Below are 72,089 nucleotides of genomic sequence, written 5' to 3'. Positions count from 1 at the left end.
GATGTGGAGGTACAGGCCGTAATCTCAACTCTCAGAAGTAAGCATGGGAGGCAGATGTCTGCAACCCACTAGTACATGGGAGTTGGAACCTAGTTACACTCTGATTGAAGAAGGCCGCTGTAAAACGCTGTATTCAACTCAGATACACGTGAGTTCAGCCCCAATGCTGACACATGCTATTCCCCCAACCTCTCCCAGCACCTAACATAAGGATGTTAGCATCTATGTCTACACTCATGCAGGATGTGGGAGGGTTCTGCCCTGACCTCAGCTCTCACAGGGACGCATGCCTAGAAGCCAGCTCTCACCTAGCAGCGTTCTTATGGCAGTGATAAGGTAGCAGTATTCAATGTCAGGAGGTTCCAAGATTACCACTGTATTGCACCTGGAGATACCATCCTTGTCTGCATTGTTAAGTTGCGTCTCTCAAGCCTTTGGCAAACGTCTCTGGTGAAGTCGTGCGAACTCACTCTGCAGGCAGTGTGGAACTGTGAGGGACTGAGGGTAAGCTCAACTCTCAGAAGTAAGATGCTTTTGGACAAGGCGATCAGCCACCTTCTCACATATGGAACTTAGTATGTAGCACCAGTCTACCACAGGAATTACTAGGAAATCGCTGGATTGAGCTTGGGGGCACTAGTCTTGTGTGCCTGGAGACTCTAATTACCTCTCCTAAAACTTCCGTCACTCAGCAGTCCTAGGCCTTTTAGAAGCGAAGATACCTGCAGGCACGATGTGGAGGTACAGGCCATATGCTCAACTCTCAGAAGCGTGTATGCATGGGATGCAGATTTCTGCTACCCACTCGGACATGGGAGTTGCAACCTAGCTACACTCTGATTGAAGAAGGCCATTGGAAAACGCTGTATTCAACTCAGATACACGTAAGTTCAGGCCCAATGCTTACACATGCTATTCTCCAAATCTCTCCCAGCACCTAACATATGGATGTTATCAGCTACGTCTACAGTCAGGCAGGATGCGGGAGTGTTCTGCACTGAACTCAGCTCTCACAGAGAAGCATGCCTAGAAGCCAGCTCTCAACTAGCTGCGTTCTTATGGCAGTGTGAAAGTAGCAGTATTGTGAGTAGGAGGTTCCAAGCTTACCACTCTACTGCACCTGGAGATACCGTCCGGTTGGCATTGTTAAGTTGCGTCTCACAAGCGTTTGGCTAACGACTCTGGTGAAGACGTGCGAAACTCACTCTGCAGGCAGTGTGGAACTGTGAGGGACTGAGGGTGAGCTCAACTCTCAGAAGTAAGATGCTTTTGGACAAGGCGTTCAGCTACCTTCTCACATATGGAACTTAGTATGTATACCAGTCTACCACAGGAATTACTAGGAACTCGCTGGATTGAGCTTGGAGGCACTAGTCTTGTGTGCCTGGAGACTTCAATTACCTCTGCCAACACTTCCGTCACGCAGCAGGTCTAGGCCTTTTAGAAGCGAAGGGTATCTGCAAGCGGGATGTGGAGGTACAGGCCGTAAGCTCAACCCTCAGAAGTAAGCATGGGAGGCAGATGTCTGCAACCCACTAGTATATGGGAATTGGAACCTGGCTACACTCTGATTGAAGAAGGCCGTTGGAAAACCCTGTATTCAACTCAGATACACGTGAGTTCAGGCCCAATGCTGACACATGCTTTTCCCCCAACCTCTCCCAGCACCTAACATAAGGATGTTAGCAGCTATGTCTACACTCAGACCGGATGCGGGAGGGTTGTGCCCTGACCTCAGCTCTCACAGGGAAGCATGCCTCGAAGCCATCTCTCACCTAGCTGCGTTCTTATGCCAGTGAGAAAGTATCAGTATTGTGAGTCAGGAGGTTCCAAGATTACCACTCTACTGCACCTGGAGATACCGTCCAGGTCTGCATTGTTAAGTTGCGTCTCACAAGCCTTTGGCAAACATCTCTGGTGAAGACGTGCGAAACTCACTCTCCAGGCGTTGTGGAACTCTGAGGGACTGAGGGTGAGCTCAACTCTCAGAAGTAAGATGCTTTTGGACAAGGCGTTCAGCTACCTTCTCACATATGGAACTTAGTATGTAGCACCAGTCTACCACAGGAATTACTAGGAAATCACTGGATTGAGCTTGGAGGCACTAGTCTTGTGTGCCTGGAGACTCCAATTACCTCTCCTAACACTTCCGTCACTCAGCAGTCCTAGGCCTTTTAGAATCGAAGGGTACCTGCAGGCACGATGTGGAGGTACAGGCCATAAGCTGAACTCTCCGAAGCGTGTATGCATGGGATGCAGATGTCTGCTACCCACTCGGACATGGGAGTTGGAACCTAGCTACACTCTGATTGAAGAATGCCATTGGAAAACGCTGTATTCAACTCAGATACACGTGAGTTCAGGCCCAATGCTTACACATGCTATTCCCCAAACCTCTCCCAGCACCTAACATAAGGATGTTAGCAGCTACGTCTACAGTCAGGCAGGATGCGGGAGGGTTCTGCACTGAACTCAGCTCTCAGAGAGAAGCATGCCTAGAAGCCAGCTCTCAACTAGCTGCGTTCTTATGGCAGATAGAAGGTAGCAGTATTCTGAGTCAGGAGGTTCCAAGATTACCACTCTACTGCACCTGGAGATAACTTCCATGTCTGCATTGTTAACTTGCGCTCAGAAGTCTCTGGCAAACGTCTCTGGTGAAGACATGCGAAACTCAATCTGCAGGCAATGTGGAACTGTGAGGGACTGAGGGTGAGCTCAACTCTCAGAAGTAAGATTCTTTTGGACAAGGCGTTCAACTACCTTCTCACATATGCAACTTAGTATGTAGCACCCGTCTACCACAGGAATTACTAGGAAATCGCTGGATTGAACTTGGAGGCACTAGTGTTGTGTGCCGGGAGATTCCAATTACCTCTCCCAACACTTCCGTCAAACAGCGAGCCTAGGCCTTTTAGAAGCGAAGTGTACCAGCAGGCTGGATGTGGAGGTACAGGCCATAAGCTCAACTCTCAGAAGTGTGTATTCATTGGAGGCAGATGTCTGCTACCCACTCGTACATGCGAGTTGGAACCTACCTACACTCTGATTGAAGAAGGTCTTTGGAAATCGCTGTATTCAACCCAGATACACGTAAGGTCAGGAACAACGATTCCACATGAGAATTGGAGCCAGAACATATAGACATCTAACTCTGGGAAACGAACTAGGGGTGGTAGAATGGTAGGAGGGCGGGTGGTGGGGAGAATTGTTATCGACACTGAGGGGGGCACTTGACGTGATGAGCACTGGGTGTTATTATGTATGTTGGTAAATTGAACACAAATAAAAACTTAATTTATTAAAAAAAGATTCATGGAAACTAATGAGAATGAAGATACAACCGTTGAAAATCTTTGGAATGCAGCACAAGCAGTCCTAAGGGGGAAATACATCACAATAGAAGCCTCCATTCAAAAACTGAAAAGAACTCGAATACAAAGGTAACCTTACACATAAACTAGCTAGGGAAAAAAACAGCAGATAGATCCTACACCCAGCAGAGGAAGAGAGTTAATTAAGATTCGAGCAGAACTCAACGAAATCGAGACCAGAAGAACTGTAGAACAGATCAACAAAACCAGGAGTTGGTTCTTTGAACGAATTAATAAGATACATAAACCATTAGCCAGCCTTATTAAACAGAAGAGAGAGAAGATTCAAATTAATAATATCATGAATAAGAAAGGAGAGATCACTACCAACACCAAGGAAATACAAATGATTTTAAAAACATATTATGAACAGCCATATGCCAACAAATTAGGCAATCTAGAAGAAAGGAATGGACGCATTCCTGGAAAGCCAGAAACTACCAAAACTGGAAGAGGAAGAAATAGAAAACCTGAACAGGCCAATAAGCAGAGAGGAAATTCAAGCAGTCATCCAAAACCTCCCAAGACACAAAAGACCAGGGCCAGATGGCTTCCCAGGGGAATTCTATCAAACGTTTAAAGAAGAAACCATACCTATCCTACTAAAGCTGTTTGGAAAGATAGAAAGAGATGGAGTACTTCCAAATTCGTTCCATGAGGCCAGCATCACCTTAATTCCAAAACCAGACAAAGACCCCACCAAAAAGGAGAATACAGACCAATATCCCTGATGAGCATGGATGCAAAAATTCTCAACAAGATACTAGCCAATAGGATCCAACAGTACATTAAGAAAATTATTCACATGAACGAGTAGGATTTATCCCAGGGACACAAGGCTGGTTCAACACTAGTCAAACAATCAATGTGATTCATCATATCACCAAGAGAAAAACCAAGAAGCATATGATCCTCTCATTAGATGCAAAGAATACATTTGACAAAATAGAGCGTTCATCGCTGATCGAAACCCTTCAGAGCATAGGGATAGCGGGAACATTCCTCGACATCTTAAAAGCCATCTACGAAAAGCCCACAACAAATATCATTCTCAATGGGGAAGCACTGGGAGCCTTTCCCCTAAGATAAGGAACAAGACAGGGATGCCCACTCTCACCACTCCTATTCAAAATAGTACTGGAAGTCCTAGCCTCAGCAATCAGACAAAAAAAGACATTAAAGGCATTCAAATTGGCTAAAAAGTAGTCAAACTCTCCCTCTTCACCGATGACATGATACTCTACCTAGAAAACCCAAAAGCCTCCACGCCAAGATTGCTAGAACACATACAGCAATTTGGTAGCATTGCAGGATACACAACCAATGCCCAGAAATCAATGGCATTTCTATACACAAACAATGAGGCTGAAGAAAGAGAAATTAAGGAGTCAATCTCATTTAGAATTGCACCCAGAAGGATAAGATACCTAGGAATAAACCTAACCAAGGAGGTAAAGGATCTCAACCCTAAACACTATAGAACGCTTCTGAAAGAAATTGAGGAAGACACAAAGAGATCGAAATATATACCATGCTCATGGATTGGCAGAATTAATATTGTGAAAATGTCATGTTACGCAGGGCAATGTACACGTTTAATGCAATCCCTGTCAAAATACTATGGAGTTTTCAGAGAGTTAGAACAAATTATTTCAAGATTTGTGTGGAATTAGAGAAGACCCCGAATAGCCAGGGGAATTTTAAAAAAGGAAACCATATCTGGGGACATCACAATGGCAGATTTCAGGATGTATTAAAAGTTGTGGTCATCAAGACAGTGTGGAACTGGCACAAAAACAGACTCATAGATCAATGGAACAGAATAGAGAACACAGAAGTGGACCTAGAACTTTATGGTCAACTAATATTCGATAAAAGAGGAAAGACTATCCATTGGAAGAAAGACAATCTCTTCAATAGATGGTGGTAAGAAAATTGGACATCCACATGCAGAAGAATGAAACTAGACCACTCTCTTTCACCATACACAAAGATAAACTCAAAATGGATGAAAGATCTAAATGTGAGACAAGAGTCCATCAAAACCCTAGAGGAGAACAGAGGCAACACCCTTTTTGAACTCGGCCTCAGTAAATTCTTGCAAGATTCATCCACAAAGGCAAAAGAAACAAAAGCAAAAATGAGCTATTGTGACTTCATCAAGATAAGAAGCTTTTGCACAGCAAAAATATAGTCAACAAAACTAAAAGACAACCTACAGAATGGGAGAAGATATTTACAAATGACGTATCAGATAAAGGGCTAGTTTCCTAGATCTATAAAAACTTCTTAAAATCAACACCAAAGAAACAAACAATCCAATCATGAAATGGGCAAAAGACATGAATGGAAATCTCACAGACAAAGACATAGACATGGCCAACATGCACATGAGAAAATGCTGTGCATCACTTGCCTCAGGAAATACAAATCAAAACCACAATGAGATACCACCTCACACCAGTGAGCATGGGGAAAATGAACAAGGTAGGAAACCACAAATGTTGGAGAGGATGCGGAGAGAAGGGAACCCTCTTACACTGTTGGTGGCAATGTGATCTGGTGCAGCCACTCTGGAAAACTGTGTGGAGGTTCCTCAAAGAGTTAAAAATAGACCTGCCCTATGACCCAGCAATTGCACTGTTGGGGATTTACCCCAAATATTCAGATGCTATGAAATGCCGGGACACCTGCACCCCGATGTTTTTAGCAAGAATGTCCACAATACCGAAACTGTGCATGGAGCCATGGTGTCCATCGAAAGATGAATGGATAAAGAAGATGTGGTTTTTGTATACAATGGAATATTATTCAGCCATTAGAAACGACAAATACCCACCATTTGCTTCAACGTGGATGGAACTGGAGGGTATTATGCTGAGTGAAGTAAGTCAATCGGAGAAGGACAAACGTATGTTCTCATTCAATTGGTTAATATAAATAACAGTCAATGGGAATATAAGGGAATGGAGAAGAAACGTGTGGGAAATATCAGAAACGGAGACAGAAGATAAAGACTCCTAACTCTGAAAAAGGAACAAGGGATACTGGAAGGGGAGGAGGGCAGGGGGTGCAGGTGAATGGGTGAAGGGCACTGAGGGGGTCCCTTGTCAGGATGAGCACTGGGTGTTATTCTGATTGTTGGTAAATTGAACACCAATAAAAAATAAATTTATTTTAAAAATAGTTCAAACAACTAAATATTTATGCTGCCAACATGGAAGTACATAAATATAGAAAGCAATTAACAACAAACGTACAGGAACTCACTGATAATAATACAATGACAGGGGATTTTAACACCCACTCACTTATGGCAATGGACCGATCATCTAGCAGAAAATCAACAGGGGAACAATAGCCTTTACACACTGGACCACGGGGACTCAACAGATATAGTCTGAACATTTTAACCTAAAGCAGAATGCACATTACTTTCAAGTGCACATGGGACATTCTCCAGAACAGATCATATCATGGCCCACAAATCAGCCCTCAACAGGTACAACAGGTACAAGAAGGTTGATATCACACCCTGTACATTTTCGGACCATGACTCTATGAAACTCGAAGTCGACAGTAAGAAAAAAAATTGGACAGAACAAAAATACGTGGAGATTATGAACATCCTACTAGAGAATGAATGGAGCAACCAGGAAATTAAAGATCAAATTGAAAACAAATGAAAAAGAAAACGTTTCTCCAAATCTCTGGATGTTGCAAAGGCAATCCTAAGAGGGAAGTACATAGCAATACAGGCCTATCTCAAGAAACAAGAAGTCTCCAATACAAAACCTAACCCTACGCCCTATAGGCTGGAAAAGGAATAGCAAACAAAGCCTAAAGCCTACAGAAGAAGGGAAAAAAAAGATGAGAGAAGAAATAAAGAATGCAGAAAAAACAAAACAGTAAAATGGAATAAAGAAACTAAGAGCCGGTTCTTCAAAATAATTAATAAAATGGATCAAGCCTTAGCCAGCCTTATCAACGAGAAAAGAGAAAAGACCTAAATAAATAAAATCACAAATGAGAGAAGAGAGATCACAATCAACACCAGCAAAATTAGACAATTATAAGGGAATACTATGAAAGATGATATGCTAACAAACTGGGAGTCCTGGAAGAAATGACAAATCCCTAGAAATGTGCAAATGAGCAAAACTGAAATAGGAAGAAATAGAAAATATGAACACACCCATAACTAGCAAATAAATTGAATCAACAAGGCACCTGGGTGCCTCAGTGTTTGAGCATCTCATTTGGCTCATGTCATGATCCTGGGGAAATCACATCCCACATCAGGCTCCCTCCATGCTGCCTCATTTTCCCTCTGCCTATAACTCTGACTCTCTGTGTCTCTCATGAATACATAAATAAAGGTGCAGCCACTGTGGAAAACAGTCTGGAGGGTCCTCGAGAAGTTAAAAATAGGGGATCCCTGGGTGCGCAGCGGTTTGGCGCCTGCCTTTGGCCCAGGGCGTGATCCTGGAGACCCGGGATCGAATCCCACATCGGGCTCCCAGTGCATGTAGCCTGCTTCTCCCTCTGCCTGTGTCTCTGCCTCTCCCTCTGTGACTATCACAAAAATTTTTTTAAAAAAATAGTTAAAATAGAGCTACCCTACTATTCCAAAATTGCACAGCTAGGTATTTACCCCGAGGATACAAAAGTAGTTTAGTAGATTTGAAGAGGAACACGCAGCCCAGTGTTGGTAGAAGCATTATCAACAACAGCAAAACTGTGTATACAGCCCAGATGTCCATCGACAGATGAATGGGCCAAGACGATGTGGTAAATATACACACTGAGACATCACTCGGTCATCAGGAGGGATGAAATGAAGCCATTTACAATGACGTGGGAGAAGTGGAAGAGACTTATGCTAAATGAACTCAGTCAGAGAAAGATAGATACCAAATACCATACAATGGCATTCACATGTGAATTTTAAGAAACCAAACAAACTGGCAAAGGGGCAGCGGGGGGGATGAGAGAAGCAAACAAAAAAAACACACTCATAGTCACAGAGAATAAACTAATAAATACCAGAGGAAGGTGGGGGGGATGGGGAATCAGGGGATGGGGATAGTGGAGGTCACCTCTGACCAGTAACAGGCGTTGTATTCAAGGATTGAATCACTATGTGGTAAACCTGAAACTATATCATACTGTGTTTACAAAGAGGAATTCAAGTAAAACTTTAAAATAATAATTAGTAGTATAGAGTAAACATGTGCACACAAGAGATAAAATCAGAAAGGCAACTGAAAATCCAAACAGTCTTTAGAGCCACAAATCCCCTCCTTAGCTCAGCTCAGAAGAAGCCTGCCATGCCTATTCTCACCCCAGCAGAAGCCTGGATTTTGATTCTCTGGGGAGGCCACTTACTTGGTGGAGTCAGGCTATCTTTGAACCTAAAACCTAAATAGAGGGCATAAAACTAAACTGCCCAAGATGCTAGGAGTCCCAGTGCAGGCACATGCCAAGACACAAACTCTAACCATACACAGACATAACCCTAACCATACACTTAAGCATAATGTTAAGGTAATCCTTAACAAGAACTATCACTAATCAAAAACCAAACACAAACCCCAAGACCGAAACACATTCACTGAACCTTCCTGCCAGCCCTCACCCTAACTCTTAAACCTATTTTAAACCCTTAACCCTGACCCTTACCTTAAATTTAACCCTAACCCTAACCTCTAACCCTAACCTTATTTAATGTACTCAATTCCTAATCCTAACCTTAACCTGTACACTAACCCTAACCGTATAATACCAATAGTATCTCATACCCCAAACTGCACACTAACCTGTACCCTAAAACTAATCCCTAACCCACTGCCTAACCCTCTCTTACCCTTTTCTAAAACCGTACCCTGACGCTGACCTGACCCTAACCCTAACCCCTAAACAAACACTAAATCTAACCCTAGCCCTAACCCCTATCCTAAACCTAAACCTAACCCTCACCCTAACCCTAAACCTAGCCCTAACTTTAACTTTAACCCCTAACCCTAAACACTAACCCTAACTCACACCCTAACCCGTAACCCTAACGCAAATCTAGCCCAACACTAACTCTAACCATAACCCAAACCCCAACTCCTAACCTCCTGCCATAATCCCTAAAGTCTAAACCCTAACCCTAACTCTAACTCCTATCCTTAACCCAAACCCCCATTGTAACTCCTAACCACTGACTCTTACCCTTATCCCTCATCCTAACCTCTAATCCATAACCATAAGCGTAATAACTAACCCCTAACATGTAACCTAACCCTAACCACAAACTGCCTCCCCTCCCCTGACGGTACCATTCATTCTACCCATTCACTTACCCTATGGTTCTGAGGAGTCCCTTCTGACATGGATGAGGCCCACAACGGCGCCTCCAGTGTCCTCCAGGGGGTCCTGAGGACGCCGGGCTCCTGTGAGTGCGGACGTGGCTCCACGAGTTCCAGAGTCATAGTCAGCGGGTCCTGAGTACGAGAGGTCTCCTGTCACTGTGGAGTATGCCTCACATCCTTTGGAAGCCTCACAGCAGGTTCTCAGGAGGCCGGGGTCTCCTGTCAGCCTGGACATGGTGCCATGTCCCCTGAAAACTCACCGCAAGTCCTGAGGAGGCTGTGGGTTCCTGTCAGCCTAGACGCAGCCCCATGTGTCCCGAAGCCAGAGTGCAGGTCCTGAGGAGGACGGGGGTCCTCTCAGTCTTGATGTGGCCCCAGAATTTCCTCAGCCTCACCATAAGACCTGAGGAGGCTGGGGGCTCCTGTCAGAATGGAAATAGCCCCAAATCATCCCAATTGTTCACAGTGTGTCCTGAGGAGACCAGAGACTCCTGTCAGTGTGGATTCGGCATCCCCATTTTTCTTAGGTCTCACCACAGGCTCTGACAAGGCTGGGGTCTTCTGTCCGCATGGACACATCCCAATATTTCCCGAAGTCTACACCGGGGGTCCTGAGGACATCAGCGTCCGGTTGTGTGGACATGGCCCCATGTCCTCCCGAAGCGTCACTGCAGGTTCTGAGCTGGCCGGGGCTCCTGTCACTGTGGATGCAGCCCCCAGCTTCCAGAAGACTCAACTTATGTCCTGAGGGGCCCGTTAGCTCCTGCCAGAGTGGTCGCGGCGCCACATGTTTCAGAAGCCTCCCCGCGTGTCCTGAGGTGGCCCAGGGGCTCCTGTCAGCGTGGATGCGGGCCCACATCTTACTGAATCCTTCCCACAGGTCCTGAGGCAGGCCAGGAGCTCCTGTCAGGGTGGGTGCGGGCCAACTATTTCCTGAAGCCTCCCGGGAGGTCCTGAAGTGGTCCAGGGGCTCCTGTCAGGATGGATGTGGACCCACATCTTCCTGAAGCTTCACCGTGTGTCCTGAGGAGACTGGGACTCCTGTCAGCGTGAACGCTGAGCAATATCCCCCTGAAGACTCCCCACATGCTCTGAGGAGGCTGTGGCTCATCAGCGTGGATGTGTCCCCCCGTCTTCCTCAGGCCTCCCCAGCACAGGCTGGCTCCTGTTACTGGAGGCAGAGGAGGCCTACTGCACATGCGTCCCCCCTGTGCAGTGCCTGGGCTCGGGCGCCCCCTGCGGGACGCTCAGAGGCTACAGGAGGCTGTGCAGGAGGCACGTGCCCATCCCCGGGCCCACCTCTGCCTCCTTCCAGGCTCCAGCTGAGACCTGTTAGCTTCGGAAACATCTCACTGAAAAGGAGCCCAACACCCGGTTTCCTCAAAATTACTTAAGGAGAAGGAATTGGAGCCCAAAGGACACGAAATGAAATGTGGACCAGACTTTTACCACATCCTGTAAAACTCACTCAACCCTCTTCCACTGTGGGTGGGACAGCGGGCTGGTGCAGCCGCCCTGGAAACAGTGTGGAGGCCCCTCAGGAAGTTACAAATAGAGCCGCCCTGCAACCAGCAAGTCTACGGCCTGGAGCTCACACCGAAGATACAGATGCAGTGAGACTCGGGACACCAGCACCCCAATGTCCACAGCAGCCGTGTCCACAGTAGTCACACTGAGGGAGGAGCCTCGGTGCCCTCTGCCAGATGATGGATAAAGAGGATGGGAAATAGATGATGGTCACAGAGAGAGGAATGGTACTCAGCTATCAAAGAGAAGGAAATCTTGCCATTTGCAATGACGTGGATAGAACTAGAGGGATCATCTTAAGTGAAATAGGTCAGTCGGAAAAGAGAATGTCCGTGTGGTGTCATTCATAGGTGGAATTAAAGAAGCAAAGCAGATGAACATCTGTGAAGGGAAGGAAAAACAAATAAGATGAAAACAGATACAGGGAATACAGACTCTTATATATAGGAAACAAACTGAGTGTCGCTGCAAGGGAGGGGACGGGGGAGGTGATAACAGGGGACCAGCATGAAGGAGAGCACGTGATGTCACGAGGACTGCTGTTAGCTCCAACTGGTGAATCCCTGAATTCTTCCTCTGAAAGTATAATACACTATACATTAATTAATTGGGTTTAGGGATCCCTGGGTGGTGCAGCGGTTTGGCGCCTGCCTTTGGCCCAGGGCGCGATCCTGGAGACCCGGGATCGAATCCCACGTCAGGCTCCCGGTGCATGGAGCCTGATTCTCCCTCTGCCTGTGTCTCTGCCTCTCTCTCTCTCTCTCTCTCTCTCTGTGTGTGACTATCATAAATAAATAAAAAAAATTAAAAAAAAATAATTGGGTTTAAATTAAATTAAGTTAAAAAATCAGTTGTATCAGAGCACGTTTCCTTCTGGACTCTCTGTTCTGCTCCTTCAGCTTATGCTGGGACCACCCTCGTGGGTCTGGTTTAAGTAGGCGTCAGGCCTCGTCATGGACCATCCCCGGGCTAGAACTCATGGCCCCGAGATCAGGACCGGAGGTGAGGTCAAGAGTCGGATGCTTAACCAACAGAGCCAGGCGGAGTCCCGAAGACAAAACTGCGTTATCCTTTGTCTCTGTGACATCATTTGTTTTATTATTTTTTTAATATCTTTTAAATTTTTTAATTTACTTATGATAGTCAGAGAGAGAGGCAGAGACACAGGCAGAGGAAGAAGCAAGCTCCATGCACCGGGAGCCCAACGTGGAATTCGATCCTGGGTCTCCAGGTTCGCGCCCTGGGCCAAAGGCAGGTGCCAAACCGCTGCGTCACCCAGGGATCCCTGTGACATCGTTTGAAATAGGAAAGTGCTGTGTCCCGCTCTGTCCTGCTTCTCCAATACTGATTTGCTCTCCGGGGTCATTTGTGGGGGCGGATGGATGTTTTGTTTTGTTTTTTTTTTCCTATGTATAGGATCTGCCAACATGACTTGACAGGAATGACATTGAAATTGAGGGTGGCTTCAGGAACTGCGGATATTTTCACAAGATGAGGCTCCAAACCAATGAGTCCAGGACGGCCTCCCAGAGCCTAGTGTGACTCAGTGTACATGTCTTGTGCTTCTTTGGTACAGTCTCATTATTTATTCTCTGTGATGCTCCTGAGAAGGGATTCACGTCCGTCATTTCCTTCCTGATTGCTCATTGTCTGGACACAGCAAGCCCCACAATAGAATAAAAACTGAGCCCAGGCCAACGGCAGAAAGCCCCTATTAGAAAAGATCTCACTGCCCTTGAAGGCCCCATATCAAAATGTAAACAGAACTTGAGGAATTGCTCCAGCCCTTCTGGAGGTCCCCGAGACCAGCCCTTAAAACTAAGCAAAAACCCACCTCAGGGTCCAATTCTCTGCTCCGCTGTGTCAGGTATACTTGGACAAAAGATTGAGTTTGTAAATAGTCCCTCGTGTGTTTGCATCGGAATCAGCTTCTCGGTGGTTTCTCAGATTCGCAATCTTGGGCACAACAGTCTGAGATTAAAAAAACAAAACCAAAAGAAGCTCGGACGCGGGCAGAGAGAAAGCAGGGTTCTGAGCGAAACGGCAGAGACCCGGAGGCTTGGGGAATCTTATGTGGAGGACATGCAGACTGGGGGGCGGAATGCTCAGCCCCAGAGCCAGATGACCCAGCGTCTGTACCCACATCCCACCTATCAGCGCCAAGTCTCAGGGAGCAGCACAGCACTGCTCACTGGAGGCCAGAAGTGCTGACGCCCACCCCGCCTCTGACCCCGCAGGTGCATCTCCCAGGCAGATGTGCACCTGACAATCAGCGCCATGGCCAATCCCCAACCCCGCACAGACCACTTGCTGCCACCAAGGTGTCGGACCACAGAGGCTGCAGAGATTCAGCTCTGCCTGGAAAGTAGGGTCTAGCTTCCTTTGTACTTTGTGCTTTATTTTCATTTATTTTCTTTGATTCTATTTTATAAATTGCCTTATTTTAATTTTTATGTATGTACCTTATATATTTCTTATTTTTAGTTTCATGGTACTTTAATTTTGTTTCTTATTTTGGGATTTAGAATCTTTTAACAACCAGGCAAAAATAATCTGGTGGTTTTTTTGGGAGGGCAGTTGTTATTGTTTTTCTTGGTTTTTCATTTTCTTCCTTCTTTCTTTTCTGGAAAAAATAATGAGATGGAGAAATTCGTCTCCATAAAATAACATGAGGTAGTACTCACAGCCAGGAAGTCCATCAATACAAATATATGATGTCTAACTACAGTTTAAAACAATGATTATAAAGATAGCATCTGGGCTAGAAAAAGAGCACAGAAGAAAACTAGAGAATCCCTTACTGTAGAAATAAAAGAACTGAAATCTAGTCAGGCCAACGTTAAAAATGCTATAACTGAGATGCAGTCCCAAGTGGAAGCCTTAAAAACAAGGAAGGTTATGGACCACAAACGCAGACTTGGAAACTCAGCCACTTATTAAAACAACAGAATTCATATCATGGGAGACTCAGAAGATGAAGAGAGTGAAAAGGTGGGCCTTGCTCAGCCATTAGAAACGACAAATAACCAGCATATGCTTCAACGTGGATGAAACTGGAAGGTATTATGCTGAGTGAAGTAAGTTAATCAGAGAAGAACAAATATTATATGTTCTCATTCACTTGGGGGATATAGATAATAGTGAAAGGGAATATAAGGGAAGGGAGATGAAATGTGGGGGAAATATCAGAAAGGGAGACAGAACATAAAGACTCCTAAATCTGGGAAACGAACTAGGGGTGATGGAAGGGGAGGAGGGCGGTGGTGGGGGTGAATGTGTGACGGGCACTGAGGGGGGCACTTGACGGGATGAGCACTGGGTGTTATTCTGTATGTTGGCAAATTGAACACCAATAAAAATAAATTTATTATTAAGAAAAAAAAGAAAGAGAGAAAGAAAGAAGAAAGAAAGAAAGAAAGAAAGAAAGAAAGAAAGAAAGAAAGAAAGAAAGAAAGAAAGAAAGAAAAAGAAAGAAAGAAAGAGTGGCACCTGGGTGGCTCAGTCTGTTAAGCTTCTGCCTTAGGGTCGGATCATGATCCAGGTCCAAGGAAGGCTCCCTGTTCAGCAGGGAACCTGCTTCTCCCTCACCCTCTGCCCCTCTAGCACATGTTTTTCACTCCTCTCTCTCTCAAATAAATAAATAGCATCTTTGAAAAAGAAACAAACAAACCCAGAGGGAAAAGAAATCTCCCATGTAGAAGATTTTCAAACAACTTGTGCAGACATTCCACCGTCAAGTTCATGAGCATGCTTCCCACTCTTATGTGTGGAATACACATAGTAACTTCCTTCTACAAAATATAATATGAAAAACTTAAAATAATAATGATAATATAATAATAATAATATTAGTAGTAATAATAATAAAAAAGAATCACTTTAATACAGAGAAATCTGACAAACACTACCTCAGCAAGATGATCAGATCGATACCAAGACTGATAAATCATGTTGATAGTATCTAACCTTTATATGATATAATAAAAATGGCAGTATATCTCTGTATAAAATCCACAAAAACAGTTGAATCATGAGATAAACAACAGACATGTCCTGACTGAGGGAAATTTTACAAAATACTCTACTTCTCAAAGTGTTCCAGTGCAACAACAACAAGGAAAGGCTGAAAGACTGTCACAATCCAGAGGAGCCTAAGAAAACATGAGGACAAATGGAGTGTAATATGAGGAATGGAGACTTAGCAAAAACTAAGGAAATCTGAATAAAGTATGGTCTTTGGTTATTGGAAAAATTTTAATATTGATTCATTAGCTAATATTTGTACCTTACTGATATAAGATATCAATAATTGGAGAAATTGAGTGCAAGTGCATGAGAATTCTCTGTACTATCTTCTCAATTTCCTTATAAAACTTTGTTTTCTTTCAAAGAAATAAGATTTAATTTGAAAATTGACTTAAATGAATCAGGCTCCCGTGTGAAGACATTTTAAGAATCGTTGAATTAACTTTTGCCTTATTCTTAAAGAGTTCCTTCGATGGGAACAAAGTAAGAATTTTATATCAGAAGGAAAGAAAAACACTTATGAACATGTATAATGCCTCCTCAACCTGAAGCAGGAAAGGATAATAAATAGCAAAAATCAGATAAAAATACTTCTATTATAATAGACACCATATTGCAAGTGCACTTAAAATTAGCAATGTATAACATTTATTTCCTTGACATTTGTCTTCCAAAGAGTTCACAGTGTTTCAGTGTCAGTTGAAACAGGGGAAGAATCTCAGGGAAGAATCCTTCACATAAATAATAGGACCATTGATACAAATGTCTCTCAATTATTTCCAAATCCATACAGATGCATTTCCTGATGAGTGACTGAACTGTGAAGAAAGAGATGAGAAACCCTCATCCCTCTGAATTACTTGTGTCAGAATATTTTAACCAAGTACTACAGAGAATAAATTATACTTATTAACAGGAAATATGTCTCAGATTGGAATCTGAGCAATCAGATGGGCAGAGAAAAAAATGCTTAACTGGCTCCTTAACTTTTAAAGACAAAGGAGAACTTTTCTATGTACAAAGTCAGTTGTCAAGATAGCCTTAGGGAAAAAAGAGTCTGCAGCATGGAATCCTGCTGCACAGCCGGGACGCCCGTGCCCCAGGTCTTCCTGATCCCAAATACCTGGTCCTGTCCCCCAACACATGCTGCCACGCTGAGGTCATTTGCAATTTCTCTTTTAGGAGCTCCAGGGAGAGCGGCATGAGCTAGATAGGACGGGACAGGATGTGTGGAGTCCTAGAACATTATGGCCATTCTACTTTAAGTTCAGTATTAGCACAGGTTCAGCAATCCCAGGCCCCTGTTAAGAAGAGCTGAAATTTGCATTACTTCAGTTACTGGAATAAAACAAAAGTTTACAGCTAATGTCTTAGAAAACCCCACAGTAGAATAAAAACTGAGCCTAAGCCAAAGGCTGGAAGCCCCAATTAGAATGAGAAGAGAGCACAATGCCCTTGAAGGACCCATATCAAAATGTAAACAGAACTTGAGGAATTGCTCCAGCCCTTCTGGAGGTCCCCAAGACAAGCCCTTAAAACTAAGCTAAAACCCTCCTCGGGGTCCAAGTCCCTGCTCCACTGTGTGGGGTATACCTGGACCCACGCTCGAGTTTTGAAATCAACCCTCGTGTGTTTGCATCGGTGTCAGCACCTTAGTGGTTTCTCGGATTCGCGATCTTTGGCAAAACACCCCCATAACCCCTCCCCACCTGGACTGACCTCCTGTCCCCTCCCACTCAGGCTGACCCTCAGTCACCTCCCCACTGACAACAGCTGGGCACAGGCCCTCACACAGTTCCACGGGCACAGTGGGCACTCCAGCCATCCACAGCCTCCCAGGGGAAGGAAGGAGGGTTTGGCAGGACACACTCCCATGGTGACCCCAGGGCTCCCTGCCCAGGAGAGCACCTGGTGACAGGTCAGGGTCTGTGTCCCTGACGACAGCTCCTCCTCCCCGGTTTTCCCACAGGAAATTAAGGAGGAGGCCCTGGTCTGCTCCAGGGATATCACGCAGGTCGACCTGGACGTCAACAGGACGCTCAGCAGTCACATCAAATTTTGGGACTACTACGGGGTAGGGTGAGGTTGAGGGGCCAGGGGGGATCAGGACCCGGGGAGGACCAGGGGATTCTGGGTAGGGAAAAAATTCTGAGGCAGGGGGCAAAACAGCAGCCAACAACACACCGCTCCATGGTAGGGTGTTGGGGATGACCTCTATGCCCACACCCCTGGGGCCTCGGGGATGAGGAGGCAACTAGGATGGGGCCTCCAGGGCTTGCCCTGGGAGCTGAACCCCAAAGGGGAGAGGGACTGCCCCCATGAGAAGCAGGGGATGGGGTAGGGGACGTGAGGGGCATGAACCGGACCTGGGGGCCAGGCGGCATGGCCGTGGAGCAGGGATTTGGACCCTGAGTCTAAGAAGCGCAGCAGCTTTAAAGGGGCCAGTGGCCCATGGGATACACAGAAAGTTGCACAGTCGTGTCGGTCCACACGCAGGTGGCCGATTGAATTACACCTTACCCTATAGGATCCACTTGACCTGGACTATTACTTTGGTCAGAATCGGCATGCAGTTTTGGTGGGCACAAAGCAGGGTTACATTGTTATGAACCGCTTTCCGATTAGGGTGTGCCCAACCGCTTGACTGGGTTGGGGAGCGACTTAAGACATAAGCAGGTTATGTGGGGGTCATAGGGGAGGTGGCAGGTGTAGCACAATATGGAATCAGTCCTGCTCTGCTTGTCCAGGGGTAGGGGATTTTTGTTAAATTTCCTGGGTCCCACACTTGCAGCTCATGCACCCGGCCACCCTCACCAGGTGGACTCAGTGTGCACACCTTCTGGTGCTGGATCTCTCACACCAGCGTGTAGAGGGTACCCTCCTCGCCCTAGTGAGTAGGGGCTGAGTGAGCATGGGGCTCGGCATGAAGGCCAGGCAGCATAGGGGACCGAGGAACCCCAGCCCCATCACCACCCCTACTCCCACACACAGGCTGCCCCATGGCTCCCCGTAATGGGCACCCGGCGCCTCTGGAGATCCCCCCAGGGCAGCCCTGTGGTCCGGCTCCCTGCTGGAGAGGCATCGGGGAGAAGAGAAGCAGCTGGCACTTAGCGGGAACCACTACTGGACATGGGAATGTGGCCGAGCCAGACCTTCCAGCTCAGCTGACCTTCCAGCAGAAAGTCACTGCACGAGCCAGCCCCAGGTTGTCCAGGAGAGTCCAGCAAGCTGCCCAGCGCCAGCACCAGAAATGATGTTGTGCCAACCATTTCAGTGTTTGGGTGACCCAGCCACAGGATCCGATAGCTGCACGTGATAGCTGCATATGATAGAGACACACACACCCTGAAACTAACAAAAGTCGGAATCTCTCAGTGTTGTCAAACAGCAGTCGATTGGTTACATATACGACGCTGTGCTCCCCAATAGGATACATAGAAGAGGCTATAAATCACGACTGCAGAGGTGCTGGAGGCACGGAGATGTGCCTGCTGGGTTCCAACAAGGAGAGCAAAGGGGAAGGAAGCATACTTCAATGGGGGGGCCCCTCTTAGGAAAGGACACCAGGTCCCTGTGAAGGCTACGGATTGTGAAATCTTTCCTCCTCTCTTTCAGCTTCTGGATTTCCTCCTCCTTTGTTCTTCCTAATTCTAGTTTACCCTCCACCCTCCATCCAAACCAATGAGCAAAGAGGCTTCTTTATGATATCCGGTCCTAAAAGGAGGCTGAGCTCTGGTTAACGGGTTCAGAAATGATCATTTTCTAGGTGTATGCTGATCCCCCGAACTCGTGCCTTCATGACTCTTCTCTCCCTGCAGAACGAGGGGAACCACAGGTCTTACAATGAAAGACGCCCACTTCCACTCAGGCGGGACTGTCCCTTGTGGAGGACGTCATCTGGGCCATGTAGTGCAAGTGGGGTGATCAAGAATAGGTCTCAGGTGAGACATAAGCAAGCACTTACCTTTGATATCATGCTTTATTTGTTCATCCATTTATTATTTGTTAAATATTTTAATTTTATGTCCTGTCTATACCCAATACGGTGTTCAAACTCATAACCCTGAGTTCAAGATACCCCAACCAGGCCAGCCAGGCACCCCAGTCCCATGTTTTATAACACTTTGCTTCCTTGCCTATCTCTGCATCGAACTGGAACATTGAGTCCATGACGGGGAGCTTTAGTAACCTCCAAATCCTAGAACGTTCTCACTGTATCCCAATCCTAGATTGACATTTACCATTGAATAGCACTTTAAATAAATAGTCAGTAAAATAACTACTACAGAAAAGGAAATTATCAAATTTTCACATATGTGGTCCTTGCTCCCTGGGCTCCCAGGGAAGCTATGGTTTCTTTAACATTGATCAAGGTCCAAATGACTCCACCACACCTCAAAGCGTGGGCTCAGTTTCTGCCCTGACACATGCAACACCCCTGCTTCAATTAACATGTATCATTCAATCAAAGGGAGCCTAACTGGCTCGGTGTGGTTCGTAAGAACATGGGACTCTTGTTCTTGGGGTAGCATGTTCAAGCCCAATGTTGGCTGTAGAGATTACAGAAAAATAAAATCTTAAAAAAAATCAATCAGTTTATCTTGGGGAGACATATCCCCGGATCCCACAAGGGCAGGGAGCCAGCTGATGGTTCTACGCACAATATTATATGCAGCAGAGCACAAAATGTGAACTTTCAGAAGTCTCCTAGAGTGGGGGACAAACCAGCCTTAAGGTGTTCAGGTGGAGAAGTCAGGACAGTCCCTGGAGCGACAGGGTGGGCTCAGGACCCCACGGGTCCCAAGGATGGTGGCACCAACTGTTCCCAGGCACAGGAGTGGGAATGCGGCTGAGAGCAGCGGGACTCGGGCCAGCTGTCTGCCCTGTGTGGCCATAAGCTGCAAACCCCTGTGCAGTCACCGGGCTGCGTTCCTGGGACAGGCCAGCAAAGGCCAGGAGTGGGAGGACACCCTCCCAGGCAGGAAGAGCACAGGTCTCCACCAGAGCAGCCCCTAAAATTTGGAGTTTTAAACTGCAGTAACTTGTCTGTGTAGAGGCTGACAAAATTGAGGTGGTTCCACTTTAAGTTCACTGTTAGCACAAGTACTGCCATCCCAGGCCCCTGTGAATAAGAGCTAAAATTTACATTATTTCAGTTACAGGAAAAAAAGAAAAAAACAGCTTACAGCTTAAAGTCCCAGAAAGCCCCATATTAGAATGATAACAGAACTCAATGCCCTTGAAGGCCCCATATCAAAATGTAAACAGAACTTGAGGAATTGCTCCAGCCCTTCTGGAGGTCCCCGAGTCCAGCCCTTAAAACTAAGCTAAAACCCACTTCGGGGGCCAAAGCCATGCTCCGCTGTGTCGGGTGTACTTGGATGCAAGCTCGAGTTTGGAAATCAACCATCGTGTGTTTGCATCGGTGTCAGCTCCTCAGTGGTTTCTCGGATTTGCAATCTTGGGCACAACACCTCCATGTCCCCTCCCCACCTGGGCTGACCCCACATCCCCTACACCCCAGGCTGACCCTCAGTCACCTCCTCGCCCACAACAGCTTGGACAGGACCTCACACAGTTCCCATGGGCTCGGTGGGCACTCCCGCCATCCTCGGCCTCCCAGGGAAAGGCAGGAGGTTTCAGCAGACCCACTCCCATGGTGGCCCCAGGGCTCCCTGCCCAGCATGGCAGCTCGTGACAGGTTGGGGTCTGTGTCCCTGACGTGGGCTCCTGCTACCCGGTTTTCCAACAGGAAATGAAGGAGGAGGCCCTGGTCTCCTCCAGGGACATCACGCAGGTAGACCTGGACGTCAACAGGACGTTCGGCAGCCACACTATGTTTTGGGCCTGCTAGCAGGTCCGGTGAGGCTGCTGGGCCAGGGGGCTTAGGGGCCCCAGGGGAGGCCTGGGGGCTTCTGTGTAGGGAAAACATGGCTTCTGAAGCCGGGGGGAGCAACAGCAACCAACAACACACCGCTCCATGGTAGGGTGATGGGGATGACCCACATGCCCCCAACCCTGGGGCCTCAGGGATGAGGAGGTCAATTGGATGGGGCCTCCAGTGGTTGCCATGGGAGCTGAACCCCAAAGGGGAGAGGTACAGCGCCCTGAGAAGCAGGGGATGGGGTGGGGGACATGGGGGCAGGAACCAGACCTGGGGGCCAGGCGGCATGGCTGCGGCTGGAGCAGGACACACATCAATCCCATGAGGGTAGGACGAGTCAGAGTGACACCCACTCTCGGTGCTTTATATATTTCTAATTCTATGCATTTAATTTGAGACAATTTGCAATTTGAAAACATACATAGTATGATGAACCCCAGATAATGACCCCGGTCCAGCCAGGGCCCTGCACTCACCACACGGTGCCACAAGGGCAGGTGTCACAGCAAACCCCAGACTGGGGTCGCCTTTAACTGTAGATGTCTCCTTGTGCATCTTAGAGGAAGGGGATGCCCTGTGTCCACAGGCCCACCTCGCCATCCTGCTCATTCCCCACCCTCACATCATTCCCCTACATCATAATCCCCAATGGCATTCCACAAAACACCATCCCCCTCACAGCCACACAGCCCCACACAATCCTAACCCACACTACACCACAACACCATCCCCCCTACACCATCCCCCACACTCCATCACCATCATACCCCTGGTCCCACACCATCTACCCCACACCATCAGCCCCCAGCAAACCCGGTGCAGGTGCCCCCTGTGGGACATGCTCAGCCTCCCTGGGGTTCTCTGGATACACTGTTCCCATAAGAAGACCAGGTGTTCAATAGAGCACACAGGGGTTGCAGGGAGGAGGGAGGCACGGAGTCTCCAACAGAGTGGGTGCAGGTGAGTGGTGCAAAGGACCCACTGTGCCCTGCCTCTGCCCACTCTCCCTCCTGGAGGGCAACACACCCTGCACAGGAAAACAGCCCCTAACCCAGTGGGACCTGGGCTGCCCTGGCACCAGGATCTGTGGGAGCTGGGTTGATTTGGGCCCCCCAAATCAACAAAAAGACTAATGGGTTCCAGCCCCCCATGGCCCTGGGCAGCCCTGCATTCTGGCCCCACACTGAGCGAGCCCTCTCACAGCTGGATGTGGCCTCCTGGGCCCTGGTGTGACCCACAGATCCAGGTCACGGAACTAGGGCAGCCCTGGGGATCCTGGTACACCCCAGGGTGGGGAGAGCAGGGATAGGCCAGTGGGCCCCACCCGCACCCACACCAGGAGGCAAGCTCCTCCAGATACTGGGGCCCCGGGGGCCCGAGGCTGGGTTCCAGCTGCCCTGCAGGAACCCAGCACAAATGCCCATGAGCTGCAGGTCCAGTTCAGCTCTGCTGTCCTCAGAACCATCTCTCGGGCTGAAACCTCAGGACACACGCCCCCACCCGGAGTCCACACATGCACCGAGGTGGGGGACTCCAGCACTTGACCCCCAACCCATGTGATTCTTTTCCTCCCGTAAAGGACAGAAAGGTCTCCCTCCCCAGGTGAAGGCGCGCACCCACGGCTCTGAGCCTGTTTACTGTAGAAAGTCAATAAAGTGTTGTGGTGCGAAAATGCACAGTCAGCCCTTTTCTGTGTCTCCCAGAACTCTGTGCACGGGGTGTGGAGAGACCCACAGAGAGGAGGAGGGGGCATCACCCAGGCCCCAAACAGCCCCTGCAGGGGCACCGCAAGGCACACACTGCTGACATCCCCATGTGCATTCCAGGGGCGGACAGACGCCAGGATCAGGACCCCACAGACAATACTGGGACTCATCCTGTGCCCCGTGGGCCAGAATGGGCTAGGACAGACTGACAGCCAGGGAACCTCAGGTCACCAGGATCCATGCAAAGCGACCTGTGAGGTCTGTGCTCCCTCTGTCCAGGAGGCCGTGGCTGTCCGGGTTCCGGGGCACGTACTACCCTCCCCGCATCCCCATGCCAGTGTGCCTGGGGCACAGAGGGCCTGTGGGGCGCTCAGCGTGGCCCTGGAAGGGATGTCAGGACAGCAGGCCCTTGTGTTGTGCCCAAGACTACGAATCTGAGAAACCACTTAGGAGCCAACACCGATGCAAACTCCCGAGGGTTTCTCTACAAGCTGGAGCTTGGGTCCAAGTGCACCTGACACAGCGGAGCAGGGACTTGGACCCCGAGACTAAGAGGCATAGCAGCTTTATAGGGTCAGTGGACTGTGAGATATGCAGAAATTTGCACAGTCATGTCGGTCCACACGCAGCACATGAGAATGTGCTTTGGCTCTGGTCATGATTCTGGGGTCCTAGGGAATCAAGTCCCACATCAGGCTCCCCGCATGGAGCCTCATTTTCCCTGTGCCTATACCTATGCATCTCTGTGACTCTCATGAATACATAAATAAAATCTTTAAAAAAGAAAAAAAGATAAAAAAGATGAGAAAGGACCCAAATAAAATCACAAATGAGAAAAGAGAAATAACAACCAACACTAGAGAAATACAAACAATTATAAGAGAATATGATGAAAAATTACATGCCAGCAACCTAGATCCTGGAAGAAATAGATCAATTCCTAAAAATATATAACATAGCAAAAATGAAGAAATAAGAAATTTGAACAGACAGTTAACCAGCAAAGAAATTGAATCAGCAATCAGGGTTCTCCCAACAGGAGACGCTTATATCAATAGAACAGAATGGAAAGCCAAAACAAGATACAAACATGTATCTATGACCCATAATGGACAACAAGGCAGGAAGGAATATCCAATGGCACAAAGACAGTCTCTTCAAGGAACCCTAACCCTGACCCCAGGATGAGAACAAATGGTGTTGGGAAAACCAGGCAGCCAAATGCAGTAGAATGAAACTGGACCACTTTCTTACACCATGTATATAAAAAATGAATTCAAAATGGATGAAAGACCTAAATGTGAGATCTGAAACCATACAAAGAAGAAAAGATAGGCAGCAACGTCTTTGACATTGGCCATTGGATCTTCTTTCTAGATATGCCTCTGAGGTGAGGGAAACAAAGCAAAAATCCTATTGGGACTTCATCAAATTGAAACATTCTGCAAAGTGAAGGAAACAACCAAAGCTAAAAGGCAACATACAGGAGGAGGGGCAAGATGGTGAAAGAGTAGGGTCCCCAAGTCACCTGTCCTCACCAAATTACCTAGATAACCTCCACATCATCCTGAAAATCTAGGAATTTGGCCTGAGATTTAAACAGAGAACAGATCGAATGCTACAGTGAGAAAAGTTCGCGCTTCTATCAAGGTAGGAAAACGGGGGGGAAAAGAAATAAAGAAACAAAAGGCATCGAAGGGGGAAGGGGCCCACGAGGAGCCGGGCTAAGGCCAGGGTGAGTGCCCCCCGGTCAGGAGAGCTCTGTCCCAGAGAAGCAGGATCTGAACCAATCTTCCTGGGCGGAATGGCGCTTGCAGGGATTCAGAGCAGGACCCCAGGAGGGCGGGGATACGCACGGGCTCCCTGGGACACTAACATACACCTGCACTCCTAGGAGAGTGCACCAAGCTCCCTAAGGGCTGCAGGGCACATGCACTGACTTGGGAGCAGCTCAGAGGGTCTCGGGCAGGGTTCTGCGTGGAAGGGGTTGCATGCCCTGGGAGCAGATTGGCGGCGGTGCCTCTGGCAGAGGAAGGGGCTCCGTGCAGTGGGGGCTGCGTGGCTCTGGGAGCAACTCGGATGTGCTCAGGTGGCGACTCCCTGAGGGGGCTGCGTGACCAGGAGCAGCTCAGAGGGGCTGGGCGGCAGCTCTGGGGAGAGGCGGCTGCACGGCCAGGAGCGCGAATCCAACAGCGCAGGCCCCAGAGCAAGGGCGCCAGGACACATCCCAGGATTTGGCCTCCCCCGGGACAGGCAGAGGCCCAGAGGGCCCAGGACAACAAGGATGCTCCTGCCCAGAGCTGAGCAGATCAGCGGCCCCACCCCAGAGCCTCCAGGACCTGCAGATGGACTGCTCCCGAGTTACTGTGGGGGCTGAATACAGGTTTCCAAAAGTGGCCACTGTCACTGGGGTTGTTCCTCCTAGGTCCTTACAGGGTAAACTACCCCCACTGAGCCCTGCACCAGGCAGGGGACAGAGCAGCTCTCCCAAGTGCTAACACCTGGAATCGGCACAACAGGACCCTCCCCTAGAAGACCAGCTAGACGGACAAGTTCCAGGGGGAAGTCAAGGGACTTAAAGTATACAGAATCAGAAGATACTCCCCCATGTTTTTTTTATTCCTGATTGCTTCCCCCACGCTTTTTCCCCGTTTCTTTCTTTTTCTTTCTCTTTTTATTCCCTTTTTTCTTCTTTCTTCCTTTATTCTTTTTTCTTTTTCTCTTTTCTTTCCTTCTTTCTCTCCTCTCTTTTTCTCCTTTTCCCAATACAATTTGTTTTTGGCCACTCTGCACTGAGCAAAATGACTAGAAGGAAAACATCACCTCAAAAGAAAAAATCAGAAACAGTCCTCTCTCCCACAGAGTTACAAAATCTGATTTACAATTCAATGTCAGAAAACCAATTCAGAAGCACTATTATACAGCTACTGGTGGCTCTAGAAAAAAGCATAAAGGACTCAAGAGACTTCATGACTGCAGAATTTAGATCCAATCAGGCCGAAATTAAAAATCAATTGAATGAGATTAAATCCAAACTAGAAGTCCTAACAATGAGGGTTAACGAGGTGGAAGAATGAGTGAGTGATGTAGAAGACAAGTTGATGGCAAAGAGAGAAACAGAGGTAAAAAGAGACAGACAATTAAAAGACCAGGAAGACAGATTAAGGGAAATAAACGACAACGTGAGGAAGAAAAACCTACATGTAATTGAGGTTCCTGAGGGCACCAAAATGGACAGAGAGACAGAATAAGTATTTGAACAAATCATGCCTGAAAACTTTCCTCATCTGGGAAGGGAAACAGGCATTCAGATCCAGGAAATAGAGAGATTCCTCCCTAAAATCAGTAAAAACCATCCAACACCTCGACATTTAATAGTGAAGCTTGCAAATTCCAAAGATAAAGAGAAGATCCTTAAAGCAGCAAGAGACAAGAAATCCCTGACCTTTATGGGGAGGAGCATTAGGGTAACAGCAGACCTCTCCACAGTGACCTGGCAGCCCAGAAAGGGCTGGCAGGATATATTCAGGGTCCTCAATGAGAAGAACATGCAACCAAGAATACTTTTTTTTTTAATATTTTTTTTAATTTTTTTATTTATTTATGATAGTCACAGAGAGAGAGAGAGGCAGAGACACAGGCAGAGGGAGAAGCAGGCTCCATGCACTGGGAGCCCGACGTGGGAATCGATCCCGGGTCTCCAGGATCGCGCCCTGGGCCAAAGGCAGGCGCCAAACCGCTGCACCACCCAGGGATCCCGGCAACCAAGAATACTTTATCCAGCAAGGCTCTCATTCAAAATGGAAGGAGAGATAAAGAGCTTCCAAGACAGGCAGGAACTGAAAGAATATGTGACCTCCAAACCAGCTCTGCGAGAAATTTTAAGGGGGACTCTTAAAATTCCCCTTTAAGAAGAAGTTCAGTGGAACAATCCACAAAAACAAGGACTAAATAGATATCATGATGACACTAAACTCATATCTGTCCATAGAAACTCTGAACATGAACGGGCTTAATGACCGCATCAAAAGGCGCAGGGTTTCAGAATGGATAAAAAAGCAGTACCCATCTATTTGCTGTCTACAAGAGACTCATTTTAGACAGAAGGACATGTACAATCTGAAAATTAAATGTTGGAGAACCATTTACCATTCAAATGGTGCTCAAAAGAAAGCAGGGGTAGCCATCCTTATATCAGATAAACTAAAATTTACCCCGAAGACTGTAGTGAGAGATGAAGAGGGACACTAAATCGTACTTAAGGGACCTATCCAACAAGAGGACTTAACTATCCTCAATATATATGCCCCGAATATGGGAGCTGCCAAATATTTAAATGAATTAATAACCAAAGTAAATAAATACTTAGATAATAATACACTTATACTTGGTGACTTCAATCTAGCTCTTTCTACCCTAGATAGGTCTCTAAGCACAACATCTACAAAGAAACGAGAGCTTTAAATGATACACTGGACCAGATGGATTTCACAGAAATCTACAGAACTTTACATCCAAACTCAACTGAATGCACATTCTTCTCAAGTGCACATGGAACTTTCTCCAGAATAAACCACATACTGGGTCACAATTAGGGTCTGAACCGATACCAAAAGATTGGGATCGTCCCCTGCATATTCTCAGACCATAATGCCTTGAAATTAGAACTCAATCACAACAAGAAGTTTGGAAGGACCTCAAACACGTGGAGGTGAAGGATCATCCTGCTAAAAGATGAAAGGGTCAACCAGGAAATTAAGGAAGTATTAAAAAGATTCATGGAAACTAATGAGAATGAACATACAACCGTTCAAAATCTTTGGGATGCAGCAAAAACAGTCCTAAGGGGGAAAAACATCACAATACAAGCATCTATTCAGAAAGGGAAACTACACAAATACAAAAGCTAACCTTACACATAAAGACGCTAGAGAATGGGATCCCTGGGTGGCGCAGCGGTTTGGCGCCTGCCTTTGGCCCAGAGCACGATCCTGGAGACCCGGGATCGAATCCCACATCAGGCTCCCAGTGCATGGAGCCTGCATCTCCCTCTGCCTGTGTCTCTGCCTCTCTCTCTCTCACTGTGTGCCTATCATAAAAAAAAAAGACGCTAGAGAAAAAAAAAAGCAGATAGATCCTACACCAAACAGAAGAATAGAGTTAATTAAAATTCGAGCAGAACTCAAGGAAATTGAGACCAGAAGAACTCTGGAACAGATCAATGGAACGAGGAGTTGGTTCTTTGAACGAATTAATAAGATAGATAAACCATTAGCTAACCTTATTAAAAAGAAGAGAGAAAATATTCAAATTAATAAAATCATGAATGAGAAAGGAGAGGTCACTACCAACACCAAGGAAATACAAAAGATTTTAGAAACATATTATGAACAGACATACACCAATAAATTGGGCAATCTAGAAGAAATGGACGCATTCCTGGAAATCCAGAAACTACGAAAACTGGAACAGGAAGAAATACAAAACCTTAAGAGGCCAATAACCAGAGAGGAAATTGAGGAAGTCATCCAAAACCTCCCAAGACACAAAAGTCCAGGGCCAGATGGCTTCCCAGGAGAATTCTATCAAATGTTTAAAGAAGAAACCACACCTATCCTACTAAAGCTGTTTGGAAAGATAGAAAGAGATAGTGTACTTCCAAATTCGTTCTATGAGGCCGGCATCACCTTAACTCCAAAAACAGACACGACCCCACCAAAAAGGAGAATTACAGACCAATAGCCCTGATGAACATGGATGCAAAAATTCTCAACAAGATACTAGCCAATAGGATCCAAAAGGACATTAAGAAATTTATTCAGCATGACCAAGTAGGATTTATCCTCGGAACACAAGGCTGGTTCAACACTCGTCAAACAATCAATGTGATTCAACATATCAGCAAGAGAAAAACCAAGAACCATATGATCCTCTCATTAGATGCAGAGAAAGCATTTGACAAAATAGGGCATCCATTCCTGATCAAAACACTTCAGAGCATAGGGAGAGACGGAATATTTCTCGTAATCTTAAAAGCAATCTAGGAAAAGCCCACTGCAAATATCATTCTCAGTGGGGCAGCACTGGGAGCCTTTCCCCTAATATCAGGAACAAGACAGGGATGTCCACTCTCACCACTGCTATTCAACATAGTCTGGAAGTCTTAGCCTTTGCAGTCAGACAGCAAAAAGACATTAAAGGCATTCAAATTGGCAAAGAAGTAGTCAAACACTCCCTCTTCTCAGATGACATGATACTCTACCTAGAAAACCCAAAAGCCTCCACCCCAAGATTGGTACAACTCATACAGCAATTTGGTAGCGTTGCAAGATAAAAACTCAATGCCCAGAAATCAATGGCATTTCTATACACTGACAATGAGACTGAGGAAAGAGAAATTAAGGAGTCGATTTCATTTACAATTGCACCCAAATCATAAGATACCTAGGAATAAACCTAACCAAGAAGGTAAAAGATCTATACCCTAAAAACAATAGAACGCTTCTGAAAGAAATTGAGGAAGACACAAAGAGATGGAAAAATATTCCACGCTTATGGATTGGCAGAATCAACATTGTGAAAATGTCATTGTACCCAGGCAATGTACATGTTTAATGCAAACCCTATCTAAATACCATGGAGAGAGTTCTCTTTATTCAGAGAGTTAGAACAAAGTATTTTAAGATTGGTGTGGAATCAGAAAAGACCCCGAATAGCCAGGGGAATTTTTAAAATTTTTAAAAAGACAACCATATCTGGGGGCATCACAATGCCAGATTTCAGGGTGTACTACAAAGCTGTGGTCATGAAGACAGTGTGGTACTGGCACAAAAACAGACACATAGATCAATGGAACAGAATAGAGAACCCAGAAGTGGACCCTGAACTTTATGGTCAACTAATATTCGATAAATGAGGAAAGACTATCCATTGGAAGAAAGACAGTCTCTTCAATAGATGGTGCTGGGAAAATGGTCATCCACATGCAGAAGAATGAAACTAGACCACTCTCTTTCACCATACACAAAGATAAACTCAAAATGGATGAAAGATCTAAATGTGAGACAAGAGTCCATCAAAATCCTAGAGGAGTACACAGGCAACACCCATTTTGAGCTCAGCCACAGTAACTTCTTGCAAGATTCATCCATGAAGGCAAAAGAAACAAGAGCAAAAATGAACTATTGTGACTTCATCAAGATAAGAAGCTTTTGCACAGCAAAGGATACAGTCAACAAAACTGAAAGACAACCTACAGAATGGGAGAAGATATTTGAAAAAGATGTATCAGATAAAGGGCTAGTTTCCAAGATCTATAAAGAACTTCTTAAACTCAACACCAAAGAAACAAACAATCCAATCATGAAATGGGCAAAAGACATGAAGAGAAATCTCACAGAGGAAGACATTGACATGGGCAACATGAACATGAAAAAATGCTCTGCATCACTTGCCATCAGGTAAATACAAATCAAAACCACAATGAGATACCACCTCACACCAGTGAGAATGGGGAAAATTAACAAGGCAGGAAACCTTGTTGGAGAGGATGCGGAGAAAAGGGAACCCTCTTATACTGTTGGTGGGAATGTGATCCGGTGCAGCCACTCTGGAAAACTGTGTGGAGGTTCCTCAAATAGTTAAAAATAGAACTGCCCTATGACCCAGCAATTGCACTGTTGGGGATTTACCTCAAAGATTCAGATGCAATGAAACTTTGGGACACCTGCACCCCGATGTTTATAGCACCAATGTCCACAATAACCAAAATGTGGAAGGAGGCTTGGAGTCCATTGAAAGATGAATGGATAAGGCATATGTGGTTTATGTATACAATGGAATATTACTCAGCCTATAGGAACGACAAATACCCACCATTTTTTTCAACATGTATGGAACTGGAGGGTATTATGCTGAGTGAAGTAAGTCAATCGGAGAAGGACAAACAGTGTATGTTCTCATTAACTGGGGAATATAAATAATAGTGAAAGGAATATAAGGGAATGGAGAAGAATTGTGTGGGAAATATCAGAAATGGAGACAGAACATAAAGTCTCCTAACTTGGGAAACGAACTAGGGGTGGTAGAAGGGGAGGAGGAAGGGGGATGGGGGTGAATGGGTGACGGGCACTGAGGGGGGCACTTGACGAGATGAGCATTGGGTGTTATTATGTATGTTGGTAAATTGACCACAAGTAAAAAATTAATTTATTAAGAAAAATATTCATGGAAACTAATACGAATGAAGATACTACCGTAAAAAATCTTAGGAATGCAGCAAAAGCATTCTAAGGGGGAAATACATCACAATACAAGCATCCATTCAAAAACCTGAATGAACTCAAATAGAAAAGCTAACCTTACTCATAAAGGAGCTAGAAAAAAGCAGCAGATAGATCCTACACCCAACAGAAGAGAATTAATTAAAATTCGAGCAGAACTCAAGGAAATCGATACCAGAAGAAATGTGGAACAGATAAACAAAACCAGGAGTTTGTTCTTTGAATTAACAAGATACATAAACCATTAGGCAGCCTATTAAGAAAAAGAGAATAAAGACTCAAATTAATAAAATCATGAATGAGAAAGGAGAGATCACTACCAACACCAAGGAATTAAAAACGATTTTAAAACATATTATGAACAGCCATATGCCAGTAAATTAGGCAATCTAGAAGAATTGGACGCATTCCTGGAAAGCCAGAAACTATCAAAACTGGAACACGAAGAAATAGAAAACCTGAACAGGCCAATAACCAGGGAGGTAATTGAAGTAGTCATCCAAAACATCCCAAGAAACAAAAGTCCAAAGCCAGATGGCTTCCCAGGGAAATTCTATCAAACGTTTAAGGAAGAAACTATACCTATCCTACTAAAGCTGTTTGGAAAGATAGTAAGAGATGGAGTATTTCCAAATTCGTTCTATGAGGCCAGCATCACCTTAACTCCAAAACCAGACAAAGACCCCACCAAAAAGGAGAATTATAGACCAATAGCCCTGATGAACATGGATGCAAAAATTCTCAACAAGATACTAGCCAATAGGATCCAACAATACATTAAGAAAATTATTCAGCATGACCAAGGAGGATTTATCCTTGGGACACAAGGCTGGTTCAACACTTGTAAAACAATCAATGTGATTCATCATATCAGCAAGAGAAAAACCAAGAACCATATGATCCTCTCATTAGATGCAGAGAAAGCATTTGACAAATAAAGCATCCATTCCGGATCAAAATACTTCAGAGCATAGGGATAAAGGGAACATTCCTCGTCATCTTAAAAGCCATCAATGAAAAGCCCACAGCAAATTACATTCTCAATGGGGAAGCACTGAGAGCCTTTCACCTAAGATAAGGAACAAGACAGGGATGTCCACTCTCACCAGTGCTATTCAACATAGTACTGGAAGTCCTCGCCTCAGCAATCAGACAACAAAAAGACATTAGAGGCATTCAAATTGGCAAAGAAGTAGTCAAACTCTCCCTCTTCTCAGATGACATGATACTCTACCTAGAAAAACCAAAAGCCTCCACCCCAAGATTGCTAAAACTCATACAGCAATTTGGTACTGTTGCAGGATACAAAATCAATGCCCATAAATCAATGGCATTTCTATACACTAACAATGAGGCTGAAGAAAGAGAAATTAAGGAGTCAATCCCATTTACAATTGCACCCAAAAGCATAAGATACCTAGGAATAAACCTAACCAAAGAGGTGAAGCATCTATACCCTAAACATTATAGAACACTTCTGAAAGATATTAAGGAAGACACAAAGAGATGGAAAAATATTCCATGCTCATGGATTGGTAGAATTAATATTATGAAAATGTCAATGTTACCAAGGACAATGTACACGTTTAATGCAATCCCTATCAAAATACCATGGACTTTATTCAGAGAGTTAGAACAAATTATTTTTTTAGATTTGTGTAAAATCAGGATAGATCCCGAATAGCCAGGGGAATTTTTAAAAAAGAAAATGATATCTAGAGGCAACACAATGCCAGATTTCAGGTTGTACTACAAAGCTGTGTTCATCAAGACAGTGTGGTACTGGCACAAAAACAGACACATAATAATTTTTTTTAATTTTTATTTATTTATGATAGTCACAGAAACAGAGAGAGAGAGAGAGGCAGAGACACAGACAGAGGGAGAAGCAGGCTACATGCACCGGGAGCCCGATGTGGGATTCGATCCCGGGTCTCCAGGATCACGCCCTGGGCCAAAGCCAGGCGCCAAACCACTGCGTCACCCAGGGATCCCTAAAAACAGACACATAGATCAATGGAACAGAATAGAGACCCAGAACTTTATGGTCAACTAATATTTGATAAAGGGGGAAAGACTATCCACTGGAAGAAAGACAGTCTCTTCAATAGATGGTGCTGGGAAAATTGGACATCCACATGCAGAAGAATAAAACTAGACCACTCTCTTTCACCATACACAAAGGTAAACTCAAAATGGATGAAAGATCTAAATGTGAGACAGGAGTCCATCAAAATCCTAGAGGAGAACACAGGCAACACGCTTTTTGAACTTGGCCACAGTAAATTCTTGTAAGATTCATCCACGAAGGCAAAAGAAACAAAAGCAAAAATGAACTATTGTGACTTCATCAGGATAATAAGCTTTTTCAGAGCAAAGGATACAGTCAACAAAACTGAAAGACAACTTACAGAATGGGAGAAGATATTTGCAAAAGACGAATCAGATAAAGGGCTGGTTTCCGAGATCTATAAAGAACTTCTTAAACTGAATACCAAAGAAACAAACAATCCAATCATGAAATGGGCAAAAGACATGAACAGAAATCTCACAGACGAAGACACAGACATGGCCAACATGCACATGAGAAAATGCTCTGCATCACGTGCCTCAGGGATATACAAATCAAAACTACAATGAGATACCACCTCATATCGTTGAGGATGGGGAAAATTAACAAGGCAGGAAACAACAAATGTTGGAGAGGATGTGGAGAAAATGGAACCCTGTTACACTGTTGGTGGGAATGTGAACTGGTGCAGCCACTCTGGAAAACTGTGTGGAGGTTCCTCAAAGAGTTAAAAATAGACCTGCCCTACGACCCAGCAATTGCACTGTTGGGGATTTACCCCAAATATTCAGATGCAATGAAAGGTCGGGACACCTGCACCCTGATGTTTTTAGCAGGAATGTCCACAATAGGGAACTGTGGATGGAGCCATGGTGTTCATTGAAAGATGAATGGATAAAGAAGATGTGGTTTATGTATACAATGTAATATTACTCAGCCATTAGAAACGACAAATACCTACCATTTGCTTCAACGTGGATGGAACTGGAGGTTATTATGCTGAGTGAAGTAAGTCAATCAGAGAAGTACAAACATATGTGCTCATTCAATTGGTTAATATAAATAATAGTGAAAGGGAATATAAGGGAATAGAGAAGAAATGTGTGGGAAATATCAGAAAGGAAGACAGAATATAAAGACTCCTAACTCTGAGAAAGGAACTAGGGAGCTGGAAGGGGAGGAGGGCAGGGGGTGCGGGTGAATGAGTGACAGGCACTGAGGGGGGCACTTGCCGGGATGAGCACTGGGTGTTATTGTTTGTTGGTAAATTGAATACCAATAAAATAAATTTATTTTAAAAAAAGTTCAAATAACTAAATATTTATGCTGCCAACATGGGAGTACCTAAATATAGAAACCAATTAACAACAAACGTACAGGAACTCACTATAATAATACAATGACAGGGGATTTTAACACCCACACACTTATGGCAATGGACCGATCGTCTATGCAGAAGATCAACAGGGGAACAATAGCCTTAACACACTGGACCACAGGGACTCAACAGATATAGTCTGAACATTTCAACCTAAAGCAGAATACACATTCCTTTCAAGTACACATGGGACATTCTGCAGAACAGATCATATCATGGGCCACAAATCAGCTCTCAACAGGTACAACAGGCACAAGAAGGTTGATATCACACCCTGTACATTTTGGGACCATGACGCTATGAAACTCGAAGTCGACAGTAAGAAAGAAAATTGGACAGATGAAAATTACATGGAGATTATGAACATCCTACTAGAGAATGAATGGAGCAACCAGGAAATTAAAGAGGAAATTTAAAACAAATGAAAATGAAAACATGTTTCTCCAAACGTCTGGGATGTAGAAAGGCAATCCTAAGAGGGAAGTACATAGCAGTACAGGCCTACGTCAAGAAACAAGAAGTCTCCAATAAACAACCGAACCCTACCCCTAAAGGAGCTGGAAAAGGAATAGCAATCAAAGCCTAAAGCCTAAGAAGAAGGGAAAAAATAAAGATGAGAGCAGAAATAAAGAATGCAGAAAAAACAAAACAGTAGAATGGAATAACCAAACTAAGAGCTGGTTCTTCATAATAATTAATAAAATGGATCAAGCCCTAGCTAGGCTTATCAACGAGAAAAGACAAAACCTAAATAAATAAAATCACAAATGAGAGAAGAGAGATCACAATCAACACCAGAAAAAGTAGACAATTATAAGGGAATACTATGCAAGATTATACGCTAACAAACTGGGAGACCTGGAATAAATGGACAAATCCATAGAAATATGCAAATGAGCAAAACTGAAATAGGAAGAAATAGAAAATATGAACAGACCCATAACGAGCAAAGAAATTGAATCAGCAAGGCACCTGGGTGCCTCAGTGGTTGAGCATCTTCTTTGGCTCAGGTCATGATCCCGGGGTCATGGGGGATAACGTCCCACATCAGGCTCCCCGCATGGAGCCTCATTTTCCCTCTGCCTATACCTCTGCCTCTATGTGTCTCTCATTAATACATAAAAAAAGGTGCAGCCACTGTGTAAAACAGTCTGGAGGGTCCTCAAGAAGTTAAAAATAGGGGATCCCTGGGTGGCACAACGGTTTGGCGCCTCCCTTTGGCCCAGGGCGTGATCCTGGAGACCCGGGATCGAATCCCACATCGGGCTCCCAGTGCATGTAGCCTGCTTCTCCCTCTGCCTGTGTCTCTGCCTCTCTCTCTGTGACTATCACAAAAAAAAAAATTAAAAGTTAAAAATAGAGCTACCCTATGATTCCAAAATTGCACAGTTAGGTATTTACCCCGAGGATACAAAAGTAGTTTAGTAGATTGGAAGAGGAACACGCAGCCCAGTGTTGGTAGAAGCATTATCAACAACAGCAAAACTGTGTATACAGCCCAGATATCCATAGACAGATGAATGGGCAGAGACAATGTGGTAAATATACACACTGCGACATCACTTGGCCATCAGAAGGGATGAAATGAAGCCATTTACAATGACGTGGGTGAAGTGGAAAGGACTTATGCTCAATGAACTCAGTCAGTCAGAGAAAGATACCAAATACCATACAATTGCATTCACATGTGAATTTTTAAGAAACCAAACAAACTGGCAAAGGGGCGAAGGAGGGGATGAGAGATGCAAACCAAGAAACACACTCTTAACCACAGAGAATAAACTAATAAATACCAGGGGAAGGGGGGGGGATGGGGAATCAGGGGATGGGGATAGTGGAGGTCAACTCTGACCAGTACCAGGCGTTGTATTCAAGGGTTGAATCACTATGGGGTAAATCTGAAACTATATCATACTGTGTTTACAAAGAGGAATTCAAGTAAAACTTTAAAATAATAGTTGTAGGGATCCCTGGGTGGCGCAGCGGTTTAGCGCCTGCCTTTGGCCCAGGGCGTGATCCTGGAGACCCGGGATTGAATCCCACGTCGGGCTCCCGGTGCATGGAGCCTGCTTCTCCCTCTGCCTATGTCTCTGCCTCTCTCTCTCTCTCTGTGTGACTATCATAAATAAATAAAAATCTTTAAAAAATAAAAATAAAAAAATAAAATAATAGTTGTTAGTATACAGGAAACATGTGCACAGAAGAGATAAAATCAGAAATGCAACTGATAATCCAAACAGAGAGTCTTTAGAGCCACAAATCCCCTCCTTAGCTCAGCTCAGGAGAAGCCTGCCATGCCTATTCTGACCCCAGCAGAAGCCTGGATACTGATTCTCTGAGGAGGCCACTGACTTGGTGGAGTCAGGCTATCTTTGAACCCAAAACCTAAATAGAGTGCATAAAACTAAACTGCCCAAGATGCTAGGAGTCCCAGTGCAGGCACATGACAAGACACAAATTCTAACCATACACAAACATACCTAACCCTACACTTAAGCCTAATGTTAACCTAACCCTAAAACAAGAACTATCACTAATCAAAAACCAAACACAAACCCCAAGACCAAAACACATTCACTGAACATTCCTGCCAACCCTCACCCTAACTCTTAAACCTATTCTAAACCCTTAACCCTGACCCTTACCTTAAATCTAACCCTAATGCTAACCTCTAACAATAACCTTAACTTAATGTACTCAAATCCTATTCCTAACCCTAACCTCTACCCTAACCCTAACCCTCTAATACTAATCCTATCTCATACCCCAAAGTGTACCCTAACCCGTACCCTAAAACTAATCCCTAACCCACTGCCTATCCCTCTCTTACCCTTTCCCAAAACTGTACCCTGACCCTGACCTGACCCTAACCCTAACCCTTAAACAAATACTAAACCGAACCCTCGCCCTAACCCTAAACCTAGCCCTAACTTTAACTCTAACCCCTAACGTTAACTCTAACCCACATCCTAACCCCTAACCCTAACTGCAAACCTAGCCCAACCCTAACTCTAACTCTAATCCAAACCCCAACTCCTAACCTCCTGCCCTAAATCCTAAAGTCTAAACCCTAACCCTAACTCTAACTCCTGTCCCTAACCCAAACCCCCATCCTAACTCCTAACCACTGACCCTTACACTTATCCCATACCCTAACCTCTAATCCATAACCATAAGCATATTCACTAACCCCTAACATCTAACCTAAGCCTAACCACCAACTGCCTCCCCTCCCCTGACCCTACCATTCATTCTACCTATTCACTTACTCTATGATTCTAAGGAGTCCCTTCTGACATGGATGTGGCCCCCATTGGCGCCTCCAGAGTCCTCCAGGGATTCCTGAGGAAGCCGGGATCCTGTGAGTGCGGACGTGGCCCCACGTGTTCCAGAGTCATAGTCAGCGGGTCCTGAGTATGCCGGGTCTCCTGTCACCATGGAGTATGCCTCACATCCTCTGGAAGCCTCACAGCAGGTTCTCAGGAGGCCAGGGGCTCCTGTCAGCCTGGACATAGCCCCACGTCTCCTGAAAACTCACTGCGGGTCCTGAGGAGGCTGTGGGTTCCTGTCAGCCTAGACGCAGCCCCATGTGTCCTGAAGCCAAAGTGCAGGTCCTGAGGAGGACGGGGGTCCTCTCAGTCTTGATGTGGCCCCACATTTTTCTCAGCCTCACCATAAGATCTGAGGAGGCTGGGGGCTCCTGTCAGCATGGACGTGGCCGCAAATCATCCCAACCCTTCACAGTGCATCCTGAGGAGGCCGGAGAATCCTGTCAGTGTGGATTCGGCATCCCCATCTTTCTTAGGCCTCATCACAGGCTCTGACAAGGCTGGGGTCTTCTGTCCGCATAGATGCATCTCCATATTTACCAAAGTCTACACTAGGGGTCCTGAGGAAGTCAGCGTCCTGTTGTGTCTATGTGGCCCCAAGTCCTCCTGAAGCGTCACCGAGGGTTCTGAGGAGGCCGGGGGTCCTGTAACCATGAATGCGGCCCCCAGCTTCCAGAAGCCTCAACTTATGTCCTGAGGGGCCCGGGAGCTCCTGCCAGAGTGGACGCAGCGCCACATCTTCCTGAAGCCTCCTCGCAGGACCTGAGATGGCTCAGGGGCTCCTGTCAGTGTGGATGAGGGCCCATATCTTCCTGAAGCCTCCCTGCAGGTCCTGAGGCTGCTCAGGGGCTCCTGTCAGCGTGGATGCGGGCCCACAATTTCCTGAAGCCTCGACGCAGGTCCTGAGGTGGCTCAGGGCTCCTGTCAGCGTGGATGAGAGCCCACATTTCCTGAAGCCTCCCCGCAGGTCCTGAGGCGGCCCAGGGGCTCATGTCAGGGTGGATGCGGGCCCACATTTTCCAAAAGACTCACCACGTGTCCTGAGGAGACCGGGGCTCCTGTCAGCAGGAACGCGGCCCAATTTCCCCCTGAAGACTCCCCGCGGGTCCTGAGGAGGCTGCAGCTCATCAGCCTAGACACGTCCCCACGTCATCCTCAGGCCTCCCCAGCACAGGCTGGCTCCTGTTAGTGCAAGCAGAGGAGGTCTATTGCACATCTGCGCCCCTTGGGAGGGTCCTGGTCTCGGGCGCACCCTGTGGGACGCTCAGGCGCTGCAGGAGGCTGTGCAGGAGGCAGCGGGTGCTCCATGGGCCCCACCTGCCTCCTTTCAGGCTCCAGCTGGGGCTGTTAGCTTCAGAAACATCTCACTGAAAAGGAGCCCAACACCCGGGTTCCCCAGAAATACTTAAGGACAGGAATTGGAGTCCAGAGGACGCGAAATGAAATGTGGACCAGACTTTTACCACTTCCTGCAAATCTCACTCACCCCTCTTCCACTGTGGGCGGGACCGCAGGTTGGTGCAACCGCTCTGGAAACAGTGTGGAGGCCCCTCAGGAAGTTACAAATAGAGCCGCCCTGCGACCAGCAGGTGAACGGCCTGGAGCTCACTCCGAAGATACAGATGCAGTGAGACTCGGGACACCTGCACCACAATGTCCACAGCAGCCGTGTCCACAGTAGCCACACTGTGGGAGGAGCCTCAGTGCCCTCGGGCAGATGATGGATAAAGAGGATGGGAGATAGATGATGGTCATAGAGAGAGGAATGGTACTCAGCTATCAAAGAGAAGGAAATCTTGCCATTTGCAATGATGTGGATAGAACTAAAGGGATCATGTTAAGTGAAGTAAGTCAGTCGGGAAATAGAATGACCGTGTGGTGTCATTCATAGATGGAATTATAGAAGCAAAGCAGATGAACTACTGTGAAGGGAAAGAAAAAAAATAAGATGAAAACAGATGCAGGAAATACAGTCTATTAACGATAGGAAATGAACTGAGGGTCCCTGGAGGGGGGGGGATAACAGGGGACCGGCATGAAGGAGGGCACGTGATGTCACGGGCACTGCTGTTATCTCCAACTGGTGAATCCCTGAATTCTTCCTCTGAAAGTATAATACACTATACGTTAATTAATTGGGTTTAAATTAAATTAAGTTAAAAAAAATCAGTTGTATCATAGCACATTTCCTTCTGGAATCCTTGTTTGCTCATTCAGCTTATGCCGGGACCACCCCCCCGTGGGTCTGGTTTCTCTAAGTAGGCTCCACGCCTCGTCCATGTTCCAGCCCAGGGCTAGAACTCAAGACCCCTGAGATCAGGACCAGAGGTGAGGTCAGGAGTCGGATGCTTAACCGATGGAGCCAGCCGGGGGCCCGAGAACCACACTGCTTTATCCTGTGTCTCTGTGTTATCATTTGAAATAGGAAAGTGCTGGGTCCCACTCTGTCATGCTTCTCCAATACTGATTTGCTGTTCGGGGCATTTGTTGAGGGGGATGGAGGTTATGGGGTTTTTTTTCCTATTTCAAGTTCTGCCACCATGATTTTGATAGGAATGACATTGAAACTGAGGGTGGCTTCAGGAACTGTGGACATTTTCACAAGATGAGAGTCCTACCCTACAAGACCAGGACGGCCTCCCAGAGCATGGTTTGGATCAGGGCACAAGTCTTGTGCTCCTTTGGTTCAGTCTCATTATTTATTCTCCTTGATGCTCCTGAGAAGGGAGTCACGTCCTTCATTTCCTTCCTGAGTGCTCATTGTCGGGACACAGCAAGGCTACTCTGCTCTGTAGGGTCAGTTTGTGTCCCATGACTTTACTGAACTCACTCCTTAGTTCTAACACGTTTTGGTGGAGGCTCTCGGGTTTCCTGTTTCTAGTACATGTCTTCAGCATATAGGGACAGTGTGATGTCCCCCTTACAGGTGTGGAACCTTTGCTGTTTACAGCTTAATGTCCTAGAAAGCCAGACAATTGAATAAAAACTGAGCCCAGGCCAAGGGCAGGAAGCCATTATTAGAATGAGAACAGAGCTAAATGCCCTTGAAGGCCCCATATCAAAATGTAAACAGACCTTGAGGAATTGCTCCAGCCCTTCTGGAGGTCCCCGAGTCCAGCCCTTAAAACTAAGCTAAAACCCTCCTCTGGGACCAGGTCCCTGCTCCGAAGTGTTGGGTATACTTCGACACAAGATCCAGCTTGTAAATAATCCCACGTGTGTTTGCATCGGAATCGGCTTCTCGGTGGTTTCTCAGATTCGCAATCTTGGGCACAACAGTCTGAGATAAAAAAACAAAACCAAAAGGAGCTCGGATGCGGGCAGAGTGAAAGCAGGGTTCTGAGAGAAGCGGCGGAGACCCGGGGGCTTGGGGAATCTTCTGTGGAGGACATGCAGACGGGGGGTGGAATGCTCAGCCCCAGAGCCAGAGGACACAGCCTCCCCACCCGCATCCCGCCCATTAGCGACAAGTCTCAGGGAGCAGCACAGCACTGCCCGCTGGAGGCCAGAAGGGCTGACACCCAACCCGCCTCTGACCCAGCAGTCAGATGTGCACCTGACATCACCGCCATGGCCAATCCTCAGACCCCGCACAGACCACTCCCTGCCACCAAGGTGTCGGACCACAGAGTCTGCAGAGATTCAGCTCTGCTTGGAAAGTAGGGTCTAGCTTCCTTTGTACTTTGTGCTTTATTTTCATTTAGTTTCTTTGATTCTATTTTATAAATTGCCTTATTTTAATTTTTATGTATGTACCTTATATATTTCTTATTTTTAGTTTCATGGTACTTTAATTGTGTTTCTGATTCTGGGATTTAGAATCTTTTAACAACCAGGCCAAAATAATCTGGTGGGTTTTCTTTGGGGAGGGCAGTTGTTATTGTTTTTCTTGGTTTTTCTTTTTCTTCCTTCTTCCTTCTTTCTATTTCTGGAAAAAATAATGAGATGGAGAAATTCACCTCCATAGAAAAACATGAGGTAGTACTCAAAATGCTATAACTGAGATGCCGTCCCAAGAAGAAGCCTTAAAAACAAGGAAGGTTGGGGATCCCTGGGTGGCGCAGCGGTTTGGCGCCTGCCTTTGGCCCAGGGCGTGATCCTGGAGACCCGGGATCGAGTCCCACATCAGGCTCCCGGTGGGTGCATGGAGCCTGCTTCTCCCTCTGCCTGTGTCTCTGCCTCTCTCTCTCTCTCTGTGACTATCATAAATAAATAAATAAATAAAATTTAAAAAAAAAAAAAAAAAAAAAAAACAAGGAAGGTTATGGACCACAAAGGAAGACTTCGGAACTCAGCCACTTATTAAAACAATAACATTCATATCATGGGAGACTCAGAAGATGAAGAGAGAGAAAAGGTGGGCCTTGCTCAGCCATTAGAAATAACAAATACCTACCATTTCCTTCAATGTGGATGGAACTGGAGGGTATTATCCTGAGTGAAGTAAGTCAATCAGAGATGGACAAATATTGTATGTTCTCATTCACTTGGGGAATATAGATAATAGTGAAAGGGAATATAAGGGAAGGGAGAAGAAATGTGTGGGAAATATCAGAAAGGGAGACAGAACATAAAGACTCCTAACTCTGGGAAATGAACTAGGGGTGATGTAAGGTGAGGAGGGCGGAGGTGGGGGTGAATGTGTGACGGGCACTGAGGGGGGCACTTGACGCGATGAGCACTGGGTGTTATTCTGTATATTGGCAAATTGAACACCAATAAAAAAGTAAATATATTATAAAGAAAAAGAAAGAAAGAAAGAAAGAAAGAAAGAAAGAAGAAAGAAAGAAAGAAAGAAAGAAAGAAAGAAAGAAAGAAAGAAAGAAAGAAAGAAAGAAAGAGTGGCACCTGGGTGTCCTAGTCTGTTAAGCTTCTGCCTTAGGGTCAGATCATGATCCAGGTCCCAAGGAAGGCTCCCTGTTCAGCAGGGAACCTGCTTCTCCCTCTCCCTCTGCCCCTCTAGCACATGTTTTTCACTCCTCTCTCTCTCAAATAAATAAATAGAATCTTTGAAAAAGAAACAAACAAACCCAGAGGGATGAGAAATCTCCCATGTAGAAGATTTTCAAACAATTTGTGCAGACATTCCACACTCAAGTTCATGAGCATAGCTTCCCACTCTTATGTGTGGAATACACATAGTAACTTCCTTCTACAAAATATATTATGAAAAACTTAATAATGATAATATAATAATAATAATATTAATAACAATAAAGAATCACTTTACTACAGAGAAACCTGACTAACACTACCTCAGCAAGATGATCAGATCGATACCAAGAATGATAAATCATGTTGATAGTATCTATCCTTCATATGATATAATAAAAATGGCAGTATATCCCTGTATATAATCCACAAAAACAGTTCAATCATGAGATAAACAACAGACATGTCTCAACTGAGGGAAATTTTACAAAATACTCCACTTCTCAAAGTGTTCCAGTTCACCAACAAAAGGAAAGGCTGAAAGACTGTCACAATCCAGAGGAGACTAAAAGCACATGAGGACAAATGGAGTGTGATATAAGGGATGGTGACTTAGCAAAAACTAAGGAAATCTGAATAAAGTATGGTCTTTGGTTATTGCGAATATTTTAATATTGATTCACTAGCTAATATTTGTACCGTACTGATATAAGATATCAATAATTGGAGAAATTGAGTGCAAGTGCGTGAGAATTCTCTGTACTATCTTCTCAATTTCCCTATAAAACTTTGTTTTCTTTCTAAGAAATAAGATTTAATTTGAAAATTGACTTAAATGAATCAGGCTCCAGTGTGAAGACATTTTAAGAATCGTTGAATTAACTTTTGCCTTATTCTTAAGGAGTTCCTTCCATGGGAACATAGTAAGAATTTTATATCAGAAGGAAAGAAAAACACTTATGAACACGTATAATGCCTCTTCAACCTGAAAAGCAGGAAAGGATAATAAATAGCAAAAATCAGATAAAAATACTTCTATTATAATAGACACCATATTGCAAGTGCATTTAAAATTAGCAATGTATAACATTTATTTCCTTGACATTTGTCTTCCAAAGAGTTCACAGTGTTTCAGTGTCAGTTGAAACAGGGGAAGAATCTCAGGGAAGAATCCGTCACTTAATAATAGGACCATTGGTACTAATGTCTCAATTATTTCCAAATCCATAAAGATTCATTTCCTGATGAATGACTGAGCTGTGAAGAAATAGATGAGAAAGCCTCATCCCTCTGAATTACTTGTGTCAGAATATTTTAAACATAGTACTACGGATAGTAAATTATCCTTATTAACAGGAAATACGTCTCAGATTAGAATCTGAGCAATCAGATGGGCAGAGAAAAAATGCTTTAACTCGCTCCTGCACTTTTAAAGACAAAGGAGAACTTTTCTGTGTACAAAGTCAGTTGTCAAGATAGCCTTAGGGAATAAGAGTCTGCAGCATGGAATCCTGCTGCACTGCCGGGATGCCCGCGCCCCAGGTCTTCCTGATCCGAAATCCCTGGGCCTGTCGCCGAACACAGGCTGCAAGGCTGAGGTCATTTGAAATTTCTCTCCTAGGAGCTCCAGGGAGGGGGGCTTGAGCTAGATAGGACAGGACGGGATGCCTGGAGGCCGAGAACATTACGGCCATTCTACTTTAAGTTCAGTATTAGCACAGGCCCAGCAATCCCAGGCTCCTGTGAAGAAGAGCTGAAATTTACATTACTTCAGTTACTGGAATAAAACAAAAGTTGACAGCTTAATGTCTTAGAAAGCCCCACAATAGAATAAAAACTGAGCCTAAGCCAAGGGCTGGAAGCCCCAATTAGAATGAGAAGAGAGCTCAATGCCCTTGAAGGACCCATATCAAAATGTAAACAGAACTTGAGGAATTGCTCCAGCCCTTCTGGAGGTCCCCAAGACCAGCCCTTAAAACTAAGCTAAAACCCTCCTCCGGGTCCAAGTCCCTGTTCCACTGTGTGGGGTATACCTGGACCCTTGCTTGAGTTTGTAAAACAACCCACGTGTGTTTGCATAAGTGTCGGCTCCTTAGTGGTTTCTCGGATTCGCAATCTTGGACACAACACCCGCATGAACCCTCCCCACCTGGACTGACCTCCTGTCCCCTCCCACCCAGGCTGACCCTCAGTCACCTCCCCACCCACCACAGCTGGGCACAGGCCCTCACACAGTTCCATGGGCACGGTGGACACTCCCCCCGTCCCTGGCCTCCCAGGGGATGGAAGGAGGTTTCGGCAGGACACACTCCCATGGTGGCCCCAGGGCTCCCTGCCCAGGAGAGCACCTGGTGACAGGTCGGGGTCTGTGTCCCTGATGCCAGCTCCTCCTCCCAGGTTTTCTCGCAGGAAATGAAAGAGGAGGACCTGGTCTCCTCCAGGGACATCATGCAGGTGGACCTGGACGTCAACAGGACGTTCAGCAGTCACATCATATTTTGGGACTACTACGGGGTAGGGTGAGGTTGAGGGGCCAGGGGGGATCAGGACCCAGTGGAGGACCAGGGGATTCTGGGTAGGGAAAACGGGGCTTCTGAGTCAGGGGGCAGAACAGCAGCCAACAACACACCGCTCCATGGTAGGGTGTTGGGGATGACCTCTGTGCCCCCACCCCCAGGGACTCGGACATGAGGAGGCCACTAGGATGGGGTCTCCAGGGCTTGCCATGGGAGCTGAACCCCAAATGGGAGAGGGACAGTCCTCGGAGTAGCAGGGGATGGGGTGGGGGACGTTGGGGGCAGGAACTGGACCTGGGTGCCAGGCGGCATGGCCACGGCTGGAGCAGGACACACATCGATCCCATGAGGGTCGGACGGGTCAGAGTGACACCCACTCTCGGTGATTTATATATTTCTAAGTTCTATGCATTTAATTTGAGACATTTTGCAATTTGAAAACACACATAGTATGATGAACCCCAGATAATGCCCCTGGTCCAGCCAGGGTCCTGCACTGACCACACCCCGCCCCAGGGACAGGTGTCACAGCAAACCCCAGACTGGAGTTGCCTTTAAGTGTAGACGTCTCCTTGTGCATCTTAGAGGAAGGGGATGCCCTGTGTCCGCAGGCCCCCCACGACATCTCCCTCATCCCCCACTGCCACTCCATCCACCTACATCATCTACCTCAATGGGATCCCACCTACACCGTCCCCCTCAAACCCACACAGCCCCACATAATCCCCACCCACTCTATACCACAACACCATCTCCCCCTACACCATTCCCCACACTCCACCAGTATCATACCCCTGCCCCCACACCATCCACCCACACACCATCAGCCCCCAGCAAGGACCCGGTGCAGGTGCACCCTGTGGGACATGCTCAGCCTCCCCGGGGATCTCTCAATATCCTGCTCCCATCAGAAGCCTGGGGGTCCCATAGAGTACCTAGGGGTTGCAGGGAGGAGTGAAGACAAGGAGCCCCCGACAGGGTGTGTGCAGGTGAGTGATGCATAGGATGCACTGTCCCTCCTGGAGGGAGGCACACCCTTCACAGGACACCAGCCCATAACCCAGGGGGATCTGGGCTGGCCTGGCCCCAGGGTCTGTGAAGGTGGGGGTGATTTGCGACCCCACCCCAGGCCCAACAAAAAGACTAATGGGATCCAGACCCCCATGGCCCTGTCCAGCCCTGGATTCTGGCCCTACACTGAGCGAGCCTTCTCACAGCTGGATGTGGCCTCCTGGGCCCTGGGGGTACCCCACAGATCCAGGTCGCTGACTTAGGGCAGCCCTGGGAATCCCAGGACACCCAAGGTTGGGGAGAGCAGAGGTAGGCCAGTGGACCCTACCGCACCCACACCAGGAGGCAGGCTCCTCCAGGTGCTGGGGCCACAGGGGCCCCACGACTGGGCTCCAACTGCCCTGCGGGGACCCAGCGCAGGAACCCATGAGCTCCAAGTCAAGGTCAGCTCTGCTGTCCTCACAACTGTCTCTCATTCTGAAACCTCAGGACACCCGCCCCCACCCGGAGTCCACACATGCTCCCCGGTGGGGGACTCCAGCACTTGCCCCCCCACCCATGTGATTCTTGCCCTCCCCTAAAGGACAGAATGGTCTCCCTTTCCAGGGGAAGGCATGCACCCTTGGCTCTGAGCCCGTTTGCTGTAGAATGTCAATAAAGTATTGTGGTGTGAAAATGCACAGCCAGCCCGTTTCTGTGTCTCCCAGAACTCTGTGTACGGGGCGTGGAGAGACCCACAGAGAGGACGAGGGGGCACCACCCAGGCCCCAACAGCCCCTGCATGGGCACTGCTAGGCACAGCTGACGTCCCCACATTCCTTCCAGGGGCGGCCAGATGCCAGCGTCAGGACCCCACACACTATACTGGGACTCAGCCTGTGCCCCATGGGCCAGGAGGGCCTGGGACAGAGTGACAGCCAGGGAGCCTCAGGTCACCAGGGTCTGTGAAAAGCGACCTGGGAGGTCTGTGCTCCCTCTGTCCAGGGGGCCAAGGCTGGCCCAATTCCGGGGCAGGTACTCCCCTCCCTGCATCCCCATGCCAGTGTGCCTGGGACACTGAAGGCCTGTGAGGTGCTCAGAGTGGCCGTGGAAGGGATATCAGGACAGCAGGCCCTTGTGTTGTGCCCAAGACTGCGAATCTGAGAAACCACCAATGAGCTGACACCGATGCAAACTCCCGAGGGTTTCTCTACAAGCTGTAGCTTGGGTCCAAGTGCACCCGACACAGGGGAGCAGAGACTTGGACCCTGAGACTAAGAGGCATAGCAGCTTTATAGGGGCAGTGGACCGTGGGATATGCAGAAATTTGCACAGTCATGTTCATCCACACGCAAGTGGCTGATTGAATTACACCTTACCCTATAGTATCCACTTGAGCTGGCCTATTACTTTGGTCAGAATTGGCTCACAGTTTTGGGGGGCACAAAGCAGGGTTACATTGTTATGAGCCGATTTCCGATTAGGGTGTGCCCAGCGGTTTGACTCGGGTGGGGCAGCGCCTTAAGCCATAAGCAGGTCATGTGGGGGTCATAGGGGAGGTGGCGGGTGTAGCACAAAATGGAATCAGTCCTGCGCTGCTTGTCCAGGGGTAGGGGATTTTTATTAAATTTCCTGTGTCCCAACTTGCAGCTCACCCACCTGGGCAATGCTCACCAGGTGGACTCAGCATGCACACCTTGTGGTGCTGGATCTCTCACACGAGCGTGTGGAGGGCACCCTTCTTGCCCTAGTGAGTAGGGGCTGGGTGAGCATGGGGTTCGGCCTGAAAGCCAGGCAGCACAGGGGACCAAAGAACCCCAGCCCCATCCCCACCTTGACCTCCACACACAGGCAGCCCCAGGGCTCCCCGCCACTGGTACCCGACTCCTCAGGAGCTCTCCCCAGGGTTGCCCTGAGGTCTGACTCCCTGCTGGAGAGGCATCGGCGAGAATGGAAGCAGCCGGCGCTCGGCGAGACCCACTGTCGGACATGGTAATTTGGCCGAGCCAACCTTCCACCTCAGCTGAACATCCAGCTGAAATTCACAGCAGGAGCGAGCCCCGGATCAGCCAGGAAAGCCCAGCTAGCCACCCAGCGCCAGCACAAGAAATGATGTTCTACCAACCATTTTGGTGTTTGGGCTACCCAGCCAGAGGATCCGATAGCTACATGTGATAGATTCATATGATAGACACACACACACCCCCAACGAACAAAAGTCAGAATCACCCCAATGCTAACAGCATCTGGATGGTTACATACATGACGCCGTGGTCCCCAATAGGATACATGGAAGACGCTATAAACCACGACTGCAGAGGTGCTGGAGGCACGGAGATGTGCCTGCTGGGTTCCAAAAAGGAGCACAGAGGGGCAGGAAGCATCCTACGGAGGGGGGGGGGCCTTAGGAAAGGACACCAGGTCCCTGTGAAGGCTAAGGATGATGAAATCTGTCCTCCTTCCTTTCAGCTTCTGGTTTTCCTCCTAAATGCCATTTTCGTCAGTCATACGAGCAATAATTTATTTTATGTTTTTAAATTTCTTTTTATTGGAGTCCAATTTATATGAATTCTTTCTTCAGGAAGTGTGTCATTCAGGAGGGAAGGAGAGAAAGATTTTCCCTGACAGGCAAAGTATAAAGGAGTTCATGACCACTAAACCAGTCCAGTAAGGAATTTTAAGAGGGACTCTTCTAGTGGGGGAAAAAAAGATACCAAAAGCAACAAAGACTAGAAAGGACCAGAGAACGTCACCAGAAACACCAACTCTACCACTAACAACAAGGCACAAGTTCATATCTTTGAATAAGCACTCTGAATACTGATACTAAATGCTCCAATCAAAAGATATAGGGTATCAGAGTGGCTTAAAAAACAGTATCCAGGATGCCTGGGTGGCTCAGGGGTTGAGCCTCTGCCTTTGACTCAGGGTGTGATCCTGGAGTCTGGGATCGAGTCCCATATTGTGCTCCTGGTGGGGAGCATGCTTCTCTCTCTGCCTAATTTTCTGCCTCTCTCTCTCTCTCTCTCTACTCTCTCATGTTCTCAAAAATAAAATTGTTATTAAAAAAACAAGATCCATCAGTATGCTGCCTACTAGATGCTCACATTAGACCTATAGACACCAGCAGTTTGAAAGTCAGGGGATGGAAAATCATCTATCACGCTAATGGTTATGAAAAGAAAGCTGGAGGACCAATACTTATATTAGACAAACTAGATTTGAAACCAAACACTGGGGGACACCTGGTGACTCAGTAGTTGAGCATCTGCCTTCAGCTCAGGGAGTGATCCTGGGATCCCAGGATTGAGTCCCACATCAGCCTCCCTTTGGGGAGCCTGTCTCTCCCTCTGCCTATGTTTCTGCCTCTGCTCCTCTGTGTATCTCTCATGAATAAATAAATAAAATATTTAAATCTCAAAAAGAAAGAAAAAATACTGTAAGAAGAGATGAAGGAGGGCATTATTTCATAAATAAAAAGACTCTCAATCAGGATCAAACAACTAAATATTTATGCTGCCAACATGTCAGTACCTAAATATGGAAACCAATTACCAATAAACGTACAGAAACTCACTGATAATGATACAATGACAGGGGATTTTAACACCTACCCAGTAATGACAATGGACTGATCGTCTATGCAGAAAATATACAGGGGAACAATAGCCTAGACACACTGGACCACAGGGACTCAACAGATATAGTCTGAACATTTCTTCCTAAAGCAGAATACACATTCCTTTCAAGTGCACATGGGACATTCTCCAGAACAGATCATATCATGGGCCACAAATCAGCCCTCAACAGGTATAACAGGTACAAGAAGGTTGATATCACACCCTGTACCTTTTCAGACCACGACGCTATGAAACTCGAAGTCAACAGTAAGAAAAAATTTGGACAGACCAAAAATACGTGGAGATTATGAACATCCTACTAGAGAATGAATGGAGCAACCAGGAAATTAAAGAGGAAATTTAAAACAAATGGAAATGAAAACATGTTTCTCCAAACCTCTGGGATGTAGAAAAGGCAGTCCAAAGAGGAAAGTACATAGCAATACAGGCCTACCTCAAGAAACAAGAAGTCTCCAATACACAACCTAACCCTACACCTAAAGGAGCTGGAAAAGGAATAGCAAACAAAGCCTAAAGCCTACAGAAGAAGGGAAAAAATAAAGATGAGAGCCGAAATAAACAATACAGAAATAAAAAAACATTAGAATGGAATAATGAAACTAAGAGCTATTTCTTCAAAATAATTAATAAAATGGATCAAAACCTATCCAGCCTTAGGAATGAGAAAAGTGAAAACACCTAAATAAATAAAATCACAAAAGAGAGAAGAGTGATCACAATCAACACCAGAAAAATAAGACAATTATAAGGGAATACTATGAAAGATTATATGCTAACAAACTGGGAGACCGGGAAGAAATGGACAAATCCCTGGAAATGTGCACGAGCAAAACTGAAATAGGAAGAAATAGAAAATGTGAACAGACCCATAACTAGCAAAGGAATTGAATCAGCAAGGCAGTGGGTGCCTCAGTGGTTGAGCATGTACTTTGGCTCAGGTCATGATCCCAGAATCCTGGTGGATCAAGTCCCACATCAGGCTCCCCGCATGGAGCCTCATTTTCCCTCTGCCTATACCTCTGCCTCTCTGTGTCCCTCATGAATACATAAATAAAATCTTTAAAAAAAGAAAAACATAAAAAGATGAGAAGACCCAAATAAAATCACGAATGAGAAAAGAGAAATAACAACCAACACTACAGAAATACAAACGATAATAAGATAATATGATGAAAAAGTATATGCCAGCAACCTAGAACCTGGAAGAAATAGATCAATTCCTAGAAATATATAACATAGCAAAAATGAAAAATGAAGAAATAAGAAACTTGAACAGACCGATAACCAGCAGAGAAATTGAATCAGCAATCAGGGATCTCCCAAAAGGAGATGCTTAGATCAATAGAACAGAATGGAAAGCCAAAACAAGATACAAACCTGTAACTCTATGATCCATTAATGGACAACAAGGCAGGAAGGAATATCCAATGGCACAAAGACAGTCTCTTCAAGAAACCCTAAACCTGACCCCAGGATAAGAACAAATGGTGTTGGGAAAAACAGGCAGCCACATGCAGAAGAATGAAACTGGACCACTGTCTTACACCATATATATAAAAAATAAATTCAAAATGGATGAAAGACCTAAATGTGAGACCTGAAACCATACAAAGAAGAAAAGATAGGCAGCAAAGTCTTTGACATTGGCCATTGGATCTTCTTTCAGGATATGCCTCTGAGGTGAGGGAAACAGAAGCAAAAATACTATTGGGATTTCATCAAATTGAAAAGCTTCTGCAAAGTGAAGGAAAGAACCAAAGCTAAAAAGCAACATACAGGAGGAGGGGCAAGATGGCGAAAGAGTAGGGTCCCCAAGTCACCTGTCCTGACCAAATTACCTAGATAAACTTCAAATCATCCTGAAAATCTAGGAATTCAGCCTGAGATTTAAACAGAGACCAGATAGAATGCTACAGTGAGAAAAGTTGACGCTTCTATCAAGGTAGGAAGACGGGGAAAAGGAAATAATGAAACAAAAGGCATCCAAGCGGGAGGGGCCCCACGAGGAGCTGGGCTAAGGCCAGGGCGAGTGCCCCCCGGTCAGGAGAGCTCTGTCCCAGAGAAGCAGGAGCTGCACCATTCTTCCAGGGGGGAATGGCGCCTGCAGGGATTCAGAACAAGACCCCAGGAGGGCGGGGACACCCTTGGGCTCCATGGGACACAAACAGGCACCTGCACTCCCAGGAGAGTGCACCGAGCTCCCTACAGGCTGCAGGGCACATGTATTGAAGCAGGAGCAGCTCTGAGGGGCTTGGGTAGCGGCTCTGTGCGGAGGGGGCTGCGGGTCCCTGGGAGCAGCTAGGTGGCGGCGCCTAGGGCAGAGGAAGAGGCTCTGTGTGGAGGGGGCTGTGGGCTCCAGGAGCAGCTCAGAGGGGCGTCGGCGGCTCCGTGGAGAGGTGCCTACCCGACTGGGAGTGAGAATTCAACAGCGCAGGTCCCGGAGCACAGGGGGCCGGGACATAGCCCAGGATTCGGCCTCCCCCGGGACAGGCAGAGGCCCGGCGAGCCCAGGACAGCAAGGATGCTCCTGCCCAGAGCTGAGCAGATCAGCACCCCTGCACCAGAGCCTCCAGGCCCTGCAGATGGACTGCTCCAGAGTTACTGTGGGGGCTGAATACAGGTGTTCAGACCTGGCCGCTGCCATTGAGGTTGTTCCTCCTTGGGCGTCACGGGGTATATAACCCTAACTGAGCGCTTCACCAGGCAGGGGGAGATGAGCTCCCCCAAGGGCTAACACGTAAAAACAGGCCCCTCCCACCCAGAAGACCAGCTAGAAGGACAAGTTCCAGGGGAAGTCAAGGGACTTAAAGTATACAGAATCAGAAGATACTCCCCCATTTTTTTTAAATTCTGATTGCTTCCCCCACCCTTCCCCCCCTTTCTTTTTCTTTCTCCTTTTATTCTCTTTTTTGCTTTTTTCTTCCTTTTTCCTTTTTTCTTTTTCTATTCTCTTTCCTTCTTTCTCTCCTCTCTTTTTCTCCTTTTCCCAATACAACTTGTTTTTGGCCACTCTGCACTGAGCAAAATGACTAGAAGGAAAACCTCACCTCAAAAGAAAGAAACAGTCCTCTCTCCCACAGAGTTACAAATCTGGATTACAATTCAATGTCAAAAAACCAATTCAGAAGCACTATTATACAGCTACTGGTGGCCCTAGAAAAAAGCATAAAGGACTCAAGAGACTTCATTACTGCAGAATTTAGATACAATCAGGCAGAAAGTAAAAATCAATTGAATGAGATGCAATCCAAACTAGAAGTCCTAACGACGAGGGTTAACGAGGTGGAAGAACAAGTGAGTGACATAGAAGACAAGTTGATGGCAAAGAGGGAAACTCAGCAAAAAGAGACAATTAAAAGACCAGGAAGACAGATTAAGGGAAATAAACGACAGTCTGAGGAAGAAAAACCTATGTGTAATTGGGGGTCCAGAGGGCGCCAAAAGGGACAGAGGGCCAGAATATGTATTTGAACAAATCATAGCTGAAAACTTTCCTTATCTGGGAAGGGAAACAGGCATTCAGATCCCCCCCTAAAATCAATAAAAACCGTTCAACACCTCGACATTTAATAGTGAAGCCTGCAAATTCCAAAGATAAAGAGAAGATCCTTAAAGCAGCAAGAGACAAGGAATCCTGACCTTTATGGGGAAGAGCAGACCTCTCCACAGCGACCTGGCAGCCCAGAAAGGGCTGGCAGGATATATTCAGGGTCCTCCATGAGAAGAACATGCAACCAAGAATACTTTATCCAGCAAGACTCTCATTCAAAATGGAAGGAGAGATAAAGAGCTTCCAAGACAGGCAGGAACTGAAAGAATATGTGACCTCCAAACCAGCTCTGCAAGAAATTTTAAGGGGGACTCTTAAAATTCCCCTTTAAGAAGAAGTTCAGTGGAACAATCCACAAAAACAAGGACTGAGTAGATATCATGATGACACTAAACTCATATCTGTGGATAGTAACTCTGAACGTGAATGGGCTTAATGACCCCTTCAAAGGCGCAGGGTTTCAGACTGGATAAAAAAGCAGGACCCAACTATTTGCTGTCTACAAGAGACTCATATTAGACAGAAGGACACCTACAATCTGAAAATAAAATGTTGGAGAACCATTTACCATTCAAATGGTCCTCAAAAGAAAGCAGGGGTAGCCATCCTTATATCAGATAAACTAAAATTTACCCCGAAGACTATAGAGAGAGATGAAGATGGACACTAAATCATACTTAAAGGATCTATCCAACAAAGGACATAACAATCCTCAATATATATTCCCCTAATATCGGAGCTGCCAAATATTTAAACCAATTAAAAATGAAAGTGAAGAAATACATAGATAATAATTATCTTATACTTGGTGACTTCAAACTAGGTCTTTCTACCCCCGATAGGTCTTCTAAGCACAACATCTCCAAGGAAATGAGAGCTTTAAATGATACACTGGAGCAGATAGATTTCACAGATATCTACAGAACTTTACATCCAAACTGAACTGAATAAACATTCTTCTCAAGTGCACATGGAACTTTCTCCAGAATAGACCACATACTGGATCACAAATCACGTCTGAACCGATACCAAAAGATTCAGATCATCCCTTGCATATTCTCAGACCATAATGCCTTGAAATTAGAACTAAATCACAACAAGAAGTTTGGAAGGACTTCAAACACGGGAAGGTTAAGGACCATCCTGCTAAAAGATGAAAGGGTCAACCAGGAAATTGAGGAAGAATTCAAAAGATTCATGGAAACTAATGAGAATGAAGATACAAACGTTCAAAATCTTTGGCATGCAGCAAAAGCAGTCCTAAGGGGGAAATACATCACAATACAAGCATCCATTCAAAAACTGGAAAGAACTCAAATACAAAAGCTAACCTTACTCATAAAGGAGCTAGAGAAAAAAACAGCAGCTAGATCCTACACCCAACAGAATAAGAGATTTAATTAAAATTTGAGCAGACCTCAAGGAAATTGAGACCACAAGAAATGCGGAACAGATCAACAAAACCAGGAGTTGGTTCTTTGAAAGAATTAATAACATACATAAACCTTTAACCAGTCTTATTAAAAAGAAGAGAGAAAAGCCTCAAATTAATAAAATCATGAATGAGAAAGAAGAGATCACTACCAACACAAGGAAATACAAACGATTTTAAAAACATATTATGAACAGCTATACAGAAATAAATTAGGCAATCTAGAAGAAATGGACGCATTCCTGGAAAGACACAAACAACCAAAACTGGAACAGGAAGAAATAGAAAACCTAAACAGGACAATAACCAGTCAGGAAATTGAAGCAGTCATCAAAAACCTCCCAAGTCACAAAAGTCCTGGGCCAGATGGCTTCCCAGGGGAATTCTATCAAACGTTTAAAGAAGAAACCATACCTATCCTACTAAAGCTGTTTGGAAAGAAAGAAAGAGATGGAGTACTTCCAAATTCGTTCCATGAAGCCAGCATCACATTAACTCCAAAACCAGACAAAGACCCCACCAAAAAGAGGATACAGACCAATATCCCTGATGAACAGGGATGCAAAAATTCTGAACAAGATACTAGCCAATAGGATCCAACAATACATTAAGAATATTAGTCACCATGACCAAGTAGGATTTATCCCCTGGACACAGGGATGGTTCAACTCTCGTAAAACAATCAATGTGATTCATCATATCAGCAAGAGAAAAACCAAGAAACATATGATCCTCTCATTAGATGCAGAGAAAGCATTTGACAAAATACAGCATCCATTCCTGATCAAAACACTTCAGAGCATAGGGATAGAGGGAACATTCCTCGACATCTTAAAAGCCATCTACGAAAAGCCCACAGCAAATATCATTCTCAATGGAGAAGCACTGGGAGCCTTTCCCCTAAGATCAGGAACAAGACAGGGATGTCCACTCTCACCACTGCTATTCAACATAGTAGAGGAAATCCTAGCCTCAGCAATCAGACAACAAAAAGACACTAAAGGCATTCAAATTGGAAAAGAAGAAGTCAAACTCTCCCACTTCGCTGATGACATGATACTCTACCTAGAAAACCCAAAACCCTCCCCCACAAGATTGCTAGAACTCATACAGCAATTTGGTAGCATGGCAGGATACAAAATCAATGCCCAGAAATCAATGGCATTTCTATACACTAACAATGAGGCTGAAGAAAGAGAAATTAAGGAGTCAATTCATTTACATTTGCACCCAAATCATAAGATACCTAGGAATAAACCTAACCAAGGAGGTAAATGATCTATACCCTAAAAACTATAGAAAATTTCTGAAAGAAATTGAGGAACACACAAAGAGATGGAAAAATATTCCATGCTCATGGATTGGCAGAATTAATATTGTGAAAATGTCAATGGTACCCAGGCAATGTACACGTTTAATGCAATCTCTATCAAAATACCATGGACTTTCTTCAGAGAGTTAGAACAAATTATTTTAAGATTGGTGTGGAATCAGAAAAGACCCCGAATAGCCAGGGGAATTTTAAAAAAGAAAACCATATCTGGGGGCATCACAATGCCAGATTTCAGCTTGTACTACAAAACTGTGGTCATCAAGACAGTGTGGTACTGGCACAAAAACACACATATAGATCAATGGAACAGAATAGAGAACCCAGAAGTGGACCTTGAAATTTACGGTCAACTAATACTCGATAAAGGAGGAAAGACTATCCATTGGAAGAAAGACAGTCTCTTCAATAGATGGTGCTGGGAAAATTGGATATCCACCTTCAAAAGAATGAAACTAGACCACTCTCTTTCACCATGAACAAAGATAAACTCAAAATGGATGAAAGATCTAAATGTGAGACAAGAGTCCATCAAAATCCTAGAGGAGAACACAGGCAACACCCGTTTTAAACTTGGCCACAGCAACTTCTTGCAAGGTACATGCATGAAGGCAAAAGAAACAAAAGCAAAAATGAACTATTGTGACTTCATCAAGATAAGAAGCTTTTGCACAGCAAAGGATACAGTAAACAAAACTAAAAGACAACTACAGCGTGGGAGAAGATATATGCAAAAGACGTTTCAGAATAAGGGCTAGTTTCCAAGATCTATAAAGAACTTCTTAAAATCAACACCAAAGAGACAAACAATCCAATCATGAAATGGGCAAAAGACATGAAGAGAAATCTCACAGAGGAAGACATTGACATGGCCAACATGAACATGAAAAAATGCTCTGCATCACTTGCCCTTAGGGATATACAAATCCAAACCACAATGAGTTACCACCTCACACCAGTGAGAATGGGGAAAATTAACAAGGCAGGAAACCACAAATGTTGGAGAGGATGCGGAGAAAAGGGAACCCTCTTACACTGCTGGTGGGAATGTGAACTGGTGCAGTCACTCTGGAAAACTGTGTGGAGGTTCCTCAGAGTTAAAAATAGACCTGCCCAACGACTCAGCAATTGCACTATTGGGGTTTTCCCCCAAAGATTCAGATGCAATGAAACGCCGGGACACCTGCACCCCAATGTTTATAACAGAATGTCCACAATAGCCAAACTGTGGAAGGAGCATCGGTGTCCATTGAAAGATGAATGGATAAAGATGTGGTTTATGTATACAATGGAATATTACTCAGCCATTAGAAACGACAAATACCCATCATTTGCTTCAATGTGGATGGAACTGGAGGGTATTATGCTGAGTGAAGTAAGTCAATCGGAGAAGGACAAACAGTGTATGTTCTCATTCCTTAGGGGAATATAAATAACAGTGAAAGGGAATATAAGGGAATGGAGAAGAAACGTTTGGGAAATATCAGAAAGGGAGAGGGACCATAAAGACTCCTAACTCTGGGAAAAGAAATAAGGGAGCTGGAAGGGGAGGAGAATGGGGGATGGGGCTGAATGGGTGACGGCACTGAGGGGGACACTTGACAGGATGAGCACTGCGTGTTATTCTGTATGTTGGTCAATTGAACACCAATAAAAAATAAATTTGTTTTAAAAAAAAGATCAAATAACTACATATTTATGCTGCCAACATGGGAGTACCGAAATATAGAAACCTATTAACAACAAACGTACAGGAACACACTGATAATAAAACAATGACAGGGGATTTTAACACCCAATTATGACAATGGACCGATCGTCTATGAAGAAATGAACAGGGGAACAATAGCCTTGACACACTGGATCAAAGGGACTCAATAGATATAGTCTGAACATTTCTTCCTAAAGCAGAATACACATTCCTTTCAAGTGCACATGGTACATTCTCCAGAACAGATCATATCATGGGCCACAAATCAGCCCTCAAAAGGTACAACAGGTACAAGAAGGATGGTATCACACCATGTACATTTTCGGACCACAACGCTATGAAACTCAAAGACGACAGTAAGAAAAAATTTGTACAGACCAAAAATTCGGGGAGATTATGATCATCCTACTAGAGAAGGAATGGAGCAACCAGGAAATTAGGAAATTTAAAAAAATTAAAATGAAAACATGTTTCTCAAACCTCTAGGATGTAGCAAAGACAGTCCTTAGAGGGAAGTAGATAGCAATGCAGGCCTACCTCAAGAAACAAGAAGTCTCCAATACACAACCCAACACTACACCTAAAGGAGCTGGAAAAGGAATAAGAAACAAAGCCTAAAGCCTACAGAAGAAGGGAAAAATAAAGATGAGAGCAGAAATAAACAATACAGAAACAACAAAACAATAGAATGGAATAATGAAACTAAGTACTGGTGCTTCAAAATAACTAAATAAATGGATCAAGCCCTAGCCAGCCTTATCAACAAGAAAACAGAAAAGAACTAAATAAATAAAATCACAAAAGAGAGAAGAGAGATCACAATCAACACCAGAAAATAAGACAATTATAAGGGAATACTATGAAAGATTATACGCTAACAAACTGGGAGACCAGGAAGAATTGGAGAGATCCCTAGAAATGTGCAAACGAGCAAAACTGAAAGAGGAAGAAATAGAAAATGTGAATAGACCCATAACTAGCAAAGGAATTGAATCAGCAAGGAATCTGGGTGCCTCAGTGGTTGAACATCTGCTTTGGCTCACGTCATGATCCTGAGGTCCTGGGGAATCATGTCCCACATCAGGCTCCCTGCATGGAGCCTCATTTTCCCCTTGCCTATACCCCTGCCTCTCTGTGTCTCGCATGAATACATAAATAAAATCTTTAAAAAAGAAAAAAGATAAAAAGATGAGAAAGTCCCCAAATAAAATCACAAATGAGAAAAGAGAAATAACAACCAACACTAGAGAAATAGAAACGTTTATAAGAGAACATTATGAAAAATTATATGCCAGCAACCTAGAACCTGGAAGAAATAGATCAATTCCTAGAAATATATAACATAGCAAAAATGAAAAAGGAAGAAATAAGAAACTTGAACAGACAGAAAACCAGCAACGAAATTGAATCAGCAATCAAGAATCTCCCAACAGGACATGCTTCGATCAATAGAATAGAATGGAATGGAATGCCGAAACAAGATACAAACCTGTAACTCTATGATCCATTAATCGACAACAAGGCAGGAAGGAATATCCAATGGCACATAGACAGAAAACCCTAACCCTGACCCCAGGATAAGAACAAATGGTGTTGGGAAAACCAGGCAGCCACATGCAGAAGAATGAAACTGGACCACTGTCTTACACCATATATATAAAAAATAAATTCAAAATGGATGAAAGACCTAAATGTGAGACCTGAAACCATATACAAAGAAGAACAGATAGGCAGCAACGTCTTTGACGTTGGCCATTGGATCTTCTTTCTAGATATGCCTCTGAGTTGAGGGAAACAAAAGCAAAAATATTATTGGGACTTCATCAAATTCAAAAGCTTCTGCAAAGTGAAAGAAACAACCAACGCTAAAAGGCAACATACAAAATGAGAGGAGATATTTGTAAACAACACATCCAATAAACAGTATGCAAAATACGTAAAGCAAATATAAATCTCAGCATCCTAAACACAAATTATCCAACTGCAGATGGGCAGAAGAGATGAATGGACTTTGTCTCTGTCAAGACATCCAGATGGCAACCAGACACCGAAAGACACTCAGCGTCACCCATCATCAGGGAAATGCAAATGAAAACCAGAATAAGACGTCACCTGACAGCCGTCAGAATGGCTAAAATTAACAACAGAAGAAACAACAGGTGTTGTTGAGGCTATAGAGAAGAGGGAGCCCCCTTACACTCCTGGTGGACATGCGAACAGGTGCAGCCACTCTGGGAAACACTGTGGGGGGTCCTCGAGACGTTAAAAATAGGGGATCCCTGGGTGGTGCAGCGGTTTGGCACCTGCCTTTGGCCCATGTCGCGATCCTGGTGACCCGGGATCGAAACCCACGTCGGACTCACAGTGCACGGAGCCTGCTTCTCCCTCTGCCTGTGTCTCTGCCTCTCTCTCTGTGACTATCATAAAAAAAATTAAAAAAAAGAAGTTAAAAATAGAGCTAACCTACGATTCCAAAATTCTAGAGCTAGGTATTTACCCTGAAGATACAAAAGTCGTTTAGTATATTCCAAGTGGGACACGCAGCCCAGTGTTTCTAGCAGCGTTATCAACAACAGCCAAACTGTGGATACAGCCCAGATGTCCATCGACTGATGAATGGGCAGAGACGATGTGGTAAATATACCCACTGCGACATCACTCGGTCATCAGAAGCGATGAAATGAAGCCATTTACAATGACGTGGGAGAAGTGGAAAGGACTTATGCTCAATGAACTCAGTCAGTCAGAGAAAGAAGATACCAAATACCATACAATTGCATTCACATGTGAATTTTAAGAAACCAGACAAATTGGCAAAGGGGCAGAGGGGGGGATGAGAGAAGCAAACAAAAAAACACACTCTTAACCACAGAGAATCAACTAATAAATACCAGAGGAAGGTGAGGGGGATGGGGAATCAGGCGATGGGGATAGTGGAGGGCATCTGTGACCAGTACCAGGCGTTGTATCCAAGAGTTGAATCACTATGTGGTAAACCTGAAACTATATCATTCTGTGTATACAAAGAGGAATTCAAGTAAAACTTTAAAATAATAATAGGTAGTATTGATGAAACAGGTACGCACTAGAGAAAAAATCAGAAAGGCAACTGAAAATCCAAATAAAGAGTCTTTAGAGCCACAAATCCCTTCCTTAGCTCAGCTCGGGAGAAGCCTGCCATGTCTATTCTCACCCCAGCAGAAGCCTGGATTTTGATTCTCTGGGGAGGCCACTGACTTGCTGGAGTCAGGCTATCTTTGAATCCAAAACCTAAACAGAGTGCATAAAACTAAATGGCCCAAGATGCTAGGAGTCCCAGTGCAGGCACATGCCAAGACCCAAACTCTAACCATACACAGACATAACCCTAAACCTACACTTAATCCTAATGTTAACCTAACCATTAAACGAGACCCATCACTAATCGAAAACCAAACACAAACCCCAAGGCCAAAATACATTCATTGAATCTTTCTGCCAACCCTCACCCTAACTCCTAAACGTAGGTTCACCTAAACTTAGGTTTCCTTAACCCTGACCCCTACCTTCAATCTAACCCAAACCCTAACCTCTAACCCTAACCTTAAAATAAGTTATTCAAATCCTATTCCTAACCTTAACCTGTACCCTAACCATAACCCTCTAATACTAATCCTATCTCATACCACAAACTGTACCCTAACCCGTACCCTAAAACCAACCCCTAACCCACTCCCTAACCCTATATCTTACCCTTTTCCAAAACCATACCCTGACCCTGACCTGACCCTAACCCTAACCCCTAACCAAACACTACCCTAACCCTAGCCCTAACCCCATCCTAATCCTAACCCTCACTCTAACCCTAAACCTAGCCCTAACTTTAACTCTAACCCTTAACTCTAACCCCTAACTCTAACCCCTAACCATAACTCACACCCTAACCCCTAACCCTAACTGCAAACCTAAGCCCAACCCTAACTCTAACCATAACCCTAACCCCAACTCCTAACCTCCTGCCCTAATCCCTAGAGCCTAAACCCTAACCCTAACACTAAATCCTGTCCCTTACCCTAACCCCCATCCTAACTCTTAACACTGACCAATACCCTTATGCCTCACCTAACCTCAATTTGAAACCATAGCATAATCACTAACCCCTAACATCTAACCTAAGGCTAACCACCAACTTCCTCCCCTCCCCTAACCCTACCATTCATTCTGCCCTTTCACTTACCCTGTGGTTCTGAGGAGTCCTTTCTGATGTGGACGTGGCCCCCAAAGGCTCCTCCAGATTCCTCCAAGGGGTCCTGAGGAAGCCAGGCTCCTGTGAGTGCGGACGTGGCCCCACGTGTTCCTGAGGCATAGTCAGCGGGTCCTGAGGACACTGGGTCTCCTGTCACTGTTGACTATGCCTCACATCCTCTGGAAGCCTCACAGCAGGTCCTCAGGAGGCCGGGGGCTCCTGTCACCCTGGACATGACCCCACGTCCCCCAGAAAACTCACCGCGGGTCCTGAGGAGGCTGTGGGCTCCTGTCAGCATACACGCAGCCCCTTATGTCCCGAAGCCAAAGTGCAGGTCCTGAGGAAGACAGGGTTCCTGTCAGCATTGACGTGGCCCCACATTTTCCTCAAGCCTCACCATAAGACCTGAGGAGGCTGGGGGCTCCTGTCAGCATGGATGTGGCCCCAAATCTTCCCAAAACTTCACAGTGGGTCCTGAGGAGGCTGGAGACTCCTGTCACTGTGGATGCGGCACCCATATTTTTCTTAACCTCACCACAGGCTCTGACAAGGCTGGGGTCTTCTGTCCACATGGACGCATCCACATATTTCCCCAAGTCTACACCAGGGGTCCTGAGGAAGTCAGCGTCCTGTTGTGTCCATGTGGCCCCAAGTCCTCCCAAAGCGTTGCCGAGGGTTCTTAGGAGGCCAGGGTTCCTGTAACCATGAATGCGGCCCCCAGCTTCCAGAAGCCTCAACTTATGTCCTGAGGGGCCCGGGAGCTCCTGCCAGAGTGAACGCATCGCCACATCTTCCTGAAGCCTCCCCACAGGTCCTGAGGCAGCTCAGAGGCTCCTGTCAGCGTGGGTGGGGGCCCATATCTTCCTGAAGTTTCCCCGCGGGTCGTGAGGCTGCTCAGGGGCGCCTGTCAGCATGGATGCGGGCCCACAATTTCCTGAAACCTCCCCGCGGGTCCTGAGGTGCTCAGGGTTCCTGTCAGCATGAATGTGGGCCCACTTCTTCCTGAAGCCTCCCCGCGGGTCCTGAGGAGCCTGCAGCTCATCAGCATAGACGCGTTCCCATGTCTTCCACAGGCCTCCCCAGTACAGGCTGGCTCCTGTTAGTGCAGGCAGAGGAGGCCTACTGCACATGCGCGTGCCATGGGCGGGGCCTGGGCTCGGGCGCCCCCTGCGGGATGCTCAGGCGCTACAGGAGACTGTGCAGGAGGCAGCAGGTGCTCTAGGGGCCGCACCTGCCTCCTTTCAGGCTCCAGCTGGGGCCTGTTAGCTTTGGAAACATCTCACTGAGAAGGAGCCCAACACCCGGCTTCCCCAGAAATACTTAAGGACAAGGGATTGGAGCCCACAGGACGTGAAAGGAAATGTGGACCAGACTTTTACCACATCCTGCAAAACTCACTCAACCCTCTTCCACTGTGGGCGGGACCGTGGGTTGGTGCAGCCGCCCTGGAAACAGTGTGGAGGCCCCTCAGGAAGTTACAAATAGAGCCACCTTGCGACCAGCAGGTGAACGGCCTGGAGCTCACTCCGAAGATACAGATGCAATGAGACTTGGGACACCTGCACCCCAATGTCCACAGCAGCCGGGTCCACAGTAGCCACACTGTGGGAGGAGCCTCGTTGCCCTCTGCCAGATGATGGATAAAGAGGATGGGAGATAGATAATGGTCATAGAGAGAGGAATGGAACTCAGCTATCAAAGAGAAGGAAATCTTGCCATTTGCAATGATGTGGATAGAACTAAAGGGATCATGTTAAGTGAAGTAAGTCACTCGGGAAAGAGAATGACCGTGTGGTTTCATTCATAGGTGGAATTAAAGAAGTAAGCAGATGAACAACTGTGAAGGGAAGTAAAAACAAAAAAGATGAAAACAGATACAGGAAATACAGACTCTTAATGATAGGAAACAAACTGAGGGTAGCTGGAGGGGGCGGATAACAGGGGACCGGCATGAAGGAGGTCATGTGATGTCACGAGCACAACTGTTATCTCCAACTGGTGAATCCCTGAATTCTTCCTCTGAAAGTATAATACACTATACGTTAATTAATTGGGTTTAAATTAAGTTAAAAAAATCAGTTGTATCAGAGCACATTTCCTTCTGGACTCTCTGTTTTGCTCATTCAGCTTATGCCGGGACCCCCCCCCCCCCATGGGTCTGGCTTGTCTAAGTAGGCTCCACGCCTCGTCCATGGCCCAGCACAGGGCTAGAACTCACGACCCCTGAGATCAGGACCGGAGGTGAGGTCAGAAGTCAGATGCTTAACCGACGGAGCCAGCCGGGGGCCCGAGAACCACACTGCTTTATCCTGTGTCTCTGTGACATCTTTTGAAATAGGAAAGTGCTGGGTCCCACTCTGTCATGCTTCTCCAATACTGATTTGCTGTCCGGGGTCATTTGTTGTGGGGGTTGGATGTTATGCAATTTTTTTTTCCTATTTCTAAGATCTGCCACCATGATTTTGATAGGAATGACATTGAAACTGAGGGTGGCTACAGGAACTGCGCACATTTTCACAAGATGAGGCTCCCACCCCACGAGCCCAGGCCGGCCTCCCAGAGCCTGGTATGGCTCAGTGCACAAGTCTTGTGCTCCTTTGGTTCAGTCTCATTATTTATTGTCCTTGATGCTCCTGAGAATGGCGTCATGTCCTTCTTTTCCTTCCTGAGTGCTCATTGTCAGGACACACCAAGGCTATTCTGATCTGTAGGGTCAGTTTTTGTCCCGTGACTTTACTGAACTCACTCCTTAGTTCTAACAGGTTTTGGTGGAACGTATTGTTCAGTATGTTGGCAATCGCTGAATTGAACTCAGATACACGTCAGTACAGTCCTGACACTTCCACTTGCATTTCTCAAACCTCTGCCAGCACCTAACATAAGGAAGTTAGCAGCAACGACTACGGGCATGCAGGATGCGGGAGGGTCCTGCCCTGAGCTCAGCTTTCAAAAGGAGGCATGCTTCGAAGCCAGCTTTCTACTAACTGCGTTCTGATGGCTATGAGAACGTGGTAGCATTGTAATTCAGGATGTTCCATGAACACCGCTTTACTGAACCTGGAGACACAACCTTGCAGCCTGCAGCTGGCCCCTTGCGTCCCATGAGCTTCTGACAACATGTGTAGTGAGGATGTTATAACCGTATCTGCAGGCAGTGTGGAACTGGGGAGGACCACGTTTGAGCTCATCTCTGAGAGGGAAGTTCCCCAGTTTCCTGTTTCTAGTACTGCGTCTTCAGCAAATAGGGACAGTGTGACGTCCCCCTTCCAGGTGTGGAACCTTTGCTGTTAACAGCTTAATGTCCTAGAAAGCTCCACAATTGAATCAAAACTGAGCCCAGGCCAAGGGCAGGAAGCCCCTATTAGAATGAGAACAGGGATCAATGCCCATGAAGGCCCCATATCAAAATGTAAACAGAATAGAGGAATTGCTCCAGCCCTTCTGGAGGTCCCCAGACCAGCCCTTAAAACTAAGCTAAAACCCACCTCGGGGTCCAAGTCCCTGCTCTGCTGTGTTGGGTATACTTGGACACAAGATCAAGCTTGTAAATAATCCCTCGTGTGTTTGCATTGGAATCGGCTTCTTGGTGGTTTCTCATATTCGCAATCATGGGCACAACAGTCTGAGATAAAAACAAAACCAAAAGAAACTTGGACACGGGCAGAGTGAAAGCAGGGTTCTGAGAGAAGCAGCAGAGACCCGGGGGCTTGGCGGCTCTTCTGTGATGAGCGTGCAGACTACGGGGTGGAATCCTCAGCACCAGAGCCATAGGACCCAGCGTCCCCACCGGGCTCCCCCCATCAGCCCCAGTCTTAGGGAGCAGCACAGCACTGCCCGCTGGAGGCCAGAGGTGCTGATGCCCACCCCGTCTCTGATCCGCGCAGGTGCACCTACCAGGCAGATGTGCACCTGACAATCAGTGCCACATCCCATTCCCAGACCTTACAAAGACCACTCGCTGCCACCAAGTTGTCAGACCACAGAGGCCCGGAGACGAGGCCCGGAGACACATTTGCCTCTCGCAAAACGCGTCCCGTATCGAACGAAATCCTTTTCAAGCGAAGCTTACAGGCGGTCTGCATGTGGGATGTTCAAGTCCTAAGCTCAATCAAAAGGAGTGTGCATGACTTGGAGGCAGCTGTCCGCTAGGCCCGAAATTGACAAGGCAGATACTTGCTTTTCTCGCCCCTACTCTTCGGCATACAACGAAATGCTGTGGAAGCGAAACGTACAGGCAGTCAGGATGGGGGAGGTACAGGCCATAAGCTCAACTCTCAGAAGTGTGTATACTTTGCAGTCCGATGTCTGCTAGACACTTATCGAGGCGAGGTATACCCGAGCTACACTCTAATTGAACAAGGACGTTAGCAATCCCTGTATTGAACTTAATACACGTGAGTACAGTCCTGACACTTCCATTTGCATTTCTCCAACCTCTCCCAGCACTTCACTTAAGGATGTTAGCAGCTATGACTATGGGCAGGCAGGATGTAGGAGGGTCCTGCCCTGAGCTCAGCTCTCACAAGAGAGCATGCCTAGAAGCCAGCTTTCAACTAGCTACGTTCTAATGGCTGTGAGACAATAGCAGTCTTCTAACTCAGGAGGTTCGAAGAATACCACTCTACTGCACCTGGAGACACCTTCCAGGCCTGCATTATTCCACTTGCGTCTCACAAGCTTCTGACAAACGTCTCTGGTGAAGTTGTTCAAAACTCATTCTGCAGGCAGTGTGGAACTGTGAGGGACTGGGTGTGAGCTCAACTCTCGGAAGAGAGATGCTTTTGCACCCAGGGTACAGCTAGCTTCTCACGTATGGAACTAAGTAGGTAGCACCTTTCTAAGACAGGAATTACTAGGAAATCGCTGGATTGAGCTTGGAGACACTAGTCTTATGTGCCGGGACTTTCCAGTTACTTCTCACTTCCCTTCAGTCTCGCCTCGAGCCTGCCTGTTAGCAGCGAAGTGTACCTGCAGGCAGGATGTGGGAAGTACAGGCCATAAGCTCAAGTCTCAAAAGTGTGTACGCCTGGGAGGCAAATGTCTGCTACCCACTCGTACATGGGAGTTAGAAACTAGCTACACTCTTTGAAGAAGGCCATTTGAAGTCGCTGTATTCAACTCAGATAATCGTGAGTACAGGCCTGACACTTCCTCATGCATTTCGCCGCTGTCTCCCAGCACCTAACATAAGGATATTAGCAGCTATGACTACGGGCAAGCAGGATGTGGGAGGTTCCTGCCCTGAGCTCAGCTTTTCAAAGGAGGCATGATTCGAAGCCAGCTTTCTACTAACTGCATTCTGATGGCCATGAGAATGTAGCAGCATTGTAATTCAGGATGTTCCATGAATACCGCTTTACTGCACCTGGAGACACAACCTTGAAGCCTGCAGGTTGCCTCTTGCATCCCACGAGCTTCGAAAAACATGTCTAGTGAGGATGTTCGTAACTGTATCTGCAGGCAGTGTGGAACTGGGAAGGACCACGTTTCAGCTCATCTCCAAGAGGAAAGTTCCCCAGAGAGAGCTTTCAGCTAGGTACTCAGGTTTGGAAGTTAGTATGGAGCTCCCATCTGAGGGAGGACTTCCTCAGAGGTTGCTGGATTGAACTAAGACACATTTGCCTCTCAAAACTTGCGTCCCGTATCGAACGAAATCATTTGGAAGCGAAGCATACAGGCGGTCAGCATGTGGAGGTTTCAAGTCCTAAGCTCAATCCAAAGGAGTGTGCATGCCTTGGAGGCAGCTGTCCACTAGGTGCAAAATTGACAAGGCAGACACTTGGTTCTCACTCTGCTACTCTCCTGCATACAACGAAATGCTGTGGAAGTGGAACATACAGGCAGTCAGGATGGGGGAGGTACAGGCCATAAGCTCAACTCTCAGAAGTGTGTATGCTTTGCAGGCCGATGTCTGCTAGACACTTATCGAGGCGAGGTATACCTGAGCTACACTCTAATTGAACAAGGACGTGGCAATCGCTGTATTGAAGTCAGATGCACGTGAGTATAGTCCTGACACTTCCACTTGCATTTCTCCAACCTCTCCCAGCACCTAACATAAGGATGTTAGCAGCTACGACTACGAGCAGGCAGGATGCGGGAGGGTCCTGCTCTGAGCTCAGCTTTCAAAACGAGGCATGCCTCGAAGCCAGCTTTCTACTAACTGCGTTCTGATGCCATGGGAAAGTGGCATCATTGTAATTCTGGATATTCCATGAATACCACTTTACTGCACCTGGAGACACAACCTTGAAGCCTGCAGCTTGCCCCTTGTGTCCCATGAGCTTCTGACAAACATGTTTAGTGAGGATGTTCGTAACTGTATCTACAGGCATTGAGGAACTGGAAGGACCTCGTTTCAGCTCACCTCCGAGAGGGAAGTTCCCCAGAGAGAGAACTTTCAGCTAGGTAATCGGGTTTGGAAATTAGTATGTAGCTCTCATCTGAGGGAGGAATTCCTCAGAAGTTGTGGATTGAACTAAGACACATTTGACTCTCACAAAACTTGCGTCCCGTATTGAAAGAAATCGTTTGGAAGCAAAGCGTACAGGCGGTCAGCATTTGGAGGTTCAAGTCCTAAGCTCAATCCATGGGAGTGTTCATGCCTTGGAGGCAGCTGTCCTCTAGGCACGAAATTGACAAGGCAGACACTTGGTTCTCACTCCACTACTCTACCGCATACAACGAAATGCTGTAGAAGCGAAACGTACAGGCAGTCAGGATGGAGGAGGTACAGGCCATAAGCTCAACTCTCAGAAGTGTATGCTTTGCAGGTCGATGTCTGCCAGACACTTATGGAGGCGAGGTATACCCGAGTTGCACTCTAATTGAACAAGGACGTTGGCAATCCCTGTATTGAACTCAGAACACGTGAGTACAGTCCTGACACTTTCATTTTCATTTCTCCAACCTCTCCCAGCACCTCACTTAAGGATGTTAGTAGCTATGACTATGGGCAGGCAGGATGCGGGAGGGTCCTGCCCTGAGCTCAGCTCTCACAAAAGAGCATGCCTAGAAGCCAGCTTTCAACTAGCTGCGTTCTAATGGCCGTGAGACCAAAGCAGTCTTCTAACTCAGGAGGTTCGAAGAACACTCTACTGCACCTAGAGACACTTCCTGGGCCTGCATTATTCCACTTTTGTCTGACAAGCTTCTGACAAACGTCTCTGGTGAAGATGTTCAAAACTCATTCTGCAGGCAGTGTGGAACTGTGAGGGACTGGGTGTGAGCTCAACTCTCGGAAGAGAGATGCTTTTGGACTCGGTGTTCAGCTAGCTTCTCATGTATGTAACTAAGTAGGTAGCACCTTTCTAAGACAGGAATTACTAGGAAATCTATGGATTGAGCTTGGAGGCACTAGTCTTGTGTGCCGGGACTTTCCACTTACTTCTCACATCCCTTCAGTCACGCCTTGAGCCTAGGCCTGTTAGCAGCGAAATGTAGGATGTGAGAAGTACAGGCCATAAGTTCAACTCTCAAAAGTGTGTACGCCTGGGAGGCAGATGTCTGCTACCCACTCATACATGTTAGAAACTAGCTACACTCTTTGAAGAAGGCCGTTTGAAATCGCTGTATTCAACTCAGATGATCGTGAGTACAGGCCTGAGACTTCCACATGCATTTGGCCACCCTCTCCCAGCACCTAACATAAGGATATTAGCAGCTATGACTACGGGCAGGCAGGATGAGGGAGGGTCCTGCCCTGAGCTTAGCTCTCAAAAGGAAGCATGCCTAGAAGCCACCTATCTACTAGCTCGTTCTTATGGCCTTGTGAACGTAGCAGCATTGTAAGGCTGTACACTTACAATGAATACCGCTCTAATGCACCTGGAGACACAACCATTGAAGCCTGCAGCTGGACCTTGCGACCCATGAGCTTCCGAAAACATGTCTAGTGAGTACGTTCGTAACTGCATCTGCAGGCAGTGTTGAACTGGGAAGGACCACGTGTCAGCTCATCTCACAGAAGGAAATTCCCCAGAGAGAGAGATATCAGCTAGGTACTCAGGTTTGGAAGTTAGTATGTAGCTCCCATCTGAGGGAGGAATTCCTAGGAAGTCACTGGATTGAACTAAGAGACACTTGCCTCTTGCAAAACTTGCATCCCATATCGAATGAAATCCTTTGGAAGTGAAGCATACAGCCGGTCAGCATGTGGGAGGTACAGGCCATAAGCTCAACTCTGAGAAGCGTGTATGCTTTGCAGGCAGCTGTCTGCTAGCCACTCTTTTATGGGAGTTAGAACCTAGCTACACTTTAATTGAACAAAGCTGTTGGAAATCGCTGGATTAAACTCAGTTACACGTGACTACAAGCCTGAAACGTCTACATGCTTTTCACAACCTCTTCCAGCACCTAACATAAAGATGTTAGGACTTATGTCTACAGGCAGTCAGGTTGCGGGAGGGTCCTGCCCTCACCTCAACTCTCACAAGGAAGCATGTCTAGAAGCCAGCTTTCAACTAGCTGCATTCTTCTGGCCCTGAGAACGCAGCAGTATTCTAACTCAGGAGGTTCCAAGAATACCACTCTATTCCACCTGAAGACACCTTCCAGGCCTGCATTATTCCACTTGCGTCTCACAAGCTTCTGACAAGCATCTCTGGTGAAGACGTTGGAAGGACATTCTGCAGGCAGTGTGGAACTGTGAAGGACTGGGTGTGAGCCCAACTCTCTAATGTAAGTTGCTGTTGGATGCAGGGTTCTATTAGCTAGTATGGAACTTATTAAGTAGCACCAGTCTAAGACAGGAACTACTAGGAAATCGAGGGATTGAGCTTGGAGGCACTACACTTGTGGGCCTCACCTGGACGAGGTGACTGGTTCCCACCTGGGACTCACCTGGACCTGATAACTTTGCTCCACACTTTGGCCTCACCTGGCCCTGATGACTCTGGGCCCCCCACCTAGGCCTCAATCTGGACCTGGTGACTGTGGTCCCCACCTGGATCTCACCTGGACCTGGTGACTCTCGTTCCCACATGAACCACACCTGGACCTGGTGACTGTGGTGTCCTTCTAGCCTCACATTTAGCTGGGGACTCCGGTCCCCACCAGGGCCTCCCCTGGATCTGGTGACTCTGGCCTGAAGGTTGGCCTCACCTGGACCTGGTGAGTGGGGTTGCCACCTGCCCCTCACCCATGCCTGGTGACTCAAGTCCCCACGTGGGCCTCACATGCACCTGGTGAATCTGGTCCTTACCTGGTCCTCGCCCGGACCTGGTGATTTTGGTCACCACCTGGGCCTCACCTGAACCTGGTGAATCTGGTCCCCATCTTGGCCTCACCCAGTCCTGGTGACTTTGTTCTCCACCTGTACATGATTGCTGTGGACTCCTTCTTGGCCTCACCTGGAAGTGGTGACTCTGATCGAATCTGGGCCTCACCCAGATCTGGTGACTCTGGTCCTCACCTGGGCATCATTGGGACCTGGTTACTCTGTTCCACACCTGAGCCTCACCTGGACATGATGATCTGGAACCTCTCTGGGCCTCACCCTGACCTGATGACTCTGGTCCCCATGTGGATGTCACCTAACCAGGTGATTCTGGTACCCCCCTAGGCCTCAACCAGTCCTGGAAACTCTGGTACTCAACTGGGCCTCACCTGGATGTAGTGATCATGCTCCCCACCTGGGACTCATATGGACCTGGTGATTCTGGTCTACACCTGAGTCTACTCTGGATCCGGTGAGTGTGGTCCCCACCTGGGCTTCACTTGGATCTGGTTATTCTGATCCCCATCTGGGCCTCACCTGGCCCTGTTGACCATGGTCCTCCACTGGGCATAATTGGGACCCGGTTACTGTGTTCCACAACTGGACCTCACCTGG

This window comes from Canis lupus, chromosome 20 (genome assembly GCF_048164855.1).
Source record: "Canis lupus baileyi chromosome 20, mCanLup2.hap1, whole genome shotgun sequence".
In the NCBI taxonomy this organism is placed as follows: domain Eukaryota; kingdom Metazoa; phylum Chordata; class Mammalia; order Carnivora; family Canidae; genus Canis; species Canis lupus.
Note: the sequence above shows the minus strand (reverse complement) of the source record.